Source organism: Schistocerca nitens, chromosome 1 (assembly GCF_023898315.1).
Source record: "Schistocerca nitens isolate TAMUIC-IGC-003100 chromosome 1, iqSchNite1.1, whole genome shotgun sequence".
NCBI classification, from domain to species: Eukaryota; Metazoa; Arthropoda; class Insecta; order Orthoptera; family Acrididae; genus Schistocerca; species Schistocerca nitens.
In genome coordinates, this window is record NC_064614.1 from 463,867,026 (window position 1) to 463,939,114 (window position 72,089).

Consider the following 72,089-nt stretch of genomic DNA (forward strand, 5'->3'; position numbering starts at 1 on the left):
ACTAACTACTACTCGCGATTTCATGAACGTGGTACTGTATTTAATCTTTATATGAGTAGACCGCTCATAAAACGCGGTAACGGATCGATGTGAGGTGGAATCAAATTTTACTAGCAAAACTGAAGGTTTTACGAGCTAGTCAGAAAATTAAATAGCTGCAAGAGAAATTGAATTTATCGTTAAGCTCTGCAAATTACGTAGCTGAAACTTAATGGAGTCAGATTACCCAAGCTCTCTTATCATGCCACTGACTCCACTCCGTCGCAGCTAAGAGCTCACAAAATTTCTGCCAACGGTACAGCAAATGAGTTCAAAGTGTGCGAAAGTATGCCTGACGACACGTCGTGTGATCCGTGAAAAGATGTGAAATGAAAAAGAAAAAAACCACTGTAAAATTGACTCTATGTTCCCCATCGTATACGTAAGTTAAATTTGCTCACTTTCGTCAACAAAAATTCTTACTTTACCAAACTACTTCTAGTAGTGATAGCAACAGGTGGAGTGATAAAGGAAGAGATGGAGATACTCATACAGAGGTCCATAAAAATATGGATCGCTGATCCGTTTGTTGTCTGCTTCTACACGTCAGCAGGCATTAACATCTCATATTCTTGTCACGCTGAAAGTTTGTGGAACTAACAGTTATATTTCAGCTAGTTTTTAGTTTTGAAACTGATTTAAAAACTAACTCCATTCCTCCGTATTCTATTAGCACTGACACTGCAAGGTCTGCTAACAGTTGATGATGTCGATCTAGGTCGGCCGGCCGGTGTGGCCGTGCGGTTCTAGGCGCTTTAGTCTGGAACCGCGTGACCGCTACGGTCGCAGGTTCGAACCCTGCCTCGGGCATGGATATGTGTGATGTCCTTAGGTTAGTTAGGTTTAAGTAGTTCTAAGTTCTAGGGGACTGATGACCTGAGAAGTTAAGTCCCATAGTGCTCAGAGCCATTTGAACCAATGCAGTTTTTGGAATACATTTGCCTAGCTAACATATTTAAGTTATTAACACTGCAAGATCACAGGTTGCAAATGTGAAATACTGGTACATTATTTTAACCGCCAGAACGTCGAATACAGCCATCTCGTCATCGAGCAGGTCAAAGCAACATGTCGACACTCTGTAGAGCATGTTGGGTTACAACAACGGTTAGTGGGCGAACGTTGTCTCCCTGGAATACTGTTCATAATGGCAGCACAACAGGTCGAATCACCAGATTGACGAACAAATCTGCTGTCGGGGTGTACGGGAAACCAAAAAAGAACTCCTGCTGTCAAACAAATTGCACCAGTCGAGATGTAGGTCCAATGTGTCTAGAAGACAGGCAAATTGGTTGCAGGATCTCAACTGGCCTCTTTCTAACCAACACATGGACATCTATAGCACCGAGTCAGAACCAGCTTTCCTCAGACAGCACAACAGACCTCCACTCTGCCCGCCAATGAGCTCGTTTTAGAGCATTGTAGACGCAAAGGGAGGTGGTTTGGGGTCATTCGAAAGCATGCTACAGGGCGTCTGGTTCCGAGCTGTTCTAGAAGTAATCGATTCGCAACAGTTTGTTGTGTCACTGCGGTGCCAACTGCTGTTCAACTGCTGCTATAGATGCAGTACGATGTGCCAGAGCCAAATACTGAACAGGATGGTCTTCCGTGTCGGTAGTGCCACGTGGTCATCCGGAGCCCGGTCTTCTTGCGACCGTACATTCTCGTGACCACAGCTGCCAGCAGATATGTTCAGTGGCTACATTCCTGCCAAGTCTTTCTGCAGTATCGCAGAAGGAACATTCAGCTTCCCGTAGCCCTATTATACCACTTCGTTTAAGCTAGGTGAGGTATTGATAATGGCGTCTTCGTAGCCTTAAAGGCATTCTTGACTAATATCAACTCATCACGTCCAGTCTCAAAGGTAACTAACGCGCACGACCGTAACAGCGTGTATTTAAAACAAAACTGATTTGCTTCCTTGTAGTGCCACTACTAGCACCACTCTTAAACGACTGGCGAAACATCTGAACAGATATCATGTACAAACACGCCTACCAACTTTCGTTTCTGTCGCACAACACCTTGTCAGTTTTTTTTTCTATCAGTCTATATTGACCACAACTTCGTTTCATATAGCTCATTTTTAATCAGTAATACCCAGGAATGGCGTTTTGTGAATGCGATTGAAAAAGTAATAGATTTGCGCCTTCGGTCTGTATGAAATCTCATAAACGACCGTATTCAGCTTGTGGTTTATAATTTGCAGACCATTGTTAGTAATATCCTAATATTTGATGGACTATTTAGGTATACAATTTTTCTCCTACTTGGTACAGGCACGCTTGGTCAACCGGCCGGTGTGGCCGAGCGGTTCTAGGCGCTTCAGTTTGGAACCGCGCGACCGCTACGGTCGCAGGTTCGAATCCTGCCTCGGGCATGGATGTGTGTGGTGTCCTTAGATTAGTTAGGTTTAAGTAGTTCTAAGTTCTAGGGGACTGATGACCTCAGATGTTACGTCCCACAGTGCTCAGAGCCGTTTGAACCATTTTGAACGCTTGGTCACACACTAGGGGGGTTTGCGATGTAAGGAGGTTTGAAAAAAGTTGTAAATTTGCGGTAAGGTCTTACGGGACCAAACTGCTGAGGTCATCGGTCCCAAGCTTACACAGTACTTAATCTAACTTAAACTAACTTGCGCTACGTACGACACACACGCCGATGCCCGAGGGAGGATTCGAACCTCCGACGGGGAAGCCGCGCGCACCGTGACAAGACGCCCTAACCCGCTCGGCTACCACGCGCGGCTATGTAGATGAAATAGGGGGGTGGGGTGGGGGAGGGGGAGATAGTATGGTAAAAGAAAATGAGCAAGAAACAACCTACAACTGGTCTCACATTTTGCTCTGGGAGTGTGAGTATGGTATAGGTACAGATTGTAACATTACGCAGTCTTTCAGCCATTTGGAGACACGTTATAGTGGTCATGAAGACCTGCTTCGTGCGGTGGGGCCACCTGTAAACGGTTGCTGAGGAGAATGCCCGGAACGGCTGGCGCGGGATGTTTGTTGTGAGCCTACGACCACGAAGATACCGGCAGTACTTGTAAACTGCGGGCTGCGGTTAGCTGGTGGAGCTACAGGAAGTGTGCTGTGGTAGTGGTCTGACTCTTGGCCATGTATTCTGCAGCATGTTGATATATAAATCATAATTATCTACGATACCTTGGAGTATTATAGGAATGTACCCGAACTTCGTGGAGGGAAAATCTTTTGTGAATAGATACACAGCATTTCAAGGAATACGAAATACAAGCTGAACTTTTCTTAGATTACCTAATGTCTCTTGTTTAATCCACACTGTGTTCGAGTGTATACTCACTCCAAAATTCGTGATTTCATACTTGCTGTGTTGAAGTTTCGTTCCTGAACTTGTGCGGTTCGCTTTAAATATGGAAGTTTTTTCAAAGGTCGCAGACGGCGCCTGCGGTTAGGTAATGGCGTAATGGCCGTTACTGACGTAACTAGCTGATTATGCACTTGTTTCCACAGTGCGTGTCGGAGGTTAACGTTGTATTGTAGAGTTGTAAGATGTGGTATCTTGCCATTAGTTTTACTCTTCTGTAGTAAACTGATTAAAGTGTGTATCACTGTGGTGGCCAGGGAGTGTGATGCAAAAATTTTATGCATTATAACTAGATATTTTAAGAAGTATCTTTTGCTGATTAACAGTTCGATCTTAAAATTTGCTTTATATATACGGGCTTCCTTGGAATTTCAGAGTGTAAGTCGGGCTTCTCATGCTAGTAATGAAAATGAGTTGTTATTGTAACATTTTTTATTAGGTCTCTTGCATGTCTGGTACAAATTTTGCAATTGATTTTAAACTGTTCTTGCTATCAGATAGATACTTGAAACTTTCAACATAGCTTAGAACTAGGTGCCAATACAATAATAACTCACTTTCGTTTCTGACAGGGCGGCGGAGAGACTGTGTTTTCCTGTCTGTCTGTCTGTTCGGCACAAAGATTTGCCATTCATTTCAAAATAACTATCCGATGGAATAGAGACGTGAAACATTCGTCATAGCTCATAACTGGATGACACTGCAGTATTAACTCGCTTTCTTATCTGGAGGGTGACAGAGGGTGCTTTGTGTATCACTCTTATTTCCGCGTTCTCCTGTCCCAATCGTGAATGTTAAGCGGTTAGAACGACTGTTGGTAAGCCTTTGTTCGAGAGCGATTCTCTCTAACTTTTACCTCCATCGTCTTTTCGCGAACTTTACTTAGGAGGAAGCAATGTATTGGTTGACTCAACTGAAGAGAAACTTAAATAAGCCTGAAATTTACCAGTTCCCTATGTTGTAACGTGATAAAAATGTTTGAAACATATTGAAAATTTTCCCACGCACAAGACTAAGAACCAGAAAATATTACCATTGGCCAAGACAGTAGGTTACAATTGCACCTGTGGCTGTTATTGTCCTTCCAGTCACTCCCCAAGTATGGATATTAAGATGCAATCCCATCTTGAAGTTAACTCTTACGAATACATTAACAAATCCACAAACAATACCACAATTAACAAACAATCAACAATGATTGCACTGCCACAGAAAAAATTATTGCACCGTTTTAGAGGTTTCCACTTCACTTTATCTTTAGGTTTATTTATAAATAAATAAATCTTCTGCTACCAGTCACGATTTTTCTTTATTTTACTTTTCGCACGACGCGTTTCGATAAATAATTCCCATTTCCAGTGCGTTTTTTGTGTGTATTAAGCCATTTGTTTTGATGTTGTCAGTGCGTGTGAGTCTGCTTCATTTAGTTGACTTTTACTGTAATACATTTTTTAGTTGGGTATAAATTCTTTTTGTAAAGTTAGTGGCTAAAATTCATAAGAATGTGTACTTACAGATTTCTAACGGTCCATTTGGGCAGGGTCTCACACACACTTAACATCACACACACCTTGTTGTACACTTTACACATCGAAAATATCTTATATAAACAAATAGATAGACAAAACAAATGAATTTTTCTCTGCTAATAATATTCAGCAGATTGAAAAACACCCAAAAAACAATTCCAAGGTAAAATTAAGAAATTAAAGGACACACATTTCCTGTTGGTAGAAACTGGAAAGAAATACCTTACATGTATGAATCCAAAATCACCACACCTAAGGGCACAGCCAAAAATACACAAATAGGAAACCCGATACATTCTGTGGTCAATTCTATAAATAGCCCAGCATACAAACTGACACAAAAACTGAATAACATACTGATGAAAAATTATACATATAAAAGAACATATTCCATAAAAAAAACAGCATGATCCTAGCCGAAGAACTAAGAACCAGAAATCTCCCCCAAGATGCACAGTTTATACCACTTGACATCACCAACCTTTATTAAAACATACCCATACAAGAAGATCTAACAGTAATACAAAAGAACCTTATGCAACACAAGAAACTATCATACACAGAGATTGTCGAATTTCTGGAACTCCTTCAGCTAACCCTAAATTACAACTACTTTACCTTTAATGACAACATTTACAAACAATCAAATGGCCTAGCAATGCGATCATGTATATCCGGTACCATAGCTGACATATACATAAATCACTTTGAACAAAAATTATTTGACAGCTAAGAACCTTGCCTAAAGAAAATAGAATTTTATAGGAGCTATGTAGATGACACACTACTGTTATTGAAAGAGGATACCAAAGACACCACAGACATTCTAAATCATTTCAATAATGTAAATTAGAAAATCAAATTTACAGTGGAACATGAGCAAAACAAAAATATCAACTTCCTAGACCTAAATATTACAAGACACAACAACACGTGCATATTCAAAATTTATAGGAAAAACACAATGACTGACACCACAATCCCTGCAACTTCATGTCACTCAAATATCCATAAACAGGCAGTATACAAGTCAATGCTGCATAGGGCAACAAAAATACCATTGAACCAAGAAAATATGCAACAAGAAACAATCACAGTGAAAAATATTACAGTTGCCAATGGTTACAATGCTTCCATGGTTGACACAATCTTAGACAAAGTGAAGAAAAACCCAGGTACAAACTGCACCACAGAAGAAAAAGAGAAAAATAAATGTATAGCTAGCATTCCATACACAGGCAATGTATCACAGAAGATTGCCAATACTTTCAAAAATCACAGAGTAAAAATTGGGTCTTCTACATCTAATAAACTACAGCAAAAACTAATACATGATATAAAGTGTAATCATGATCCATATTCAGACTCTAGAATATACAAGGTAACATGCCAGGAATGCTCCAAGTTCTATCTAGGACAAACAGGCCGAAATATCAACACCAGGTACACAGAGCACATTAGAGCATACACACACAACAAACACTGTACGTCAGCAATAGCAACACAAATACATAATACAGGACACCCATTTGGAAAAATAGAGCAAAATGTCAAAGTACTCCACCGACTAAATAAAGGACATAAAATGGATTTGCTAGAAGAATTGGAGATATATTCACATTACAGAAAATATGCAGATAAAACATTATATGAAAAACTTGAAAGTGAATCAGTGAATTTCTTCAGATGTTTCGATAATATACTGAAATAAAAATAGTAAAACATAGAAATAAGCACAATTGTAAAATCAATATAAGTAATTTATGAGCCAAATTGTTAAGATAAATACCCTCTGTACAAAAGCATATCATAATCTGTGGAAGACTTATTATGTTAACTCTGTGGACTCCCTGTAAGAAGATGTTTGTAACTCTTTTGTTTATATAAGATATTTTAGATGTGTAAAGTGTACAACAAGTTGTGTGTGATGGTAAGTGTGTGGGAGACTGTGCACAAATGGACCATTAGAAAACTGTAAATACAAATTCTTCTAAATTTTAGCCACTAACTTCACAAAAAGAATTGATACCCAACTAAGAAATCGCGTGTTTCTTATGTATTACAGTAAAAGTCAACCAAATGAAGCAGACTCACGCACACTGACAACATCAAAAGAAATGGCGTAATACACACAAAAAATGCACTTGAAAATGGGAACAGGTGCTGACTCTGGCATCCAGTCGATCGTACACATGTTGAATATTGTCCTGGAATACGTTATTGCACGCCTTCTTGACCTGTTCACATAGTTCTGAAAGAGCTGTTGGTTGAAGAGTCGCTTGAGTCACTTCGGGTCCCATCATAATACAAACGTGATCGACTGGAGACAAATCCGGAGAACATGATGGCCGGGAGGTTACTGCACATCTTTCGGAGCACGTTGACTTTCACGGGCAGTGTGTGGGCAACCATTATCCCGTCTGGAACAAAACATCAACTTCGTGTTTCAAGAACAGCGAAAGAACAGGTCTAACAGCATTCTGCACTTACTGAGTGCTGGCTAGCGTCCCTTCCTGAAAAATCAAAGATGAACGAGTGTAGCGTAACACACCCCAGACCATAAGACCTGAGTTTGGGCCACTGTGTGGCTGAGCGGTTCTAGGCGCTACAATCTGGAACCGCGCGACAGCTACGGTCGCAGGTTCGAATCCTGCCTCGGGCATGGATGTGTGTGATGTCCTTAGGTTAGTTAGGTTTAAGTAGTTCTAAGTTGTAGGGGACTCATGACCTCAGCAGTTAAGTCCCATAGTGCCCAGAGCCATTTGAACCATTTATTTATTTATTTACACTCCTGGAAATTGAAATAAGAACACCGTGAATTCATTGTCCCAGGAAGGGGAAACTTTATTGACACATTCCTGGGGTCAGATACATCACATGATCACACTGACAGAACCACAGGCACATAGACACAGGCAACAGAGCATGCATAATGTCGGCACTAGTACAGTGTATATCCGCCTTTCGCAGCAATGCAGGCTGCTATTCTCCCATGGAGACGATCGTAGAGATGCTGGATGTAGTCCTGTGGAACGGCTTGCCATGCCATTTCCACCTGGCGCCTCAGTTGGACCAGCGTTCGTGCTGGACGTGCAGACCGCGTGAGACGACGCTTCATCCAGTCCCAAACATGCTCAATGGGGGACAGATCCGGAGATCTTGCTGGCCAGGGTAGTTGACTTACACCTTCTAGAGCACGTTGGGTGGCACGGGATACATGCGGACGTGCATTGTCCTGTTGGAACAGCAAGTTCCCTTGCCGGTCTAGGAATGGTAGAACGATGGGTTCGATGACGGTTTGGATGTACCGTGCACTATTCAGTGTCCCCTCGACGATCACCAGTGGTGTACGGCCAGTGTAGGAGATCGCTCCCCACACCATGATGCCGGGTGTTGGCCCTGTGTGCCTCGGTCGTATGCAGTCCTGATTGTGGCGCTCACCTGCACGGCGCCAAAAACGCATACGACCATCATTGGCACCAAGGCAGAAGCGACTCTCATCGCTGAAGACGACACGTCTCCATTCGTCCCTCCATTCACGCCTGTCGCGACACCACTGGAGGCGGGCTGCACGATGTTGGGGCGTGAGCGGAAGACGGCCTAACAGTGTGCGGGACCGTAGCCCAGCTTCATGGAGACGGTTGCGAATGGTCCTCGCCGATACCCCAGGAGCAACAGTGTCCCTAATTTGCTGGGAAGTGGCGGTGCGGTCCCCTACGGCACTGCGTAGGATCCTACGGTCTTGGCGTGCATCCGTGCGTCGCTGCGGTCCGGTCCCAGGTCGACGGGCACGTGCACCTTCCGCCGACCACTAGCGACAACATCGATGTACTGTGGAGACCTCACGCCCCACGTGTTGAGCAATTCGGCGGTACGTCCACCCGGCCTCCCGCATGCCCACTATACGCCCTCGCTCAAAGTCCGTCAACTGCACATACGGTTCACGTCCACGCTGTCGCGGCATGCTACCAGTGTTAAAGACTGCGATGGAGCTCCGTATGCCACGGCAAACTGGCTGACACTGACGGCGGCGGTGCACAAATGCTGCGCAGCTAGCGCCATTCGACGGCCAACACCGCGGTTCCTGGTGTGTCCGCTGTGCCGTGCGTGTGATCATTGCTTGTACAGCCCTCTCGCAGTGTCCGGAGCAAGTATGGTGGGTCTGACACACCGGTGTCTATGTGTTCTGTTTTCCATTTCGAGGTGTGTATTTATTTTTTGGGGCCAGTGTGTCTTTGACGATTGCGTTCCAAGAGACAGCGCACATCGGGTGTACAGTCGTACGCGCAAACGAGCATCACTTGCGTGCAGGCAGAATCTCCTTTCATCGCTACAAACGACAGCGCGTCATTCCACTTTCCAAGTGCTCGTCTGAGGGATAAGTCGAGGCGTGCACGTCGATGCTATGGCGTGAATGGAAGACGGCCTACAAGTGTACATGCCCGTAGTCCCACTGCCAACAACCTGTTCTTAACAGTTTGTGTTTACACCTCTGGGATCAAAAGCCCTCTTAACTATGCTCTGGTAGCTATACGATGTGCTACTGCTGTCCTTACAATACGACGAACCTGACTGGTGTCTGTGTGTGTGCACGTCCCGAACCTCATCTACAGGTGTGAGAATGTTCACGTGATCAATGATACCAGCATCACTGCACAACTGACGCAGAACATCCAAATTGCGTGGCAATTCTCCCAAAAGGGCCTCACCACTCGGAGGGCCACAGCTTGACCCATTCCAAACTCGCTCAGTTGGTAGTAGAAAGCACGAGTGCGTTTCCGTGGCATGGTTGCCTGCTTGCTTCACACGTTTGCGCCACATTGAGCATTCCGGCTGTCAGAATTTCCTATTAAAAGATAGACACAGATGGCGTTCTGGTGGCTATGACACTCCGCTATCCGTTGGCGAATGACGCTGCAACCATTATAAGAAAATCTACTACTACCCAGGTGACACAAGGCGTCATCGAATAAAAATCGACTTCTTCTTTCCAGGTGTATTAATTTTTTTCACGCAACGTCTTTAAATAAAATTTATCAAATTAACATATTTTTAAAACGGACCGTAGGTATAAAATAATTTCACTTGCCCGAAACAGATTTCTGACCCCATACATATAGTACTGAAAATTTGTGCTTGTGAATTTTGAATAGCTGTGACAACACTTGTAAAACTTAAAACAGAAAACATGAGGCACATGTAACAGATAATTGTTTTACGAATAATTCGCTAAGTCAATAAAAATTTTATTGTACTGCAAATAATATTGTCTTGTGTGATTTCATTCAACGACAGCTACTCTCTACATTCCTATCACCTAACGCATAAACCCCCGTTTTTGTTTTAAATTTTACAGTATTTTAAAAGATCAGAAGCAAAAAATTAAAGTTTAGGACTATTTTTATGGGGCCAGGAATCAGTATGGAGCTATGAGTAATTATGTCATCGGTTTTAGTCAGATTTTATTTAAATAGTCATTACTGATACACACTAAAGCGTCAAAGAAAGTGGCATAGGCATGCCTATCCAAACAAAGAGTTATGGAAACAGGCAGAATACGGCGCTGCGGTCGGCAACTCCTATACAAGACAACGAGTGTCTGGCGCGGTTGTTAGATCGGTTACTGCTGCTAAAATGGCACGTTATCAAGATTTAAGTGACTTTGAACGTGGAGTTATAGTCGGCGCACGAGCGATGGCACACAGCACCTCCGAGGTAGCAATGAAGTGGGGATTTTCCCACACGACCATTTCACGAGTGTCCCGTCAATATCAGGAATCCGGTAAAACATCAAGTCTGCGACATCGCTGCGGCCGGAAAAAAATCCTGCAAGAAGGCGGCCAACGACGACTGAAGAGAACCTTTCAACGTGACATAAGTGCAACTCTTCCACAAATTGCTGCAGATGTCGATGCTGTGTCAGCGTGCGAACCATTGAACTAAACATTATCGATATGGGCTTTCCGGGTCGAAGGCCCACTCGTGTACCCTTGAGGACTGCTCGACACAAATCTTTACGCTTCGCCTGTACCCACCCACACCAACATTGGATTGTTGATGACTGGAAACATGTTGCCTGGTCGGACGAGTCTCATCTCAAATTTTATCGAGCGGATGGACGTGTACGGGTATGGAGACAAGCTCATGAATCCATGGACGCTACATGTCAGCAGGGGCGGTTCAAGCTGGTGGTGGCTCTTCAATAATATGGGGCGTGTGCAGTTGAAGTGATATGGGACCCCTGATCGTCTCGATACGACTCTGAGAGCTGACACATATGTAAGCATCCTACCTCATCACCTGCATCCATTCATGTTCATTGTGCATTCCGACGGACGTGGGCAATTCCAGCAGGACAGTGCGACACCCCACACGTCCAGAATTGATACAGAGTGGCTTCAAAAACACACTTCTGAGTTTAAACACTTTAACTGGCCACCAGACTCCTCAGACATGAACATCGCTGAGAATATCTGGTATGCTTTGCAACGTGCTATTCAGAAGAGATCTTCGCCCCCCTCATACTCTTACGGATTTATGGACACCCTGCAGGGTTCTTGGTGTCAGTTCCCTCCAGATCTACTTCACACGTTAGTTGAGTCCATGCCACGTCGTGTTGCGGCACTTCTGAGTGTTCGCGGGGGTCCTACACGATATTAGGCAGTGCACCAGTTTCTTTGGCTCTTCAGCTGGGTCTGGGTCAGTTTTCTTGTAAAGCATATGCTCCTGTATAGAATACTTACTCTGCGGAGTGTAGATTTTGGATCTGTTAATGTAATCATAAGTGCTAACTTCAAGATAGGACTGTTGCTAATATTGTTTCTCAGTTGACTACAGTCACTTTCTTGTAACCTGTAACTGAATGGCCAGTATGGAACTTAACGTATTTACGTCTTGTATCCTACGAGAGCAACCTCTGTCTAAGTAGCTCCAAGTGCTACTCATACTGTTATTGTATTTATGTAGATTCTTTTGCTGTGTTCCTTGTCATGCAAGCTTTGTTTCTTAATAAACGGTATTTATGTCCTGAATAATACTTTTAGATGTCATTCTGCACTTTAATAGCCAAGACCTCGCTCGAATAGACCCTGTGGTACAACTTAACTCATTAAATATTCCGAAAAATCGTTGAAATCCGTAAAAGTAAATTCTGTTTCGATAGAGAAGACGCTAACAGACCTGCACATTCGTGACTTGATTCCATCAAGGGGTTAACCAGCTGCCTGTGACGCGCGAGAAACGTAAACAACTACCAGGAAAGCATCCCGATAGTGCAACAGTTTGCTTCGAAATATTCGCTTCAATACTTTTAGACGACGCCTGCTATTCATTGTAACTATCTCCTGTCATAACCTCAAGCCATTCCTAGCCAGTCTGTATAGCTGGGATAATTAATTTCTCGATCGCGTGTGGCCACTTTAACCAAAACGTTTCCCAACTCGTTTGTATTAATGTTGCAGTCTATCTTTTCACTTCTAACCTCTTTCTGACGGTGGTGGAATAATGTATCGACTACGTCTTGAGGTGTACAAACATTTCAGAAGAATAACCGCTCATGTGATATCCGATAGTATGCTGACTGGTATTCTACTTGTTTTAAAACTGAAGATGGCTGTCATTTGCGCTCTTCGAATAGAGACGTGAATGTAGAAGCACATGTTTTCCTGTGCTTTTGTAAATGGGAACCCCTTCAGCAGTTTTGCTACAAAGGTGTAAATATAGGATCGACTATCTTTACATGCTTCGGTACCGGATAGTCACTTTCATTGTAACTGCCGATACTGAATGATCTTTAAGTTCCATCGCACGTCTGAATCTCAGTCACAGCTGCTTCAAGAAACAATTCCACCGTGTCTGTCTTAACATTTTCCCGCAGTGTGCATGTGGTAAGGAGAACTGCGAGCAGATCTTCGGTTGCATTAATCGGTGTGATTCTATAAATGCTCAACTGCGAAAGCTGTAAAGATGATTTGCCCCCTGTAAACTCTGTTAATATCGGAGAACAATTGTATACGTTTTTGGACAACTTCGAATTCCGTCTTTGTTACGAAGCTACCAGTGAAGTGTAAACAGTGTGTGAAATTAGTATCAAGTTCTAAACTACTTTTTTTTTTATTTTGTTCCATTGTAACAATCACTATCGTAGGCACACACCCAGACATAATTTTCTACGCAAAATGTAAAGTTTCTAATAATTATTTATTGTTGACTAGCTAATCATTGCATGAATAACAGATGAGCCAGGAAACTCTGAAATAATCTCCCTAACGTTAGATATGGAAGGGAAAGAACAAAACAGAATCTCGAAACATCACATTCGTCTGATTCCCGCGTGAAACTGAAGCACGTAAACTGCTAATCGTTAACTGATTAAAGCACGTCCAGCTAAAGTTTGTTACTCAAAATCTGCGTGCTATAAACACCAAACATAAGAAATTCTTCTCGCCGCAGGAGGGAACCGTGGCATCATGAGACATGACCTGAAAGCGTGTTGGCAGCACAGTGGCCGAATTGAGCTTCGTTACAGCCGTGATATCGGTTTCATCGACTCCAGAATATTTCCTCTCACTTCCAGCAACTCGTCCTCCCACTTACGCGTAATCCTGTACCTCAGACAGAAGAATGATAGCATTAGAGAGTCGTAGGTACCCTTATTTGGAATATCTGCTACAATTCTTTTAATTTCCATGTGCCTCGATAGCCATTGGAACTAAATCCCATTACATCTCTCCGAAGAGATCTTAAAGCCATTATTATGTGACCACTCCGGCAAGTTTTTAACACTGATTAGCACCTGCTGCTGCTTGTTTGAAGTGTACAGCCGGATAATAAAATAGTAAACTCACTCACAAATAGGGAAGATCGCACAGGGATCCTCACCCTCGAAGTTATCTCGCTGATCGCTACTGAAAATAAGGTGACGCTCAAAAGGGACCCTGATGGACGCCATTGTTCTGCTTACTTTGACTACGCAGGAACCGACCAAAGCAATACAGGAAACAACGTACGAGTCGACCATGCCATTCTCATATGTGAAATACTCGTAAGATGTTAAGCCTCCAAGAAATATTATAACGCCACTTTTTCAGATGCAATTATTAAGAATCGTGCTTAGTATTCCACATGAAATATTTTTCCAGGGTACATTAAATAGCAAATATTTTATTTAAAATAATTATCAATGTTAAAAAACGTATCTTCAGATGACTGAAATGCACCAAGGGATTTTATCTACATATGAAGAACTGTAATTTTTAATTCCAGGTATAGAAGTATTGTGTATAATGATTGAAAACCAAACTGTTGGTGGTTGCTGTGTCCAATTTAAAAACCTTTCCTGTAGTATATTTTTTTTGATCGATTAAAGTGTTGCACTTTAAAGAAAGGCTGATGAATAGTAGCCTCTAGCAATGTCAGGTTGACAGTTTTTGAATGACCTCTCCCTACCCCTCATCACTTGTGACTGAGACCTTTTTGGTTACCAGAATCAAGGTTAGTCGTGAATCTCCGTGCTATCCAAGCTGTCTCATTCATTGCTAATACTAAGGATACTGCCGGGGTTACTGGAACACACGCCGTCTTTCATTGGTTTCACCCTCATGGTTGCTTTTCTCCAAAAATGTGAAAAATTTGACGAGAAGGAGGTGGAAAGATTTCCTTTGACTGACCTGCTGTAAAGAATTTGATGACGACCAGGAGCAATGGCCAATGCCTTACGGAAGACTCAAGGTCCTACAAGGAGAAAGGGCTACAGCTAATATTGGCGACCTAGTTTGTGTGCTGGATTTCCTAATGGCTCGTTATTTTTCAGTGGAGTTTGGGGTTCGTCTCATTTGTAACCTCGCAACTCTGGCTTGCCTTTGAACTTTCACAGGGCCGCAGGTCTTTCCCTGAATGCAAAGCAGAAATCGTTGCCCCATTAAGTGAGAGGCTTCCATTTGAAGATTTCGATGCAAGCGAGTTTAATACACCCTGCACAACATTCAGTTCCGCACACACCTCTAGAAAATTATTTCTGTAAGTGACTCCAGAGTGACTCCAAATAAGGCACTGCACACTTAAGTGAAGATCATACACTTTCACTACGCAGTTTGACAGGTCAGTGCCTCAGAACGACACCGAAGCAGAATAAAAACACTTCCACGACACTGAAAGCAGATGATGGGGGATATACATTGAAGAGCCAAAGAAACGGGTACACCTGCATAATATCGTGTAGGGCCCCCGCGAGCACGCAGAAGTGCCGCAACATGACGTGGCATGGACTCGACTGACGTGTGAAGTAGTGTTGGGGGGAACTGACACCATGAACCCAGCTGGGGTGTCCATAAATATGTAAGTGTACAAGAGGAGCGGAGACCTCTTCTGAACAGCACGTTCCAAGGCATCCCAGATATGCTCAATAATGTTCATGTCTGAGGATTTGGTGGCTAGCGGAAGTGTTTAAACTCAGAAGTGTGTTTGTGAAGCCACTCTGTATCAATTCTGGACGTGTGGGGTGTCGCACTGTCCTGCTTGAATTGCCCATGTCCGTCGTAATGCACAATGGACATGAATGAATGCAGGTGATGAGACAGGACTTGCCTAAGTTTGTAGGAATGCACAATGGACATGAAAGGATGAAGGTGATCAGACAGAACGCTTACATACCTGTCACCTGTCAGCGTCATATCTAGACGTATCAGGAGTCCCACATCACTCCAACTGCACACGGCCCACACCATTACAGAGTCTCCACCAGATTGATCAGTCCCCTGTTGACATGCAGGGTCCATGAATTCATGAGGGTGTCTGCATACCCGTACATGTCCATCTGTTCGATATAATTTGAAATGAGATTCGTCTGACCAGGCAACATGTTTCTAGTCATCAAAAGTCCAGTGTTGGTGTTGACGGGCACAGGCGAGGCGTAAAGATTTGTGTTGTGCAGTCCTCAAGGGTACACGAGTGGGCCTTCGACCCCGAAAGCCCATATCGATAATGTTTCGTTGAATGGTTCGCACGCTGACACTTGTTGATGGCCCAGCACCGAAATCTGCAGCAGTTTGCGGAAGGGTTGCGCTTCTGTCACGTTGAACGATTCTTTTCAGTCGTCGTTGGTCCCGTTCTTAAAGGATCTTTTTTCGGCGGCAGCGATGTCGGAGATTTGATTCTTTACCGGATTCCTGATACTCAAGGTACACTTGTGAAATGGTCGTACGGGTAAATCCGCACTACATCACTAGCACGGAGATGCTGTGTGCCATCGCTCTTGAGCCGACTATTACGCCGCTTTCAAAGTCACTTAAATCTTGATAACGTGCCATTGTCGCAGCAGTATCCGATCTAACAACTGCGCCAGACACTTGTCTTATACAGGCGCCGGCCGGAGTGGCCGTGCGGTTCTAGGCGCTACAGTCTAGAACCGAGCGACCGCTACGGTCGCAGGTTCGAATCCTGCCTCAAGCATGGATGTGTGTGATGTCCTTAGGTTAGTTAGGTTTAATTAGTTCTAAGTTCTAGGCGACTGATGACCTCAGAATTTAAGTCGCATAGTGCTCAGAACCATTTGTACCATTTCTTATACGGGCGTTGCCGACCGCAGCGTCGTATTCTGCCTGTTCCCGTTGTAGCACTTGTGATACTAAATGTAACTGGGTTTTCTCTTTTGATGCTAGTCAATTGTCAGGATGAGCATTCTAAAGCATTATGTCAAGGTGAAAATACTAAATAAAATAATTTTTCTCTCTTACCAACATGTGGGCAGGGTGGGTTCTTCCTTGGCTCGGGTATGAGGTAGAATGAAACAGCATTTTTACATAAGATAACTTTTATTGAAGATTTGTACAACTGTTTCCTTACTAGATGATCTGGCTCGGAGAGCGGCAGCTGTGTCGTTTGCGAAGCCTTCTGCTGCGGCAGCGGGGGTGTCTGATTACGCGTGGCAGTGTGTATCTCGTGTCGCCGTCTCGCCCAGCTGACTAGAGACGCGCAGCGCGAGGTGGCCCGTTTAATTATTGCGAGCGAAGTCGTGCATCGGATGGTGATACCTTGGATGTGGCGTCCCAGTGTTTCTCTTCTCTAAGCGGCCGCGTGTGTTGTGCGTCGGCCAGTGGAGCGGCGCGGCGGGGGAAGGCCAGTGTCCCAGACTCGAACAACGGACTCCCGCTTGCCAGTCTTCGGCTGTCTGATCTTCATCCCAGCTCACAGGTGACTGCTGATGTGAGGCCGTCTCACCTTGGATGTGGCGTCCCAGTGTTTCTCTTCTCTAAGCGGCCGCGTGTGTTGTGCGTCGGCCAGCGGAGCGGTGCAGCTGGGGAAGGCCAGTGTCCCGGACTCGAACAACGGACTCCCGCTTGCCAGTCTTCGGCTGTCAGATCTTCATCCCAGCTCACAGGTGACTGCTGATGTGAGGCCATCTACTTCCCGTCCTCACGAGTCACCAGGGTACGTAAAAATCAGACTTCAAATACCTTTTAACTTCTGTCTTCTGGCGCCGAGGCTGCTGCTTGCTATTCCATTACAGCAGCGGACTTGGTGCGTCTGTGCATGATGTAGTCTCTTCTTGCATGACGGTCTTCAGCACCGAAACTGACTGAAAACTACTGCTACTCTTCTCTTCTTCCTTCGTCTTTCAGGCTCACTGCGTCTCGCGTATTTATTCACTTCAGTTTACTGGAGGTGAACGACCTCACGGTCATTGCCTCTTCTGTCACGTTGAAAAGCTTCTCGAAGAATCTTCTTAACGTCGGTCATTGGCTCTTGGAATGTAGGCGAGGGCCTTTGATGACATGTGACGACTGAGAAACACGTGAGCCGGTCATTGCCTCTTTTGTCACGTTGAACAGCTTCTCGAAGAATCTTCCTAACGACGGTCATTGGCTCTTGGAATGTAGGCGAGGGCCTTTGCTCTCATGTGACAACTGAGAAACACGTGAGCCGGTCGGGCGATGCCCTGACGGCTGAATCGACAGCGTCCGCTTATGTGGAACTTGCTGACTTCATGGTCATTGTCTCTTCTGCTCTGCTGTTCTGCCCGCTGTTTGCCAGTGTGTAATTCTTCTAAACTAAACTAAGTTTTTCATTTATATTCTAATTTCTACTTCACTTTGATTTCACTAATTTATTTACTTAAGTACCTCTCAACACCGTTTCTGTATTTGAACAGATATGCTTATACCAGTTTCTTTGGAGCTTCAGTGTAGTTGTTTGCAGTTCCCACGTACTTTGGTAGCAATTTGGTTTACCTTCCTGAAATGGGTGAAGATCTCAATTCGCAATAGAACTTATTCCCAAGAAAGAACTCTGCGGATGCCTGCAAGAGTCCTGTATGGCGGCTACTTGTCTACAATTAATCCTTTCAATGCACTCTATGCTTGCCCTATACATTCAGGTCCTGCAAGGTCCCAACTGAGTCCGTGCTGAGGATATCGTCAACTGTGGGTTATCCATTTACCAGAAGAGTGCGACGAAAAGGGATATTATTGTCCATTAAGAGGATGTGTGCAATAAATGAAATTCCGAAATATAACAAGTATGGTTGCGATAACATGATCTCTCCTATCACCAACAGAAAGATATGTAACTACGTAAACGCTCCAAAACACAATACTGCTCTACAACAGAACTGCACCGCCATAGAACTGACATTCGACGGGGCAACTCTAAATTGGTACATTCATCTAGTAGATCAAGATGCAAACCATATGTTTATCAATTGAAGACATAAAGTCTGAAAATGAGTCCGTTAGCATATGATAGCACAAAACTTATATATTCGGATTCTGCAGACAGCTCAAGAGTAACCAGAGAGGAAGTTGTGGACACCCATCAGCTATCAGCAAAAAGTTGCATAGACCTTCCTCCGTTTATCTCAAATTCCATCCCTAAGTGATAGTTGAGGGGAGAAAGTGAACCACTAGTGGTCATCAAAAAATGGCCCCATTTATACAGTGAAACCTAAGTGGGTTGTGTTTAAAATCCATGCAAATAATGAGTTAAAGCCAATATGCAGCTGCCTCCAAGACTTCTTATTGGATATTCGCCAACAAAAGTAGGTTTGATTGGTGCCTAGAAATCGTTACATAATTTTTATCAGTTATCGTGTTACATTTGCGTTCGTTTGCCATATCTGTGAACAATTTGTGACCTACCAGTTGGAGAAGTATTACAAATGTAATAATCCTGCCTGAGCTTTGTTTATTCCAGACTGAGACCCTGGTGTTAACCTTGGAGCTTTTATTAGTTCCTGTTGTTGTTGCGGCACTGGCTGTAAACAGAGTCCTGGGTGCATACACTGAGCGACAGCACACAGAGTTGATGGTATAGGGCGGGGGAAGGGGGGCTACTGTGGTTGAGCAGTGCAAAGCCGATCTCGACAACTGGTCTGCGCAGGTAACGAAATCCGCATACATTTTAAACCGATAAGGCTCACGTGTCATACCACCTTACCTTACATGAGCATATCATAGGAATAAGGGTTTTGTATCTCACATATGACTTCAACAAGCGGTCAAGGAAGAAGCTGTGTCTTGAACCTTCTTGTAGTATGTCGCAATACTCAAATTTAAGTCATACTACACCATTAATGACTTTTCACTGTTCTGAAAAAAGCTTATTGTAATTTTATCGGATATAAATGATCAATAAGTACGGAAAATATAAACCTGTCCGCAATCCATGAAGTCTAAAAGCTTTAAAAGAGCAAAAAAATTAAAAAGCACGTGGAAAAGGTCACGCATTTACTGGATTTCAGAAACATGCAGCAGAACCAGTGACGTTATCTTTACATCATTGCATAGGAAAAATCTTAAACAAAGAACAACTGCCAGAACATTGCACTACAGCTGTAATCCATTCATCACACAAAAAAGAAGAAACACTAAATCCAGATAACTATAGAGGAATTTCCCTTTTGGATATCACATATAAAGTCATGTCAGGAATTCTATGCAGTCGTTGTAAAGACCAAACGGAACTGAAAATAGGAGAATATCAAGGAGGATTTAGACTCTAGAGAAGCTCCCTAGAATAGATAATCACTTAGAAACTGGTAAAGGATTACAACAAAAGAAGACAAAAATAACAAGTCATAAACTTTGTAGACTTAAAAGAACCTTACGGTTGTATCCACAGATCTTCAATGGTGAATATGCTAAGAATTTTCGGTGGACATTTCAAATTAATAAAGTAGAAATATATGAGCCATCTAGGTTTAAAACAGGGTTAAGACATTCAGATGGCTTATCACTATTGCTTTTCAAATGTGCTCTGGAGTACGTGACCATGAATGGTACAAGGAAAATCCCAAAAACATGAGAACTTGAACCAAGGAAGATCACGTAAACTTAAATTACCAAATATGCAGAAACTAGTCACAAAACCATGTTTTATTTATTCACTTTTGCAAATCGATTTCAACTGATTAACAGCCATCATAGATGCAACAAATACAAGAATAAAAATAATTAATAACAGTGACCAAATGAATAAATGTACATAAAGCAACGTAAACCAATTAAAGGTATACAGACGCATTAAACCATTTAAAATGAACAAATAATCAGCAAAAAGCTGCATAAAATAAATTTTATTTCCTTAATCGGTTTCAGGCGCTTAGTGCCCTTGTTCAGAAGGTTATAACTATTGCAATATTTGCGAGTGTCAACAGTAAGAAGCATGCATCATATTTCTGTGGTCAAATGCACTATGAAACACATGACCACAGCCATATTCTGCGTGCACCTTATTGTTGACGCAAATAATGCGATAGTTATAACCTTTTGAAGAAGAACACGAATTTCCTTAAACCTGTCAAGGAAATAAAATTTCTTTTATGCAACTGGTTGCTGATTATTGCGATGTATAAAACCAAATTAAAACATTACAAGACGGTGGTTCAACCAGAGGTGAGGTACGGAAGTGAAACTCTTTTCGGAGTTACGCAGAAAAATACAATCGACAAAATCCCAAACGTAGAGAGAAGTATAGCTCGAACAGGAATAAATAAGAAATAACAAAAAGTCGGACAACGGCAGATAGCGCAAAATGAAGTCGTGTGCAGGGAACTGGAGCGCATTACAGATAGTATACAAAAAAGGATGTCTTTTTATCACTTTATGAGGACAACAGAAACCAGATTACCATGAAAAATTATAGAGAAATTTTGGAAAATGAAGTAAAAAAACAGAATGGATAAACGATTCAGGTAGTATATTAAAGACCTAAAATTAACTTTGGACGATATGCAAAACAACGCAGAAAATAAAAGGAAACTAAAAAATAAGACTTAAACCAAAAACAAACAAACGACAAACAATAAAAAGGGTATTTACAGACGAAGAACAATAGAAAAGATCAGAACCAATGAAAAGATACTAGGCAATTCGTAAAGAAAACCTACTGAAGAAGATGACCAGAAAATGTTTAGCTGAAGTGGTCCAGAGAGGCCGTAAAAGCAGGAGAAGAAGAAACACACTTTCAGCAGCAGAAATACTCATTTTCAGTAAAGGTTAAGTATTATTATCGTTATTCGATGAGTTTGTATCTGAATAACACAGAGGATTGTATCTTACAGTAAAGCTCACAACTGCAAGCGAATCACGCAAGTTTGGACTGATGAGACTTTAATGAGCTTGTGATATGGTATGATTCAAATATCATACTACTTTGTTGCCTCAGCGTAAGTATCTGGGCAGTATTTCTGGCTGCACTCATATGTTTATACTGGCCTGAAAATAGTACTTATAAAGAGAGAGTACCAGATATACTGACGGAAAAAATCGCAGCACCAATAAATAATTAATGTAGAGTGATGAAATTTCAAGAATGTATTTGTCTGGTTAATATATTTAAGTGATTAAATAGAAGGCTCACAAATTAATGTTTGCGAGAGATAAGCCATAGCAAATATGAAACGCTGGTACATTAATATCCGGTGTGGCAGCCAGAATGTTGACTGCAAGCATGCAAACGCGCAAACATTATATTGTACAGGCGCCGGATGTCAGTTTGTGGGATGGACTTCCGTGCTTGTTGCACCTGGACGGCCAATACGGGGATGCTTAATACTGGTTGTGGATGACGTCGGAGTTGTCCTCACATAATATCACATATGTGCTCGATTTGAGACAGATCTGCAACTGGTTGCTGATTATTGCGACCTATAAAACTAAATTAAAATATTACAAGACGGTGGTTCACCAGGGGTGACGTACGGAAGTAGAACATGTTTGGTTATAACAGCCGTATATTGACGAATGTTATCCTGTTGGAAAACATATCCTGTGATTTAACGAGCATTGCGCTCTCATTTAAATATATGGCCGAAAGAGTCATCCTACAGGGATTGTGAAACGAACCCTGTCGTCCAGGACCACATGCCACAAAGGGCGCAGATTCTCCACGAGATGGAGAAACTCATAGGCATCTATTGTCTATTGAGACCTAACCGCTGTGGTGTGCGAGTGAGACAGACGAGAACCTACGTCATAGGGAAACCCAGTAGAAGGCTTTTGTGGCCGAGGAGACGTAGCAGTGTCAAATATGGCGGAACTAAGAGCGACCATAAAGGGAAACATTTAAGAAAACTATTTAATTCTGTAGTAATGCAGCGAATCAAGCAACAGTAATTTTAATCTGCCATCCTCCATGAATTTTCGTGGTGATCCCAATAAAACTAGAATTTTGGTCATATCTATAATAGTTTAGGATTTACTGTTAAAGTGAAATTAACAAGTTTTGTAACAAAGTCCTGTATGCTAAAATCTGAACGCTTTGGTCGACCTTAGCGATCGACCTTTCATATAGAAGTGCATCATTAAAATGACAAATTTTGTGAATATCAACTCTGTAACTTCAGTTGTTTAAAAGATATAGTAAATGTAAATTAACAGTATTTACAGTTAAGCATTAGATCATCATTTCCTCCACACAAAACACATTGAACGATGACAGCATGACACCTTATTGAATCATTAGGTAATAGAATGTTTGTTGTAAGGTTTTGTGCATAATAGTTACTTTTGTTCTTTATTTATTTATCAGAAAACACATTGCTGCAAGGCTACTGGCCGTGACATTCAAAGTTAAGAAGGAAATTGTACTGGTTTTATGTAAAAGAATTTAAAGTTTATTATGTAATGGACATTATTGTTACTTTATTTAGAACATGAAAGTGGTAAGCTCTGATTATTTAAATATGTTAAAATGTAAAGTAATGTAGAATAAGCTGTAGCCAATCAGATTTATGTCTTCAGGAACGGGAACCGAAGATGTTCGGCGTGCGGGAAACGCGGTCGGAGACGGGCAGAGGGTAGATCTGGTCTAGATACCAAAGGGTACAGTTCGGCTGGAGCAGCTGCGCCCCTGTTGTGAACTCTTAACATTTCGCGCAGTTAACGAGATGGACTTGTAATTCGCGATGAGGTTGTGAATGATCGATCTGTGTCAAATGGCTATGCGCTCGAGTGTAACACAGGGCCACTTTCACCGTTAATTTGCTTCCTGAATAAACATTATCCTAAACAAATAGCAACTGTATAGCCTACCTCATTTATGGGTCGTTAATTTAGTTTCCTATATTATTATCGCTGTTATTATATGTTATGTTAACTTTGTATTTCGCAAACTTGCTATTATCCAGACAATTTAACCAATGGGTCACAAGTGTCTAATTTAGGGCGTGTAATGAGACACGTGTGGTTCAACCCCTAGACGAGTTTGAGCCAAGACATTTCGACGAAAAGGAACCGCATGTGAACCCGAACATCTTTGGGATGTTAGCTCGCACCTGGAATGGGAGTACAACACGTCGAATCACCAGACTGACGAACAAATTTGCAGTCAGGGTGGGTTGGATAATCACGAGAGGATTTCTCATGGGAAACCGTACTCCAAACTGTAGCTCCAGGTGAGTATCAATTGTTATAGTAAGCGGACAGGGCGGTTGCAGGTCCTCAACTGGCCTCCTTCTAACCACCACACAGCCATCACTGACACCGAGGCAGAACCAGCTTTCATCAGAAAACACAACAGACCTCCACCCTGTCCTCCAATGGACTGTCGCTTCACGATACTGAAATCACAAATGGCTATGGTTTGCGGTCAGTGGAATGCTCACTGCAGGGCGTCTTGCCTGGTGTTGTCCTTGAAGAAACCAATTTTTAACGGTTCATTGAGTCACTGTAGTTCGAACTGCTGTTCGGATTGCTCCTGTAGATGCATTATGAAGCGACAAAGCCAATACGCCGAACGTGATGCTCTTGGTTCAGGTGGCTCTGAACACTATGGGACTTAACATCTGAGGTCATCAGTCCCCTAGAACTTAGAACTACTTAAACCTAACGACATCACAAACATCCATACCCGAGGCAGGATTCGATCCTGCGACCATAGCGGTCGCGCGCTTCCAGACTGAAGCGCCTAGAACCGCGCGGCCACGTGGGACCAGCACATGATGGTCTTCCCTCTTGGTAATGCCACATGACCTTCCATTGCCTGGTCTCTTTGCGAGTGTACATTCTCGTGACCACCGCTTCCAGCAATCATTTACAGTTGCTATATTCGTTCCAAGTCTTTCTGCAATATCGCAGAAGGAATATCCAGCTTCTTGCAGCTGCACGTTCCAGCTCGATGAGGTGTTGATAATGACGTCTCTGTCGCCTTAAAGGTTCTCTTGACCAAGATCAGCTCACCACGTCCAGTCTCGAAGGTAACTAACCTTCAACACTATTACAGAGTGTTTTTAAAGCAAACTTGGTTAGAACCCTCATAGTCGCGCTACTATAGCACTATTTAAGGCTGGCGGGAAATTTGAACAGACATCATGTTTCAGATACAGAAAGGCGTCTACCAAGTTTCGTCTTCGTCGCGTAACTCTTTTGCGGTGTTGCCAATATTCTTTCCTTCAGTGTATATGTTCCTTATTCTCGTGTCTGAAGAAGACAGAGGATTATGCCTTCCGGTGACGCACACGAGTGCAAGCGAAGCATGCAAGTATAAACTAATAAGATTTTAATGAGCTACAAGGAATGCTTGTTATCTTACTACTTTCTCTGTAAGTCGGTCTATATAAAAGATGATTGCAGGACCTCGCCAGTTCAGTGTAAATGTCGATTCAGAACACCTTCAGACGTCTAAATTTCCTGTTTTATTTATTTGTGGAACCAGTTTCAGCATTAACACAGCTATTCCTTCGATTATCACTTGCTGAATAAGTGATGATCAGACAGATCGCTGTATTAGGAAGAAATCTACGAAGACCAGTGACTGCGGATCCATATTTCCAGCCGGCCGCGGTGGTCTAGCGGTTCTAGGCGCGCAGTCCGGAAACGCGCGACTGCTACGGTCGCAGGTTCGAATCCTGCCTCGGGCATGGATGTGTGTGATGTCCTTAGGTTCGTTAGATTTAAGTAGTTCTAAGTTCTAGGGGACTGATGACCTCAGATGTTAAGTCCCATAGTGCTCAGAGCCATTTTGAACCATATTTCGACTGTACAAGGAGTTCGACAGTACAAGTGGTGGAATTCTTCCTACATCTCGGTCAGGAGGGGTCTGAAGATGGCGTAATGTAACGCTGAAACTGGTTGTATAAATGAAATAAAAATGGAAATTTTGAAGACTGAAGGTGTTTTAATTTGACATTTCCATACTATCTTATTGGCTCAGCTTGAGTGAATCAGCAGTATTTTTGGCTGCCCCCAGATGTTTATATCTGCCTGAAAGTAGAACTTATAATAAGAGATTACCAAATACATGTTCTTTATAGATAGTGAAAGTAAGGATGGACTTAGTACTTACCCTTGAGAAACGTTGGTTGTCTTTTACATAACAACGCTCTGTTGGTGACATGTACAATGTGACTACTCTATATTTATGAGCTATATTAGGCAATCTTACATCTACATCTACATGGATACTCTGCAAATCACATTTACGTGCCTGGCAGAGGGTTCATCGAACCACCTTCACAATTCTCTGTTATTCCAATCTCGTATAGCGCGCGGAAAGAATGAACACCTATATTTTTCCGTACAACGTCTGATTGCCCTTATTTTATCTAGGTAATCGTTCTCCCTATGTAGGTCGGTGTCAACAAAATATTTTCCAATTCGGAGGAGAAAGTTGGTGATTGGAATTTCGTGAGAAGATTCCATCGCAACGAAAAACGCCTATCTTTTAATGACATCCAGCCCAAACTCTGTATCATTTTTGTGGTGTCACTGCCAGACACCACACTTGCTAGGTGGTAGCTTAAATCGGCCGCGGTCCATTAGTACATGTCGCACCCGCGTGTCGCCACTGTGTGATCGCAGACCGAGCGCCACCACACGGCAGGTCTCGAGAGACGTACGAGAACTCGTCCCAGTTGTACGACGACGTTGCTAGCGACTATACTGACGAAGCCTTTGCTCTCATTTGCCGAGAGACAGTTAGAATAGCCTTCAGCTAAGTTAATGGCTACGACTTAGCAAGGCGCCAATTGTATCAGTGCATGTATCTTACGAGTCTCATTTGTATAGTCAAGAGAGATGTATTACAAGGATTGATTAAAAGTTAAGTATATTCCAAAGCTACGTATTTTCTTTATAGCAGTCATTACGTATCCTGTTCCAGACTTGACGCCAGTCGGCGTGTGTGTACGCGTGCCTTTCGGCTTCCTTCTCAGTGTGGCGTGACTAGCTTGTTACGCCACAACAATTTTTGTGACACTCTCTCCCATATTTCATGATAATACAAAACGTGCTGCATTTCTTTGAACTTCTTCGATGTACTCCGTCAGTCCTATCTAGTAAGGATCCTGCACATCGCAGCAGTATTCTAAAAGAGGGCGGACAAGCGTAGTGTAGGCAATCTCCTTAGTAGATCTGTTACATTTTCTAAGTGTCCTGCCAATAAAACGCAGTCTTTGGTTAGCCTTCCCCACAGCATTTTCTGCGTGTTACTTCCAATTTAAGTTGTTCGTAATTGTAATATCTAGGTATTTGGTTGAATTTACGACTCTTAGATTAGACTGATTTATCGTGTAACCGAAGTGTAACGTGTTCCTTTTAGCACTCATTTGGATGACCTCACACTTTTCGTTATCTAAGGTCAACTGCCAGTTTTCGTTCCATTCAGATACCTTTTCTAAATCGTTTTGCAGTTTGTTTTGGTCTTCTGATGACTTTATTAGTCGATAAACTACAGTGTCATCTGCAAAAAACCGAAGACGGCTGCTCAGATTGTCTCCAAAATCGTTAACATAGATAAGAAACAGGAAAGGGCCTATAACACTGCCTTGGGGAACGCCAGAAATCAACCCTGTTATACTCGATGACTTTCCGTCAATTACTACGAACTGTGACTTCTCTGACAGGAAATCACAAATCCAGTCACATAACTGAGACGATATTCCCTAAGCACGCAATTTCACTACGAGCCGCTTGTGTGGTACAGTGTCAAAAGCCTTTCGGAAATCCAGAAATACGGAATCTATCTGAAATCCATTGTCAATAGCACTTAATATTTCATGTGAATAAAGAACTAGTTGTGATTCACAGGAACGATGTTTTCTAAACCCATGTTGACTGTGTATCAATATACCGTTTTCTTCGAGGTAATTCATAATGATCGAACACAATATATGTTCCAAAATCCTGATGCATATCGACGATAACGATATGGGTCTGTAAGTTAGTGGATTACTCTTACTACCTTTCATGAATATTGGTGTGACCTGTGCAACTTTCCAGTCTTTGGGTACGGATCTTTCGTTGAGCGAACGGTTGTATATGATTGTTAAATATGGAGCTAATGCATCAGCATACACCGAAAGGAACCTAATTGGTATAAAGCCTGGATCAGAAGACTTGCTTTTATTAAATGATTTAAGTTGCTTAACTACTCCGAGGATATTTACTTCTACGTTTCTCATGGTGGCATCTGTTCTCGATTCGAATTGTGGAATATTTACTTCGTCTTCTTTTGTGAAGGCATTTCGGAAGGCTGTGTTTAGTAACTCTGCTTTGGCAGTACTGTCTTCGATAGTATCTCCATTGCTGTCGCGCAGAGAAGGCGTTGATTGTTTTTTGCCGCTAACATACTTCACATACGACCAGAATCTCTCTGGATTTTCTACCCGGTTTCGAGACAAACTTTCGTTGCGGAAACTGTTATAAGCATCTCGAATTGAAGTCCGTACTAAATTTCGAGCTTTTGTGAAAGATCGCCAATCTTGGGGATTTTGCGTCTGTTTAAATTTGGCATGTTTGTTTCGTTGTTTCTGCAACAGTGTTCTAACCCGTTTTGTGTACCAAGGAAGATCAGATCCATCGTTTGTTAATTTATTGAGTATAAATCTCTCAATTGCTGCCGATAATATTTCTTTGAATTTAAGCCACATCTGGTCTACACTTATATTATTAATTTGGAATGAGTGGAAATTGTCGCTCAGAAAGGCGTCAAATGAATTTTTATCTGTTTTTTAATAGTGTAGCGACCCTTTTTTCTATCCCGACTTCCGTACCTTGCATGAAAGTAGGAATGTTAATTTATCTATACATTGACTGGTATTGAGGGGTTTTGTTTTATCCAGGCTAGTTCTTAAATTAACCCCAGTGAGTCACTACACGTATTGTCTTCCTAGTTTTGAAGGAAAAAAAACCATAAGTAAATAAACACTAGTGTTTTCAATAGATTCTCGTTCACTTGTTTCAGTTACTAGTCTGCAGTTTATCCTTGGTGAAAATCACGTAACCTAATTATTTATGAACCTAAATCGAAGTAAAGTCCAAGACGAATAGTCAGTTTCAAATTAACACGTTATTTTATTTAACAATAATTATTAATAAATCAGTTCATTCACACGATCGCATTCAAAGGGGTTCTTTGAATAAGTATTTAATCTGGAATCCCTTCAATATCAGAGAAACGAAACGATGTTCTGTCACTTTCGATAAAAAGATTGTTCCCGTTTAATATCCGTAAACTGTCACGAACTATGATTATTAGTCGCATGAAGTAAAGATTTTCCACTATCACAATACAAAGTCCGAATCTAACCAAAAATCGTCAATTGCGTAAAATATTTAAATCTTCACACGAAGTGACGTTAAAGTCAGAAAGATTATTGATCACCTCCCCGTTCCTCAAATATGACAAAAGTTCTAATTCTGATCTGAAATTAATGCTTCCCGAAAAACAATCTCGTCGCGATTTATTCTTGCGCCCTGGTTTAATAAAGCTCCTATTGTTGCTTCCTAAAGCTGTACGTTATAATTGACTTCGAAGAGACTAGAGGATAGACTGGGGTATCATAATTGCATTGTATGTCTGTTTATACTTAAGTAAACGCTATCTTTGGTGTTCAAGACTTACGTTGTGACTATAATATTGATTTTCTCGTATATAAGAATAACTAATAATTTAACTATTTCTATCGTTTTTCCCCCCTCTCATGCTTCCAAAATTTATGATTAAAATTCTTTTCTTTTTCTATTATTTTTCTACTATAGATTTCGCTCTATTCGTCTCTTATTTCTATTTCATAAATTACTACTCCCCTCCCATGAACCATGGACCTTGCCGTTGGTGGGGAGGCTTGCGTGCCTCAATGACACAGTTAGCCGTACCGTAGGTGCAACCACAACGGAGGGGTATCTGTTGAGAGGCCAGACAAACGTGTGGTTCCTGAAGAGGGGCAGCATCCTTTTCAGTAGTTGCAGGGGTAACAGTCAGGATGATTGACTGACCTGGCCTTGTAACACTAACCAAAACGGCCTTGCTGTGCTGGTACTGCGAACGGCTGAAAGCAAGGGGAAACTACAGCCGTAATTTTTCCCGAGGGCATGCAGCTTTACTAGATGATTAAATGATGATGGCGTCCTCTTGGGTAAAATATTCCGGAGGTAAAATAGTCCCCCATTCGGATCTCAGCGGGGACTACTCCAGAGGACGTCGTTATCAGGAGAAAGAGATCGGAACGTGGAATGTCAGATCCCTTAATCGAGCAGGTAGGTTAGAAAATTTAAAAAGGGAAATGGATAGGTTAAAGTTATATATAGTGGGATTTAGTGAAGTTCGGTGGCAGGAGGAACAAGACTTCTGGTCAGGTGAATACAGGGTTATAAATACAAAATCAAATAGGGGTAATGCAGGAGTAGGTTTAATAATGAAAAAAAAAAATAAGAATGCGGGCAAGCTACTACAAACAGCATAGTGAACGCATTATTGTGGCCAAGATAGACACGAATCCCACACCTATTACAGTTGTACAAGTTTATATGCAAACTAGCTCTGCAGATAATGAAGAAATTGAAGAAATGTATGATGAGATAAAAGAAATTATTCAGGTAGTGAAGGGAGACTAAAATTTAATAGTCATGGGTGACTGGAATTCGACAATTGGAAAAGGAAGAGAAGGAAACGTAGTAGGTGAATATGGATTGGGGCTAAGGAATGAAAGAGGATGCCGGCTGGTAGAATTTTGCACAGAGCATAACTTAATCATAGCTAACACTTGGTTCAAGAATCATAAAAGAAGGTTGTAAACGTGGAAGAACCTTGGAGATACTAGAAGGCTTAAGATAGATTATATAATGGTAAGACAGAGATTTAGGAACCAGATTTTAAATTGTAAGACATTTCCAGGGGCAGATGTGGACTCTGACCACAATCTATTGGTTATGAACTGTAGATTAAAACTGAAGAAACTGCAAAAAGGTGGGAAATTAAGGAGATGGGAACTGGATAAACTGAAAGAACCAGACGTTGTACAGAGTTTCAGGGAGAGCATAAGGGAACAATTGACAGGAATGGGGGTAAGAAATACAGTAGAAGAGGGATGAAGCAGTGAAGGCAGCAGAGGATCAAGTAGGTAAAAAGACGAGGGCTAGTAGAAAAACTTGGGTAACAGAAGAGATACTGAATGTAATTGATGAAAGGAGAAAATATAAAACTGCAGTAAGGGAAGCAGGCAGAAAGGAATACAAACGTCTCAAAAATGACATCGACAGGAAGTGCAAAATGGCTGAGCAGGGATGGCTAGAGGACAAATATAAGGATGTAGAGGCTTATCTCACGAGGGGTAAGATAGATACTGCCTACAGGAAAATTAGAGAGACCTTTGGAGAAAAGAGAACCTTTTGCATGAATATCAAGAGCTCAGATGGGAACCAAGTTCTAAGCAAAGAAGGGAAAGCAGAAAGGTGGAAGGAGTATATAGAGGGTCTGTACAAGGGCGATGTACTTGAGGAAAAAATTATGGAAATGGAAGAGGATGTAGATGAAGACGAAATGGGAGATAAGATACTGCGTGAAGAGTTTGACAGAGCACTGAAAGATCTCAGTCGAAACAAGGCCTCGGGAGTAGACAACATTCCATTATAAACACTGACGGCCTTGGGAGAGCCAGTCCTGACAAAACTCTGTCATCTGGTGAGTAAGGTGTATGAGACAGGCGAAATTCCCTAAGACTTCAAGAAGAATATAGTAATTCCAATCCTAAAGAAAGCAGGTGTTGACAGATGTGAAAATTACCGAACTATCAGTTTAATAAGTCACAGCTACAAAATACTAACACGAATTCTTTACAGACGAATGGAAAAACTGGTAGAAGCCGTCCTCGGGGAAGATCAGTTTGGATTCCGTAGAAATGGAACACGTGAGGCAATACTGACCCTACGACTTATCTTAAAAGAAAGATTAAGGAAAGGCAATCCTACGTTTCTAGCATTTGTAGACTTAGAGAAATGCTTTTGACAATGTTGACTGGAATACTCTCTTTCAAATTCTGAAGCGAAAGGCTATTTACAATTTGTACAGAAAGCAGATGGCAGTTATAAGCGTCGAGGAACATGAAAGAGAAGCAGTGGTTGGGAAGGGAGTGAGACAGGGTTGTAGCCTCTCCCCGCTGCTATTCAATCTGTATATTGGACAAGCAGTAACGGAAACAAAAGAAAAGTTCGGAGTAGGTATTAAAATCCATGGAGAAGAAATAAAAACTTTGAGGTTCCCCGATGACACTGTCAGAGACAGCAGAGGACTTGGAAGAGCAGTTGAACGGAATGGACAGTGTCTTGAAAGCAAAACGAGGATAATGGAATATAGTCGAATTAAGTCGGGTGATACTGAGGGAATTAGATTAGGAAATGAGACACTTAAAGTAGTAAAGGAGTTTTGCTATTTGGGGAGCAAAATAACTGATGATGGTCGAAGTAGAGAGGATATAAAATGTAGACTGGCAATGGCAAGGAAAGCGTTTCTGAAGAAGAGAAATTTGTTAACATCGAGTATAGATTTAAGTGTCAGGAAGTCGTTTCTGTATGGAAGTGAAACATGGACGATAACTAGTTTAGACAAGTAGAGAATAGAAGCTTTCGAAATGTGGTGCTACAGAAGAATGCTGAAGATTATATGGGTTGATCACGTAACTAATGAGGAGGTATTGAATAGAATTGGGGAGATGAGGAGTTAGTGGCACAACGTGACCAGAAGAAGGGCTCGGTTGGTAGGGCATGTTCTGAGGCATCAAGGGATCACCAATTTAGTACAGGAGGGCAGGGTGGAGGGTAAAAATCGTAGAGGGAGACCAAGAGATGAATACACTAAGCAGATTCAGAAGGATGCAGGCTGCAGTAGCTACTGGGAGATGAAGAAGCTTGCACAGGATAGAGTAGTATGGAGAGCTGCATCAAACCAGTCTCAAGACTGAAGACCACAACAACAACAAATTACTACTTGTGGAGGGGCTTGGGACATTTTCTGAATTTATATTTCGAGTGCATGGAAGCTAATTTGGGAGCTATTTTGGTTTATGAACACCGAGAGGCGTTGTAGGTGTTACAATAGGTATATTTTTCCCTTATTTTTCGAGGATTTGGTGATTACAGTATTCAATCTCGCTACGACAACCCTGTGTTCACTAATCCCTGAATCGGTTTTGATGCTCGTTATTAACTCAGTAATATTTGTTGCTAAGAGGTCAAGTGTGTATTCACAAAATAGGCGGTGATGTTCAAAGCGACTGCTGCAACAGACAATCTTCGAGAACCAAACCTTGGAGAATAGGCAGAGAAGATCAAGGAGACAGAAACTGCTGCTTACTGCAATGTGAGTGCTCACGTCCGAAGAGCGAGCCAGAGGCGACGAGACGCCCGAACGAGCGAGCAGTGCGATTTGGGGAGGCGTGCTGCGCGGGGGAGTAGTGGGGGCGTCGCGGCGGCGGCGGCGGTGGCGGGGGCAGGCGGCGGCTGCTGGCGCGCCGCGCCGAGTGGCCAGTGCGCGCCGCTACGCCGCCAGAGGCCGACATGGAGCTCGCACCAGCGCGCCGCGCCGCCGCCGCCACGGCCCGCCGGGGGCGGCCGCGACGCCGCGCCGACGTTGCCGACGCTGACGCCCGCCCCCGCGCCCCCGTGCGCCTGCTGCCCGTCGTGATCTTCCTGCTGGTTGCGTGCGTCACCCTCGGTGAGTCCCATCCCGCATGTGTGAATTAATGCCAGACTGAGATGTGTCAGACAATGTAGAACAAATTTTTTTTTTTTTCTAATTCGATTGTGCATGTGATACACACTGGAGCGACGATACCAAAATGCAACGACTCGTAACTGAAATGAAACGGATTAACGATATTCATTTGTGGACAAAAATCACCATAGTGTGTACACAACCTCTATCCTATCTATATAAACAGGGCACTGTCATAGTGCCCAAGTGATCCTTTCTTGTGGATTTCGAATGGGAATTACGTGTAGTTTAGATGTGAACAGCTACGCTGGTGTATCCATCTTACATCTTTATTCTAACAGGTGTCTGGTATGAAATATTCTCATGATAGAGAAATAGCTTCACTTAAAACATCTCTGTGAAGACCTACACGGGATAAAAACCCTGTTAGTGAATTCTGTAGCTTCATCATTGAGTTTATAAATAGGTTGTGCTTCGCTTGTAGGACTCGTGGAAAGGATCATAGTTTTCAGGTCAGTTGATGAGGTGGGCCAACTAAGACGACAGATTCCCTTCATCAAGATAATGTACCAATATCACAAAAATAAGAGACTTAAAATATCTATAGCGTATTCCAGCAAATCTCGCAACACTGAGTGAGGATATGCGGACAAATATGGAAAGAAAGAAAAATATGATACTACAAATTTCCTCATATGGTTACTTTACTTCTGAGACCTGTTACCGACTGCAGCAACATTTAGCAAACAAGACGATGTTTTACGCCGTGGACAGTCTTCCAAACCTTCCACACTTGAAATATTGCAAACAAGGGAAACTCCAGCATTGGTCGTATAAATTTGAAACTGTTGTCTTGATTACTTGTATTACTGTATGTCGTTATCAATCATAGAGTCTGTGGATTCATACAATCATGTGCAAATTACAACTTCAAATACATTTGTTTATCGTGAAGAACATATCCACTAGCAGGTATGATTCAAATTGCGGTTTCAAATTTATATGATCGATGCTGCAGTTTCCATTATTTCCAACACTTGTTGTGTGGTCGTGGTGCACAAATTTCCGAGTCGAATCCAATTTCAATAAACTTGAACTGTGCCTTGATGAGGGCTTTACAGGCTGTGTGGATTTAAGTGTACATCTGAAAGCATGTTAATATCTTCTTCGTTATATGTATCAGACTTCAGCGCATAAAATGGAAAAATGAAATTTTAGTGTTTTTATGGAAATAAAATATTGATGAGCGTGAAATGAATGTTAAATGCCACATTGTTTCCGTAAATAAAGCTGAATTATTTATCTGTGAGGTCGGTTCGTCATATATTTTACCATATTACGAGTAATTTCTAACTGTCCACACTGTAGCTGTGGAAGACATCGCAGATGTGATGTTTCGCAACTGTCTTCCTCTGTTCATTTAGACAATTAATGAATTCTGGAACGCGAAACGGATCCACTACGTGCCAACAGTAAACGTTGTAACCGAACTATCCATGCTGGCAATCCGCGTTCATAAATAGCTAAGGTACGTCTGTATTGTGTGAAAACATATCGTTCACTGGACGTCACAATGAAGACAGATCTTGACGTTTGTCGAATTACTAGCTACTGCTTGTGAATCATAGTTTGAAAGACATTGTACGTCTATGTCATTAAAGAATAATCGGCAGTAATGAGTAACTGGCATTCTTTATTAGAAGTTTTTGTTGCATAAAGAAGGTTTTTCCATAAGTGCACGTAATTCAACAAAATCAGTTGCAGTCGTCACAGGTAATTACGATTTACGGTGCTTCGACCAACACGTACACCATTTAAAATTCCCCTTTTTGTCACGTACCGATTGTGAATGGTGTTCTTCCTGTTCGTTATCACTCGGTGTCGTTCTAAATGCAAACGTTGTTCACTGATTTAGTGGACCGACCTGTTGCGAGGTACTGCTCTCGATAAAATGCCGGGCGAGCGTTCGCCATGGAACAATGCGGGGCAGTGGCTTCGTGACTCATCAGAAAGCGCCAGTGTAGCTGGCCACATCATTATTCGCGCTCGCTTGTACTCGAATCTGTGTACAAAGACCGTCTGAATAGGGGCGCGCCATATACAGCTCGCTGTCTGCATTGGCACTCTGATCTCTATCGGATGTACAACTCGTTGAGACTCATTGGCAGATCTCAGATAAAACGAAAGTGGCGGCCTGGTTTGGGCTCGAATGGTATAATCACAGCTTACCATTTGTATGCTGCTGAATTTCCTGAATTAAATTATGGCTGTCATTACGCGGGTGTGGTGCTGTACTGAATATATAGTTGTGAAAGTCTGCTTTAAGAAAGCTGCCTTGGGTGCAACTGACATTATTGCGAAAATGAAATTAGTTGTAAAGAGGAGAACTCTTTTTACATACTTTGCTTACTGTTGAGCATTCGTCTCAGATCTTGTACGACCATTCTTGACGAGTCAGCAAATTCGAGATTTAATTTGTATGTTCCCTATTTACAAAGAAAATTCCTGTGGCAGGGAGCTCTTTTAGCGTTTACGCCAAAGCAGGAGAGATGACTGAACTTTTTTATAACTGTACAAACACGTTTCACTGGTTTTCGTCTCCCTGGTCACTGGACTCAGACCATACTTATCACGCTGTAATCGACAAAACAACTGAAAAAAGCGTGGAGGTCGCCAGAGTTTAACATGTCATCAACCGCGAGGTCGTTAGAGGCGTAGCGGTTACTCAGTGGGACCAAATAATGGGAGGAATTTGGACGTAGCCTTAGGTGGCCGTACCAGTTTTGCTTTTGTCTGAGGTTCGTTGGGAAACAGCAGGAAATCAAAATTTCGCTGACTACGCTTTAATATGAAAACAACTTATCGAGTACGATTATAATGCCTTAACCACGATAGCACGCTCTCCGTGAAATAACTGTGCAGTTCTAATAGACCATGCACGAAATCAAGACATTACGCCCTCCTCTACGTGTAACATGTTCCGTTATTCAAAAAATTCACTTGTAAAAGCAGATGACTTGTCACTATATTATGTCTTCCGTCTGGTTTGAATATATGCAATCTAGACGGAAAAAAAAATTTCTTGTGCAACCATTGATTGCCCATTTTCTCAAAAAAAAAGAAAGAAAACAATATGTCAGTTTTTGTAACATTCGATGATGAACTCTCTGAGCACTATGGGACTTAACATCTATGGTCATCAGTCCCCTAGAACTTAGAACCACTTAAACCTAACTAACCTAAGGACATCACACAACACCCACTCATCACGAGGCAGAGAAAATTCATAAGCCCGCCGGTAATCGAACCCGGGAGCCCGGGCGTGGCAAGCGAGAGCGCTACCGCATGGCCACGAGCTGCGGACGATGAACTGTAATTACTATTTTGGAAGTAATTAAAATGTAATCAGGTACCTCTAGGAATCAGAGAGGGGGAAGAAAGCATACTTTTTCTCTACTATCCCATCGTCCGCCAGTTTCAGAGTTTAATATTGATTCATTAATATGCACAGTTATTCATAACACCTGACAAGGGCGTAACGATAAAAAAAGAAAGGCAATCGCACCCATTCACCAGGCTGATCTGCAGACAGGCTGCCGTTTCGTATTTTATCTGTCATGCGTCGAAAGTAAACTTTCATTGGTCATTAAAGTGTATAATAATAAACGTAGATGTAAACTATTGTTTTTCTTTTTCTTGCGTAAATATGAATTTTGAAAACAGCCTGACTGGCCTGGATAAGAGCCTCGCGAAATGTGAGCAGTACTTAATTTTTGTGGTTGTAAACGGATAGCTAGCTCGAAAGTGATAGTAATGTTTTAAGATGAAAGTAAGTTACGTAACGAAGAATCCTGTTATATTATCTCAGTGTGGTTTCATAGCTACAGTCGATCTGCTGTAAGGAAAATTAAGCTTACAGAGAGCAAAAGCAAGGGTTCAAATCCCATGGAGGCACTGAGATTGACGGTATCGATGTCTTTACTAAATTGTGTAAGGCAAGTGCTGGGGCGGTTCGTTTGAAATGCAACGATTTACTGCGCAATTCATTCCGAATTCGAGATTGTACTCCTACTGAAATGACTTCGTTGTCGACAGAAAGTTCGACCATATACTTCCTCTCTTACCCCGCGCGACAGAATCGCGTTACGACTTAGCTTGATGTATATTACGAGAACCACTGTGCCGATGTAGTCCTAGTACAAGGCAGGTAGGCCACGCGGAGGTACGTAGCGCTGCCACGGCCGTTCTCATAGACGGACCCGGCGCTGTTTGGTGAGTGACCAGGGCGCCCTTGGCAGAACAGTCACCGGCCCTTGCGGGCAGAGGATTGGAGGGGAGAGCAGAAGAGAGACCGGGCGCGTAATTTCCAGCGAATCAGCCGGCGCCGCCTGCCTCCACCTGCGCAGTCCCCGCACAATTTCGCTGAGTGCAGCCCAGCTGTTTGCAGTTACGGACAACAACGCCGCCATCGATTGTTGCGGTCACTTTCCGTAATCAGTTACGTACGAGTGTATCGTGAGTACTACAACTATTTCAATGCGGCCATGCCTTTGACGATGGGAAAAGAGCAGTGTCACTGAAACTTCCTGGCAGATTGAAACTGTGTGCCGGACCGAGACTCGAACTCGGGACCTTTGCAGGAGAGCTTCTGTAAAGTTTGGAAGGTAGGAGACGAGATACTGGCAGAAGTATAGCTGTGAGCACGGGGCGTAAGTCGTGCTTGGGTAGCTCCGATGATAGAGCACTTGCCCGCGAAAGGCAAAGGTCCCGAGTTCGAGACTCGGTCTGGCACACAGTTTGCCAGGAAGTTTCATATCAGCTCTCACTCCGCTGCAGAGTGAAAATCCCATTATAGCAGTGTCACTGATCGCAGCAAACCATAATCATAGGAAAAACTATATTCCTTTTCAATCGAGGTCGATTTTTCACACGGACCACAATGGCCATCTTAAGATGCTACAATCCGAAAAAAATAAAAAATCTTATATTGAGACTTTAAAGCCTGGGTGAGACAGGGAGACGGACTCTCCCCTTTGCTCTTTAATTGTGTGCTCGATAAGGTGATCAGAGAGTGGCGACAAGAAATGAAAGGATTGGGTGGAATACGACTGGGGTGTGAGAATAAAGGAGTAAGGGTAGACTGTCTAGCATTCGCAGATGATATTGTGACCTTACCCGAATCACTAGAAGAGGCAGTTAACCAAACCACAGAAATGCAGAGACAGGCAGCTGAAGCAGGCCCACATATCTCTATAGAGAAGACACAATATATGTCAAACATTACGACAGCTCCTAAATGGATGACAATAGAAGGAGGGAAAATTCAGACGATGGGGAGATTCCAATACCTTGGAGAATGGATAGACATTGGACTGACCGAAAAAGAAGCAATGGGAGCACGAATAAACGAAATGAACTTAGCATATAAACTAAGTATCAACACCTACAATAAGAATAATATTTCGATAAATGCAAAATCGAAACATTACCAAACAGTGATCCGCCCTGAAGCTCTATATGCAGCAGAAACTCTCAACTTAATAAGAACTGGAATGATCAAGAGGCTAGAACTGATAGAACGAAATATTCTCAGGGGAATATTAGGATCTCGAAGAACAGAAGATGGTCAATTTAGAAACCGACCCAACCAGGAACTGTATAGTAAGATAGAAAAATTTCTGACATCAGGAAAAGAAGAAGCTTGTTCTTCGGACACATCCTAAGAATGGACCAAGGGAAGCTAACACGGCGAATCACACAATTTCTGATGAACAAGAAAACCAAAGTACGATGGATCCAACAGATACAAAAAGATCTGGAAGAAATGAGAGTACGGGAATTAGATATATACAAAAAGGTTATTTTTAAATAAAAAACTCAGGCCTTCAAAGCTTTCGAGGACAAAATGAGACCCCGAAAAAAATCGTCTAGGATAGAAGAACAAAGAAGTTAACAAAGTATGAGAATTAAAGAATATTGGGAAAGAAGAAAGACCAGAAGAAACGAAGCAGAAAGCGAATTAATGTGGTCCTAAGATGGCCAAAACGAAAGAAGAAGACCTTAAAAGCCAGCCGCGGTAGCCGAGCGGCTCTAAGCGGTTCAGTCCGGAACCGCGCGACTACTACGGTCGCAGGTTCGAATCCTGCCTCGGACATGGATGTGTGTGATGTCCTTAGGTTAGTTAGGTTTAAGCAGTTCTAAGTTCTAGGGGACTGATGACCTAAGATGTTAAGCCTCATAGTGCTCAGAGCCATTTGAAGACCTTAAAACAAGTATAAATTGTATCAAGCTTACTTCTGCTATAAGTCACGTGAAACTGAAATTCATGTAGATCAAATCCGCGAGTGGCATTTGGTGAACAAACATTCATGGATTGTCATAATGACCGTAATCCCAAAAATGGGGGTATAGATACAACAAAAAACATATTCTATTTCCAAGTCTTTGCACTAGATGCGTGCTTTCTGTATTAGACAAAGCCTTAATAGTAAAAACTATAACTGAGAATTCGTAAAATGTAAAACAAAGTACGGATCGTTCAACCACATGTGAAACGGAGTAAAAGGAAAGGTCCTGACTGATTTACTGACTCATCATCACCCTGGAAGAACCGCTAAGGATAGAATTTTAAATTTGAGAAGGTGTTGATATTATATTTTAAGCGTCGTTTAAGAAGGTATTTTTCTAAATTTTATTCCTAAGGAGGTGAAACAGGGCACAAATAGTTTTTTTCATAATATGTCACCATTATGACAGTTTTGAAGCTAGAACTACTAGAAATGATATTTCGTTTCTCGTTCAGAAAGAAAGAAATACGTGTTTCAACATTTTAGGGAATTTGAACCCTATGGGGGTGAAATAGTGGGTGAGAGATTTTTTTAAAAATGAATCGTTATTAAAAGAACTAATAAAGCATTTTTAAGGCTACAGTCATGAAAATTATTGTTTGACTTCTTGGTCGGGAATTAAAAACTTCGTGTTTCAGTGGTTTTGGAAAATTCAGCACTTAACGGGGTGAAATAGGGGACGAGAATCTTTATGAAAATATTTCATTATGAAAGCCTTATTGAAGTAAATCTAAGAAAATTTGTATTTAGCTCCTCGCTTAGAAATAAAAGAACACGTGTTTTAGTGTTTTTAGGAAATTCAAGGCCTAAGAGGGTGATATAGGGGATGATATTTTTATGACAATATTTAGTTGCATTGCAACATTTTAAAGCTAAGTCTATCAGAATTGGTATTTGATTTTTAAATAAATATGTGTTAGGGGATGAAAGGATCTATAGATATATCAACACAAGAACTCGAAAGGCGGGATTAACAAAGAACTCAACGTTTAGTTGCCAGAAACGCTGTTTGGTCAGAAGTGCATTAGGGAAAGACCATGCTGCTGTTCCTTAATTAGCTTGTAAACCTTAGACGATGTTGCATTTTGTGAACACACAAGAATTCGATTAACGAAAAAAAAAGAAAACAAAATCTGTGCAGCTCATACAGTCTACGCAAGCAAAGCAGCGGGCGATAAGCTACAATAAAAGGAGCAAAGGAGCAGCCATTATAGTGGATATTTCCGGCGGCTAATAGCGCTGTAGTTCATCAGTTAGTTTTTTACGCCACTGGCCATAACCTCACAACTAACGACACGGTCACAACGACAGTGCGGCATTCCGATGCAAACCTCTTTCACTGATCGTCCAGCTGCCAGCTTTCACATTAGCTGGGTGAGTACTCATCAGTGAAGACGTGCTCCGGCAGGAACACAGTGCAACAATTGGTCGTAGGTAAGCCCCTTCATCAGCTGGAACCCATATGCAGAATTCAACGAACATCTCGACTGAATAGATTGTCGTACATATTAAAACACGCATCTGTTGCACACTCATTTTGCTCATTGCGGAGTTTATCCTATTCCTTCCTTTTAGTAATTTAAATATTCAGGTCTAAAACTTTTAACAGTATAATTTTCCTTATTTTTGCAAAATTAGTAGTTGTAAGTCAATGTGGCTAATGAAAGCATAGTGCTGTATTATTGCCGGTGTAGGTGTGCTCTTTAAATCTAAAGTCAAAGTGTCTGCCTGTCTGACAGAATTTTGTAAACAATCATCGTCTCTGTTAATGATTGATACTATTATTATTGTTTTACAAAGGTGAACAACTACAAAAGAAACGTCTAACAAGATATAGGTTTGCCTTCCGCCTTATGATGGCGTCCTGGCATGAACTCCACGAGAAATCGAAAACGTTGGGTTGGCACCCTGAACCAGGGTGGATCAAAAACTGTCCATCAGTCACAGAGATTGGTCCAAATGTATCCAAGGCACTCAAGTAGGACTCAATAGTGCCTCGAACGTGCTCGATAGAACTGAGGTCAATTCGAATGTGACACAATTTGGAAATGACGGTGTGACGCATTGTCTTACTGATAGTGTAGACGAATCGAGGAGTGCTCCAGATGAACAAACGCATACAAATGATAGGATAGTGTACTGTCGTGACGTTCGCGGGTGAGAGGGCATGGCAGACGTATCGAGTAGCCCGTTTCATCGCACATTAAGTGCCACCACACAAGGAAACTCTTACTTCTCATTTCGTTCTCATGAATGTGACGGCACGTCTTTCTAGTCCTCTCACCATGAAAAATCCTTCGGCCTACCACTAATTGTGGTCCTAAACTTCGGTGTCAGGTCACTTCGGTGGGGGCTGTCGACGATAACGTTCCTTCCTATTTGTGCGACCTGAATGAACGGTGCTCTGTTGGAAAGCGATAAGGTATCAGGGGATCGATTTTAGACCTATTTAGACCCAACCGTCGGCAGGTCTCAGTGTGTGCTGCAACTCATCACTGCAGGTGAGCTTCCTCCATGTTTCGTGCATGTAATGAAAATTATTGCACCCGTACTAAACCCGGTGTCTTGCGGCATGTGGCGAACAGTAATACAGTCGCGGTGCATCTCCTTCTGTACCTATAGAGAGTAGCCCATTTATCCGCTGGTACTATCCGCGATATTCAAGGCCGTCATATTTCATACATTGTGCCGCAATATACGCGAATCTCGCGGGGCTGTTTTGTCCTTAATTGAAACACTGACGGTGCCCCCTTAACGCCGCTGTACGAGAAATATCCCGAATGGCTTCACGACACCAGAGAACGAGTGTTTCCTTAGTCGGACACTCACGATCTAGTATCGATAAATGCTCTAGTATCGCACCTCTGGCCCGTCCTGTGCTCGTCTGTCTTTGCTTACGGCCAGTAGACATTGCGACGACACTCCCGTGAAGTAACACACAGAACCAGTCCATTCAGCGTCGCGCAGTGTTTTTCTCCCTCCGGACTGTTTCTAATTCAGTTGCAGATGTGTATACTCTTATTATGTACCATTCCGTTAGTAAGGACACTGATGTACGTGCAGGCAAAGGATTAATATTTCAGAAACGAAAGAGCTTCACAAATTTAGCAAATTAATAACGCGCTGGCCCTCCTCTGGCCTTTACGCAAGCATTAATTCGGCTTGCCAGTGGTAGTTGGAGGGCCCTTCCCACAATGCTCCAAACGTTAGAGGTCTTGTTGGCCAAGGCAGGATTTGGCAAACACAAAGACAAGCAGCAGAAACTCTCGCCACGTAAGGGCGGGCATTATCTTGCTGAAGCGAACAATATCATCGACGTGCTACTGTGGTGTAAGATCGCCAGGGATGACAACCAAAGGGATCCTGGTATGCAAATAAATTGCACCCCAGACCACCACTCCTGGTTATCGGGCCGTATGGCGGGCCACTGTCGGGTTGGTTTGTCGGGTTGGTATCCCATGTCTGTTCGGTGCCTCTCCAGACACGTCTCCGCTGGTCATCTGGGATCAATTCCCAGTGGGACTCATCGCTGAATTTCCAGGCTGAAGACGTGTCTGGAGATACCCCGGACAACGGTGGAATACTAATCTGACTGTCCCCCAACTTGAGGCCTGAAAACCAGCACTGTCATACGCGAGGCCCTTACAGCACTGCGGTACGTGACGATATTCTTCGTTCCGTTTATAGCGTTTCGTGGCAAGCCATCTGCGGCTTATATTTCAGCAAGATAATGTCCGCCCATGCACAGTGAGAGTTTCTACTGCTTGTCTTAGTGCTTGTCAAACCCTGCCTTGGCTAGCTGAGAACGTTTGGAGCGTTTGGGCAGAGCCCTCCAACCAGCTTGGTATTTTGTTGATCTGACGCGTCAATTGGAGAGAATTTGGCACGATATCACTCTGCAAGACATCCAACAACTCTATCAGTCAACGCAAAGCCGTTTCACTACTTGCATAAGGGTCCGAGGTGGACAAGCGCATTATTGACTTTCTCAATCTGTGAAGCTATTTCTCTTCAATATACGTACGTTGGAACTTAATTAGTGGCAATACTGCTGTGGAGACACTATGCAATCGAATCTATTATTGTCGCTGATGGGACAAGTTGTTGACATACCTACCTTACCTCCGAGCAAATGGACTCGCCCGTCCCACGTCACAGGCGTGCGCACGGTGGAGGGAAACACAGTCACTTGTGAGCGATCGGTCTAAAGTAACGGTGTCACTATGTTTCCGAAACAGGAACAACGGAGTTGGATCAAGAGTGAATGTGCCAGAGGTCGTACTGCACGACAGTGTCATCAAGGTCTTCAAGAGGCGTGCGGGGAATCAGCATTGCCGTACAGAATAGTGGCACATTGGGTAATGGCAGACATGCATCGGGCAAGTCGTCCTAGCGCCTCTGAAGAAGAAGTGCATGCTGTTGTCGCGTTAGTGGACAGTGATCGACGCCATACCATTCGTAACCTCACCCACGAAACCGGATAAGCACATACGACTGTGCTTCGCATCCTGAAGGAAAGCCTGGGCATGCGAAAAATTGCATCACGATGGGTTCCGCATGACTTGACGGAAATACAGAAATGGATGCTTTACGACGCTTCCCACATGCACTTGGAGCGCTATGAGCGCGAAGGAGAGGCGTTCTTACGCCATATCGTAACACTGGATGAGACATGGGCCACACCGTACGAGCCAAAACTGAAACGCCAATCCAACGAATGGCATCATTATAGGTCGTCGCGAAAGTCGAAAGTGCGTCAGAGCCCCAGTATGGTGAAGCATGCTGGTGATTCTCGTGTACGACTGTGATGATGTTATCGTAGCGCATTAGTTCCTTCACGGCAGACCGTCAATTTACAGTATTACTGTTCGTTTTTGGAGCATCACCTGCGACGAGCTCTGTGAAAGAAGCGGCGACACTCTCTGTGCAACCCACCCATCATTTTGTACGACAATGCGCGGGCGCAAACAGCGCAAGCTGTGGCTGCTCTGTTCGATCGATGGGGTTGGGAAGTACTGCACCATCCACCATACACCCCAGACTTAAGTCCTTGTGACTTTGATTTGATTCCGAAGATGAAGGAACCATTTGGTGGCATTCGCTTCAGAATTGTTGCAGAGATTCGACAGGCAGTAGACCGCTCCATGCGCACCATCAACAGAACAGGCTCTGTTAACGGTATACTACGCCTTCCACATCGCTGTCAACGGGTTCTACACAACGCTGTTGACTACATTGAAGGTCAGTAACAGATGCAAACATGTAATTCTTTTGTATCGGTTGTGAATAAATAGTTGCCACTATTTAAGTTCCAACCCTGGTATAAAACAATGTAATGATAATTAAATGGACACCCTAGCTGCAAACAGGCGTTGATGTACTTCATTGGGGACATGTTGAAAATGTGTGCCCCGACCGGGACTCGAACCCGGGATCTCCTGCTTAAATGGCAGACGCTCTATCCATCTGAGCCACCGCGGCACAGAGGAGAGTGCGTCTGCAGGGACTTAACCCTTGCACGCTCCCCGTGAGATCCACATTCCCTACATGTCCACCCCACTACATTCGTAGTGCGCCTAATAGATGTTTGCCCATCATACTTATTACTCGTGGCAGATTAATCTGCCAAGTCCCGTACGAGTTCGGGCATAGCGTGTGCGTTCGCACAAGAAGGTCAATGGCCGGGAAGCCATATTTTTAACTATATATGACGGTAGTATCTGTTCCCGAAAGGACAGGGATACGTCCCTGCAGACGCACTATCCTCTGTGCCCGCGGTGGCTCAGATGCATAGAGCGTCTGCCATGTAAGCAGGAGATCCCGGGTGGGTGTACACATTTTCAACATGTCGCCAATGAAGTACATCAACGCCTGTTTGCAGCTAGGGTGTCCATTTAATTATCATTTCATTTCTAGCAAAGCTGCATGGTCATCCACGGTAACTGTTCTTTCGGGAACAGATACTACCGTCATATATAGATAAAACAATGTTTCTGGAAAGGTAACCATTTCTTTGTCTGGGCATCACATCTACAGATAACCGTTACATTCAGATAATTCGTTAGTGGTGCATCGTTTTCTTGTTTTAGAGTTTATAATAATGATAATAATAATGTAATAATAATAATAATAATCAATATTACCATTATCAATATTACTGTCTGAGTTGGATTGAATTACTGGTACTGGTACGGATTTCTCGTAGGTTAAATGACAGAAAATGGATTCAGTCATCTCCATGACGTGAACTGAGGAGCAAATCGAATGAGAAATAACCGATGACCTCGCAGTTTGGTCTCTCCCCAACCCTCTTTTAAACCAACCAACCAACCAACCAACCGTAGTACGTAATTACGGTCTTCACTTGTAATAATTCGACAGAGTATTACGAGTCAATATTGACACTAGCGTTTGACGAGTGCTAAATTACTCCATTCCTGTGCAGAAGTGCTATCGAATCCCACTAAAAAGAAGGCCCACTGAATATGAACTTTGTTACAAACTGCTGCAACAGCCGTGTAGTTAATGTGAAAAAGTTTCGGACATACTTCAGCTAAAATCGTAATGTGTGTGCCAGTAGTTGGTACAAGCGGTATAGTAAATGCGTTTAACCCTTGTTTTGCGTGAAAAAAGAAAGTGCAGAAAGTGGTGTAATTGCCGATATGTCTTTACTACAAAAACAATAAGAGAATCAAAAGTACCTTTTTAAAGCTTACGCCACAGAAAGTTCCGAAATGTAGCAAAACACAGTTTTAAAATTACGTTCAGTCATGAAAACATGAAAGAAAGAGAACAGAGAATTATTATGACAAGGATCCAAAATAACAGATAGCTGAAAACGCGAGATAAAAGTGAAGCAGAACAAAAGGACCACTATGTAGATAGTGTACAGATAAGATTTCGGAGACAGCTGTGTTGGCAATTGCACAAAGTGTTCTAAGGAAATACATGAAAGTCAGACGCACTATGTATGGAAATCATACATTTGACTACCGATATAGCAGGAAACACGGAAAAAGTAGCTCTGCGATAAAACATTTTTAACTCAAGAATTGTTCCAGTAAAAGGTACATACACATCGTAAGATTAGGAATCATTTGGATTTTGAAGGATTACGAATTGATACATGAGGTGGATCGTACAGATTACGTGAATTCACTAGCTTGCAGTTGCCATTGTGCTGTATGAATAGCACAGAACTATGCGAGTTCACTAACTGGGAAATTTGACTTTGGGTTGGAAGGAATTAATCCTTTAGCTTACAAGTGGACAGGAATCGGAATAAAACATTTCGTTTCAGGACTGGGTACTGTTACGCCACAGCTGAAAGTCTCTTATGAGACACATGTCTCTAATTGGCAACCGTTGGATAATTTACTTGGAAGTGACCTTAAAGTCGCACTTCGCGTTGCCTGCTGTCCCTCGTCACTAAATTTAGTAGCATTCTTCAGTTATTCTCCTGTGATCTAAGGAGGATAGATACCGGGGAGAAGAGATGAGGAAAAGTGGTTTGCGCACCATAGTGTTATGCAGAGGTCAAAATTCTTATCGAGAAATCTTTTAGGGAATCAACTTATGGCCAAAGCTGACAATATAATGACCATCATGGAATACGCAGGGCATTTCGTTGGTAACGTCCTTTTTCATCGAGACTATGTTGCGAAATAAAAGAAGAGCCCATCGGGAAAGTCTCAGTAAGTAAGGCGCAGCAGGCAGTGGCGTAAAACACACAGACGGCTTAGCGGCTGTGCTGTTATCTCTGCCATGCCCGCGGTATGCGCCTGCTGCCAGCGCTTAGGAGTGAATTGTGTGTTGCTAGGTCGCGGGACGGCGGGCGCCTCGACCTTGTGCTGGAATGCAGAAAGATTCTCAAGTGCAGTATACTGGTGTCTGCTCGTGCCGTGTGTAGAACGGAGCACATTTCTCTAGAAAGTGTCTTCGCGTCTGGTTTCTCCGGGGACTGAGAAGACAATCTTACTTCATACTTTCTACGTCGAGATGAACATCCACAGTGTCGCCATGTAGGCCTTCCCTGAGGAGCAAGCGCATGGTGAACATCGAAGAGGGTGGAAAACAGTGTTAAGAGTACCAAAAAGATGACAAACATTTCATACACACTCGTTTCAGACAACGGTTTTTAAATATTTGCACTTTACTGAAAATTAAAAGTCCTTCCAAAAGATAATTTTTTTCGGTTGCGGCCTAGATCCGATTTTATAACAGAATACAGTCTTCCCTGTGCTGCACTGGATGGTCCACTTTAACGTACAATGTATTCTGTACCTATCAGAACCCTTCCATGCAGCCGAAGATAACATTGCTTTCAATTACTAACCCCGCTTCTCCATCCGTAATCAAACTCCTTAGAACACTAACGGACCATATACACCGAGGTGAAAAAAGTCATAGGATAGGGATGTGCACATATGCAGATGGTTCAAAAATGGTTCAAATGGCTCTGAGCACTATGAGACTTAACATCTGTGGTCATCAGTCCCCTAGAACTTAGAACTACTTAAACCTAATCAACCTAAGGACATCACACACATCCATGTCCGAGGCAGGATTCGAACCTGCGACCGTAGTGGTCACGCGGTTCCAGACTGAAGCGCCTAGAACCACACGGCCACACCGGCCGGCTGTGAAATGGTGTCCGACGTGATTACGGCAGCAAGATGGAAATTAACACATTTTGAAAGAGGATTTGTAGTTGGAGCTAGACGCATGGGACATTCCATTTTGTCTATAGGAAATCCAAAATTCTGAGATCCACTGTGTTAGGAGTGTGCCGAGAATATAAAATTTCATTCATTAGCTCTCACCACGGACAATACAGTGGCCGACGGACTTCACTTAACGACCGAGAGCAGCAGCGTTTGCCTAGAGTTGTCGGTGCTAACAGTCAATTAGCGCTGCGTAAAATAAGAGTAGAGACAACAGAAATAGTGTGGGACGTACGACAGACGTATCCGTTAGAAGTGCAGGAAAATTTGGCGTAATGGGCTACGGCAGCAGACGACCGACGGTAGTACATTTGCTAGCAGCACGACATCGCCTAGAATGCGTCTCCTAGGCTCCTCACCATGTTGGTTGGACTCTAGAGGACTATAAACCCGTGGCCTGGTCAGATGAGTCCCAGTTTCAGTTCGTAGGAGCTGATGGTTGGGTTCGAGTGTGCTGCACACCCTACGTAGCCAAGGGCCAGGTTAGCATCAGGACAGTATGCAAGATGGTGGTGGCTCCATAATAGTGCGGGCTGCGTTTATGTGGAATGGACTTGGTCCTCTGGGACAAGTGAACCGATCATTGACTGTAAATGGTTATATTCGGCTACCTGGAGATCATGTGCAGCCATTCACGGACTTCGTGTTCTCAAACGACGATGGAATTGTTAAGGATGACAAAGCGCCATGTCTCCGGTTTGAAGAGCATCCTGGACAATTTGAGCGAATGATCTGGCTACCCAGATCACCCGACATGAATTCCATAGGAAATTTTTGAGACATAATTGATATCCTGCACCGGCAACTCTTTCGCAATTGTGGACGGCTACAGAGACAGAATGGCTCAATGTTTCTGCAAGGCACTTGCAATGGCTAGTGAAGTCCACACCACATCGAGTTGCTGCACTACGCAGGGCAAAAGGAGATGCAACACGATGAGGTATCCCATGATTTTTGTAGCTAAGTAAGCTTTTTAGTTGTAAATGATATTCAGAAAAATGAGTGAGTGGTATGTCTCACGTAGAACATAAAATAGATGGTTGATTGTACAACGAAATATGTGCCTATCGTAGTAAAGAAAATGTTCTTGTCTTATTCAGCAAATTGCACAGTCGTGTATTTGTCTAGAACTGATAGAAATGTCTCTCGAGATGTGAAGTGTTGGAGGTCAAGTTTGAGCTGGCGACTAGGTAAAACAGTAAGAGATGTGGTAACGGGAAGGATGAAATGTTATAGGTTACGGTCCTAGCAAGTTCAGTAGAGACTGAACTGAATCTCAAACTGGACGAGTAGCTTTAAGGATATTAACAGTGTCCTTTTCTATGGAACTATCACGGAATCTGGTCGGTTCAAATGGCTCTAAGCACTATGCGCCTTACCATCTGAGGTCATCAGTCCCCTAGACTTAGAAATACTTAAACCTAACTAACTTAAGGACATCACACACGTCCATGGCGGAGGCAGGATTCGAACCTTCGACCGCAGCAGCAGCAGCGTGGATCCGGGCTGAAATGCCTAGAACACACAGCCACAGCGGCCGGCACGGAATCTGGCTTAAGCGACTTAGGTGAACCACACAATACCTTAATCTGGTTGGGACAAAGGGGGGGGGGGTCTGACCACTGTTCCTAACAAAAGGGAGTTAAGTGTTTGACAACTATGCTGCCTCCTTTTATTTACTTTTATTTGATTGAAATTATTTATTATATGGAATTACGTCTGTATTGCGAGGATAAAATCCAAATCAGAATACCGCTCAACTCTAAAAATTCGAATCTTTATGTATAAAGCAGAAGCCCCACTTTTAACCAATCATTAACTTGCTAGCTGCTGCGGTAAGCGTATTCCGATGAGAAACTATGGGTGAAATTCCTCGTAAAAATAATTTTATCACATTCATCTATCTTTTATCCACTGGCTTTGACATTCTCTTTCCTCATCTGGGGTAAATCTGCCCTCATTTTGAATCACTGTACTGCCGTGGCGACCAAAGGTGTTCACTACACCAGGTAACTGTAACTGATTACTATTATTATTATTACAGTTGATGTGTGCCTTTGTCTTTTCTTTAACTGAGCTAAAACTGACAATGGGCCAGGGCTGTATTCTTCTTTTTCCAGTTATTCTGTAGCATTTCAGATTATGGCTTGTTCAAAGAGACGACAGTTTTTCTTTCATGTTTTTCGTCGTAATACAACAAGTTTTGAAACAGAGCTTCCACACACGTCAAGGTGAATGTCTTGTGCTTGGTAATGGCTGTAACTTAGGTGACATGTGCCAGTGTGTTTAGGTATATGAGAAGGTAAATGAAGAGAATGTACGTGCTCATGTGACATATTAGATATTCAAAAAGTGAGTGTATGATCTTTATAAGTATTCTCACATCCTGGGCAGTAAGAATTGGATTTGTTTACTTCTGTTGTGTATTTTATTATTATATGGGGCGATCAAAATGTTTCCTTTCGAAGGCCGTCCGGCCCAGAATCGAGGTGCCAACCAGGTAAAATCGTCTTAAGCGTTGATACAATCATCCTAGCGACGCATCCGGTTGAAGATAGCGGTTTGAAAATAAAAAACCGCTTGCTGCTGTGTCAAGAAGTTCGTAACTGCCTGCTGCACTTCTTCGCCTAACAGGAATCGTCGATCCTTGAAGGCGCGATAATCGAATCGATAGAGATCAGGACTATAATGTGGATGCTCGAGTGTCTCCCACTTGACTTGGCAAAACTACTGCATTACGACACTGCGATATGGGGAACTGCCCTATCATCAAGCAGCAACACCCTTTGGCACACCATTACACAACGGTGATTTTCCACAGACGTGCTGCCCCAAACGTATTCTTCGTTCACCCCTGGCTGTCTACTGGAGTTTGTTCTTTGGCTATCAAGAAAAGAATAGCAGCACGTTGGTCCTTTTTGGAGGCATTTCGCTATTTCATGGCTATAGTCCAAGTTTACACATTTACCGCATGCACGTTGGAAAGACACGAATGCCACACTAATCCCTTGTCTACATGTCGGTGATTATATATCCGCATAAGTGTCGCGGTATATTGTGTATATGCTGCAGCAACGGTCTCAAACGGAAACATTTTGATCAGCCTTTATATATATGCTACTAGAGACCCACCCTTGGTTTACACGGGTAGCATTATCTACGTCCGGGCGAGTAGTCTAACGTAGCAGTAGCAAATTATTTACCCAGACTCACCAATCAGTCCATGTATTAGTGGAAATATTTACAGTAATTCCTGAGATTTTCCCGAACATGCAGACAGAAATCGCGGCGTGGGACTTTAAATGATACATGTATAAAACGAGATAAATAGGTAGATGGAAGAACAAGAGCAAGATATGTTTCACAGTGGAACAGTTCATCAAGCAGGGTGGTGCAGTAGTTGTGGAAGTAGCAGGATCCACATCCATGAGTCGTTATCCTAAATTAAGTTCTTTTATTTTCTTATGGCAACAGTCACAGACGCGTTCCACAACGTAGTAACCGGTTTCGATCAGTCAGTGGTCATTATCCAACCATAAGCACATGCTATGGGCGGTGACGTTACGTTCCCGTTGCGTTGTCAACATATACTTATGTTGAAACTTCCTGACAGGTTAAAACTGTGTGCCGGGAAACAACCTTAACGACTGAGCTATCCGCTCCCACAGTCGTGCTTCCGCCAGCAACTCTTCTCCTATTTTCCATAGTGCTGAGAGGCTCTCCTGCGTACTTTGCTGGACTAGGACTAACGTAAAAAAGGATTCCTCGGAGATGTGCTGAGAATGCAAAGGATGCCTTTCGTCGCGGCATTTAGCATGTAATTTTGTAATAATATTTTGGATGTTGTAGATCTCATTTCGCTTTCGTGCTGTGTAAATCTGAAGAGGAATTCCGCCCTTTGCAAGAGACCGATTTTTAATTTTGCTATTATGCAAACATGTTTCAGCACTTTGTGTGCTATATTCAGCGGGATTTTGTTTATTTTGTTTCCGACAAGATATTGTTACATGTTAACCTCTTGTGTAGGTAATATGAATTTTTGACTCAAAAGAATTTATACTTGAAAAGGAGTGATTATTACCCTCGAATATTTTAGGTTAGCTTGAAGATGGTATACCGTTACGTCGTATGTCACTGAGTTGAGGCATTATATGCTGTTCACTTACGCTATGCTTAAAAATTTTGCTCTAGGATACTACATATTGGAAATAATGCTTGTATATATTTGTTCGCATACCCCAGATGATTGTACAACTAATGTATACTTGTTGCTTTATATCTATCATACGAGTACATTCTGCAGCTTATCTGCCAACAAAGAAACTATTTCTATTCTTCTGAGGTGTTAAAGTACTTATTTAATTTGCTGTTGTCATTTCTTGCATTTGGTATAATTTATCAACAAAGCACAAGATTTCTGCCGACATATGGTGTTCCTTTCTTTCGTTTAGCGCTTTTTTTGGGGTGTGAAACCTTACTTTTGTTATTGGTATTTCAGATGTTTAGCGCGTGTATGTGCGTGTGTGTGTGTGTGAGAGAGAGAGAGAGAGAGAGAGAGAGAGAGAGAGAGAGAGAGAGGGAGAGAGGGGGAGGGGGAGAGGGGGAGAGGGGGAGAGGGGGAGAGGGGGAGAGGGGGAGAGGGGGAGAGGGGGAGAGGGGGAGGGGGGGAGAGGGGGAGAGGGGGAGGGGGAGGGGGGAGGGGGGAGGGGAGAGAAAGATATATACGAGTATACCGAGTGATCAAAAAGTCAGTATAAATTTGAAACTGAATAAATCACGGAATAATGTAGATAGAGAGGTACAAATTGACACACATGCTCTGAATGACATGGGGTTTCATTAGAACCAAAAAAATACAAACGTTCAAAAAATGTCCTTCAGATGGCGCTTCATCTGATCAGAATAGCATGCCCAATGTGTCCACCATCATTTGTCAACAATAGCAGAAGTCGAGGAATAATGTTGTGAACAGCACTGTAAAGCATGTCCGGAGGTATGGTGAGGAATTGGGGTCCCTAGAGATGTCGGTCGATCACGATACACTTGCGACTTCAGGTAACCCCAAAGCCAATAATCGCACGGACTGAGGTCTGGAGACCTGGGAGACGAAGCATGACGAAAGTGGCGGCTGAGCACACGATCATCACCAAACGGCGCGCGCAAGAGATCTTTCACGCGTCCAGCAATATGGGCTGTTTTTTTTTTTTGTTCTAATAAAACCCCATGTCATTCCAAGCATGTGTGTCAATTTTTACCTCTCCATCTACGTTATGCCGTGCTTTATTAAGTTTTAAAATTTATATTGACTTTTTGATCACCCGGTATTTATGTAGAGTGAGTGATACGGAGAATGAGGAGGAGAATTTTACATAAAAAATGTATTCAGTCAGTCACAAAACTTGATTGAATTCAGGAATATATGACATATTGGTAGTTACACGTTGTTTTTCTAGAAAATTTAAGGTGAATGCCGGGTTGGTTCCTACAACCAGACAGTGGTCCTTTCACTCTTCTTTCCTCTCCTAGTTAACGCTCTATCTATAATGACGTCTCTGACGAACGAACGTTAAAAGTTAATCCATACTTTTCGAGCACCTGAAAATATTGAGATCAGGACGTTACCTGTTCTCTCCAGCGACGGTTGAATTTCCATATTCCGGCTATTAAACTCATTACCGCAGAACGTGTCGGCGTCGCTCGACACGTGCGTCGTCAGGCGGTAGGCAAGTGGTGGCCGCTTGCGGGATGCGGCGAGTGCAGTAACGTAACGCACGCGGCCCGCCCCCGGTTGCGCGAGGCGTTTTGCTCGTCGTCTAGCTCGGCGGGGACGTGACCTCATGTCGAGGACGCGGGGCCGCGCGCACGGCAGCGCCCGTCATCTCATCTCATCTCGCATGCGTAAACTCCATTCGCAGCCAGCCAGTGCTCTCGGTCCGTATATCTTCGGGTGCGGGCTCTGTGATGAAAGTTGTTTGAGAGACCCATAATTCTCATGCGGCAGTTTTTCATCGCGCGGGAGGAGATTTATGCAAAAAAGTTGCCCTGAATGGAATGTTTTCAAGGTACAGGGACAGTACACGGGAGGAGGGGGCACCGCTGCCTGCCGAGTTCCGGATTATTCATGGACGGCGGATGGCGGTCGACCAGTCCGTAATATCGTTACCGGGGGCCGAGTCAGTGGTGTACAAAATTTACGCCCGCTATTTTGAAATCGTTTAAGAGTGGCCTCGAAAATGCCCGGCGTAACACTTCGGTAGCGCAGTACTTTACTTCCACGTGTTCGAATAACTCTCTGCTCTAACATGTGAAACTTATAAATATTTACGATTCCTTCTTTTTGTCGTAATGTTACAACTGTTGCCTCGTAGTGGACGCAGCTTCAGGGAGTCAAGGTTTCCTGCATCCACCTCTCACAGTCTGTGAAATGCTTGTTACTTCAGAAAAGGTATCCGGACACTGACATTGTAAACGTACGTATCCTGTAATACTCGAAACTCCGTCCTAACTGGCCTCGTAAGGCCTGCAGGTAACGACCGACCGTCGTGTCCTCCTCAGCAGATAAGCGTCGCTGGATGCGGATACGGAGGGGAATGTGCTCAGCACACCGCTCTCCCGACCGTTGTCAGTTTTCGTAACGAGAGCCGCTACTTCGCTGTCAACTAGCTGTTCAATGGATCTCACAAGAGCTGAGGGCAACCCACTTACCAACAGCGCTTGACAGACCCGTACTGTGACCCTTCCAAATGCTAGCCACGCCTAACAGCGATTAACTTCGGTGATCTGTTGCGAACCGGTGTTACCACTTCGGCAAGTCCGTTGACACCTTCTTATACTGACACAGGTATATATGCAAGGAAGCTCAACAATGTCCAATACATTTTTGATAAATACACGAATGAATTATAATGTTGCAAATCACCTTTATGCAACTGATTATAAAATTATGGACTTAGACTCTACTAGAAAATGGATGTGTAATAGCGGAATCTGCAAGTAACGTGTAGATGTCTTGTTAAATTCATTCCCGTTCTGAGAAAGAATATTATAATATTTTACTCTGTCATTCTCCCTCCCTACCTCCCATCTACCCTCTTCATTTGTAACGTCTCTGGTCTCTAGAATCCATTCAGAAGTGTAATTGTTAGTTTAATAGATGTGTGGAAAACGAAAACAGGCAAGATTTTAAACAGCCTTGTAACCCGAGGCTGTGGTCAAAAATTACGTAACGTATCGAGTGCCACGTCAAATACTGATTTGTAGTATATTAATTTTACACTGACGAAACGTAGGTATACTGCACGGGCATTCATTTTTTTAAGCATGGAATGGTTGCTCTAATGGAGTAATTAAATAGCGCGTCTGGCTGAAGTCGCCGTCTGCGTGTAACAGTAATAGTCCACTTCTTATGTATCCTGATGTTAATAGAGAAGAACCAACTTATTCTAAATTTTTAACGTGCAATATTATTCATACTGATATATTATTGTGAAAGCTCGTTATATCAATTGTCAGAATTAAAACTCATCAAGTGTGGGAGAACTTTCTAACGTCAGAGTACAATAAAGTTGCATGTTGTCAGGGATCAAACATTAAAACCTGGGCTTATCATCTTTATATTGACAAGTCATTCGTAGTCACACCATCGGCTGGGAAAGATGAAGAAGATGCACTTGGTGAAATTTCGATGGTAAAAATTAGCTTTAACATTTTAGCATGTGAAAATCTTGCCAAATGAGTTCAGACGTGTATTTATCGCTATTTGTGACCTCATTTGTCGGCAGAAGCGTAGGTAACTGATGTTGTAACGACAATTTCCAAGGTTGTCCCATGAGTACCAACATGAATTCTTCACAATATTATTGTATTCGACACTTAAAATAAATGTATTCTCATCGAAAAGTATACAGTGCGATTGTTACTGAATTTCCAAGAGGAAACTATGTTGTTTGGTATAGAGGCAGGTGCAAATAGTAATCTTAGTCGAGCAATTTTTTTTTAAGTTCAATCTGTGCCCGATTATGTATGCTGCTTTTACTGAAATCTGATAATTTTCTTCACTACAGTGTGTCCTCGAATATTGTTGAAAAATAAGTCACTAAGAAAACTGATCAATAATTAATTAAACTACCTTAACACATTTTTAGAAATATTTATTTGATAAGAACAGCTTTTGGCAATTCTTTTCAAAACTGTCAACACCACATGAGTTTCTGTTTACAAAGATATTTATAATTATGCTATTTTCAATAAAGTATGTTCGTGCGTCTTGTATTTGTTTGAAATTTTGTTATTTGGCAGATTCCGTACGTAGCCTTTCTTCTTTATTCAGTCTACTTCTTATTCTACATTTAGAAAATATTTTTCAAACTTCCCATCTCAGATGGTTTTAACCCGATTTTCGTTATCACTTGCCGTTGCCTGTATCTTTTAATATGTTTTTAATACCTTGAAAGAACCTTTGCTGAATGCAAGAAATTTTTAACCTTGTTCCAGTCATTCAGTAAATATTTTACTCCCTTTCATTCAGCTTATTTTTTTACATTTTTCAATGAAATTCCTCAATATTCACTAAAATTACTTCTTACATTTTTAAATGAAGTTCCTGTATAATACCTCGTGGAAGGTGTTTACAAAGACTGACAGAAATGACTGTGCTAATTACGAAATACATCAAATTTTCGCATTACTTTCCTCACACATTGTCTTTCCTTATACATCTCATTCCAATCTACACTATTCTTAAAATATTTTATCATGGTATCATTCACAGATCTTATAGTATTGCATGAGCATGCTGCACCGATCTGTGTTGTTCAGTTCCAGTAATCGTCCAGAACTATTAGCCAGTGCATTAACAATATCGTAAACTAACTTCTTGCCTTTGAAATTATTATCCAAAAGAGTCCTACTAGACTACTGGGCAGGAGTTAAATTCGCCAATGAAATTAGATTGTAACAGTGAAATAATGTTTCTTGCACTTTTTTTTAAAAATTTCGGAATCGCATAACATATCTATTTTGAAATCACCACATATTATTAATTACATCCTCTCGTCTGACAAGTATATCAATACTGAATCCTTAAAAGCAGTTCAAAGCGTTCAGTATTCTGGACGCTGGGCTCAGCTTAAGCAACTTTTCCTTCTTCCATAGTGGTTCTATATGAATATGATGACTTACGTTTGTCTGTTCTGTTCTGTTCTTATGACATTCAGATAATCACAGAACATTTATCTCTTCAGTATTTTGTTATTTTTCTAAACGTACAAGAAGCTTATCTACGTAGTCTTTAATTCCTCTGATAATCTTATCAAAGAAATTAACTGTACTTTTTTAAAAGTCATTAGATAGTTTTTGGGAAAGCTCTGTTTTAATTATTTTCGGATTGCGTGCCTGTAACTTAAAACTAGGGCCCCTCTCACTCTTGTAATCGCAGGGAATTTGCTTTGTGCGCCGATGGTACCTCTTGCAAGAAAGCCCAGCTAGTGTGAACTTCAGCCTCCAACTCATGTCTACTTATGCTTAGTACATAAAATCCTTCACCCAACTACAACAACAGGTACAAACAGATAAATTCTTGCCAACAGTCAAGAACAATGCATTCAGCCTTTCTTTTTATTTGAGTGACATCTGTATTATTCCAGACCCGGTCATGACGTTGCTAAGCCTCCACAAATACTGCAACTGCTTGTGATACTTCTGTACCTGTTCTGCGCAATTTATCTTTAAACCTGTATTTTACGTCATTAGCCATTCTGTTTTCTCTTCGCCCTACTACGAATACCAGATCTTGTTCATCAAAATCTTTACACAAAGGCCCGTATGTCACCTGCAGCCTAGCACTGTTCTTACAAAACTTGACATGTTACTTTGCATCTAGCTTTTGTTGTGGCATTTCACTCGCACTCCTCCCACTTGGCAAAAACACTCTTTCCATTCTACTTCACTCTGCTTATTTTCGACTTCTTCTTAATGACGTTCTTGAAAAACAGCAGCACGCTATTTTATTTTAAAGCAGTTTGAGGTTTTTCCCGTGTTATTTTAACTGACAAATCAAACTAATTTCTGAAAGCAATTTGCAACGTATTTCCTGCAGTCTTCTGTTTCACTTTTTCTTGTTAAATTACTCTCTTCACATCATCTTTCACCCCATTCAACCTAATTCAAAATGTATCATTTCTAGTTTTACAATTAGGACATTCTTCTTTCTCACTTTCATGATTCTCATATCTTGCTCACATATTCTTCGGTTACACTCTGTAACTGTATCAAAAAGTATTTAATTTCTCTTTGCTATACAGTCACCCCAGTAAAAATCACTCCACAATCATGTTAATCTTAGAAATCTTAGAAATTATCACATGTGACACTAATTCATTAAAAAATCAATAATGCGCCCTTGAGTTCAGAACGTGAAGAATTCCTGAACTCGTGAAGCCGAAAGAGGTAATCAAAAACATACAATTACATCACAGTACTTAAATAGCAACAGAATACCAGGGATGAAAATATTACAACTACCGATGATCTGGGTGGCAAAGTGACCATGTTCACTGCTCGGTAGGTGGTAACAAACACCGCAGAAATAGCCTCGTAAATAGTTTCCACAATGGGGTGTTATTCAGGACGTTCCTAATTCCTCATTATGGCCTTTAGTGAAGACTCGGTAGTTACAATTTCGAACAGAAATACATACGCTTAAGTGATAGTTAATTACTATGAAACTGGAAATTACTAAATTTTAACTTTCTAAATAATGTGGTAGGGACGGAAAATATTCAGACATTAGCGAAAACACAGTACCTTAAAACGGTAAACCAGAAGTAACAAAAATATGAAAATCGTAAATGTGTCAGGTTTAACAGCTTCCAAGTACTATATAGGAAGTCTTGAAGAACGTTGCAGTCAGTGTTTAAAATTATGCTTATAAAGGATTTTAAGGGGATTTTCTGTTCGTGTTATTCAAGTGGAATGTCAGTCTAAATACAAAGCTATACCTGATCATTGGCAAACTACATTGCAGAGAAGTAGAACCGCTACAGCAAATGCCAACACTGATCCTTTCCTAGAGGTTTTTGATAACTGGAAGGCTAATGACAGAGAGCTATTCTCTGACTAATGACTAATGTTCTTTTGCATCAATAGACTTAAAAATATTCATACTGCTATGTAACTCCCCTCTACAGTTTTTACCTATGATATTAAATGTTCGGAAAACACGTTTCAGTTACGAGTCAAATGACATGAAAAGGAAGCAGCAATTCAGAGACACTGGGCAGTACACATCCCGATTATATTCATTCTGAATTTTCTAACTTCCAATATAAATTTAAGTTTTACAAACACTTTTCTGAAAGGATTTCTCTGGAATGAGGCCTTATATGGAAGTGAAACCTGGACGATTCTCTGTTCAGACAAGAAGTGAATAGAACTGTAGTGCTATAGAAGAACGCTGTAAATTACATGGGTAAAACGAGTAGTTAATGCATCAAGTTGAGTATGGCGCAACTCCACAAAAAGAAGGGGTCGGTTGATAGGACATGCCCTGAGGCTTCAAAGAAGGGCGAGTTTGATGTATGTTTGTGTGTGTGGGGGGGGGGGGGACCTGGGGGCAGGTAGTTTTTATAGTAAGTAGATTCAATGGGTGTAAATTGTGTTAGTTATCCGGAAATGAAGATGCTTGAATAGGATAATAGGCTAGAGTAGCGTGGACAGCTGCATCAAACAGCATAACATGCAAGAGTACTGTGGAGAGCTTCATCAAACCAGACTTTGGGCTGGAGACGGCAACAAAAACAACAACATTATTTCATGTACTAAAGAAGAGCTATTCACATACGTCTGGATGTAACTGTCTTTTTCGTGATGATCTGGAGAACTGTTCTCACAAACGCTTTTAAGTGATAAATCATTTGCAATGCTAAATCAGAGACATGTACCTGTCGGTCTTTTTTTCTCTATTGAAGTTAAAATAATGAAGTAGGTCCCTGTATTGGTCAAATTAAAGTTCATTTTACCCTATAGGTATAAATACTGAATGTATTTTACACACGGAAATAATTTATGAGAGTGGTACTGTCAAGTGGCAGTGTTACGTCTCTTGGAAGTATCAGCCTGACCTTAACACAGATATTTTTACTGTCTGTGCAGTTGTGAAGAACCAATTCGAAACAGGCAATAACTAATTTATTATAAGTTATTTAGGAATAAAGGAGACAACTCACCAAAAGGCAGAAGCACTGTGTCATTGTCAGGCACGTAAACAAAAGGTACACAGCTTTGCTTTGATAGCTTGCAGAATGAAATTCCTTTCTCAAGCTTGTAGGATAAACGCACACACACACACACACACACACACACACACACACACATGCCCACACCTGTCTCCTTACAATGTAAGGAAACAGGCGTGTGCATGTGGTGAGAGAGGGAGAGAGAGTGTGTGTATGCGTGTGTGTTTGTGTGCAGTTTCTCCTACAAGCTTGAGAAAGGAATTTCATGTACAGAGAGAGGCATAGGCATGTGATTGATTGAGTGAGTGAGTGAGTATATGTATGTGAGTGTGTGTGTGTGTGTGTGTGTGTGTGTGTGTGTGTGTGTGTGTGTTTCTCCTAGAAATCTGAGAAAGGAATTTCATTCCGGAAGTTAACAAAACAAAGCAAAGGTCTGTACATTTTGTCTGTGTTCATAAAGATGACGCAGAGCTAGTGCCTTTCGGTGAGTCGTCTCCTTTATTCCTAAATAATTCGTTATTCTCAACTAGAACTTTCCGTACCTCTTTACTATGAAATTTATTTCTAATTACGGAATCTTTCAGGAATTAGCTGCATTTGGTTTGAAGATATTTCTTATCAGTGACACCCGAAAATTTGTGGCGAACCGGGATTCTAACGCGGAATTCCCGTTTGATAACTTTCGCTGTTTCGCCCGTACGTAACCCTGTTGTAATCTTAATCGTGGCATACTTGAAAGAAGAGACAGCATTGGTCGTACATTTTTTACTATTGCAAAATCGATTTTCTGTCACTGAGTGACCATCTTCAGTGCTAGAAGTTAAAATTTTCACATTACGATCAGAGAGTACAACATAGAAAATCACAATTACATCTGCATATGAACACAACACTTGTTAGAAACAAAAATATATTGTATCACTTAAATTGGGATGCACTGAGCTTACGGCAATCACATAGACTGAGGCCGCTGTTTACCTGCACTTGTTCAGCAGACCTCGGCGTGACGGGGCTTGACACGCCCTCTACGTGACATGTGTCACGTGAAGACATAGTATTATTGGTTTTGCGAATTATTAACACTAAATAACTCTTGTACTTTTGTGAATGGTGTAGTAATTCAAATTTAAAATGTACGTACAACACATAGCAGACGCAGGAGAATATCTAAAATACATTGGCATATTGTTTTTTATAAACTATAAAACATAAAATAGATCGATGATAAGTTGTTAGAGTGCAGAACATATGAAAAGCAAAAGATAATGCCAAAGATAATAAATGAACAACATAAAAAGAGGCGCAACACAGGTCTTTCTTAAAAACGTAACACCCATCATCTGGCGTGGGAAGTCAAAAGTACAACGTTCGTAATTTATGTAACAAACGTTAATACCAAGGAGTCAATATATAAAAAATAATAACGTTAATACCAAGGAGTCAAATATATAAAAAAAATAATCACAGTACGAAACTGCCGTTACTTAATAATTAAAATGCCGTACAAATGTAAGGTTCGAACAAGTAGTATACATCAATCATCGAGAAACCATCATGTTTATGTTGTTCATTTATTATTCTTTGGCATTATCTTTTGCTTTTTATATGTTCTGCACTCTAACAACTTATCATCGATCTATTTTATGTTTTATAGTTTATAAAAAACAATATGCCAATGTATTTTAGATATTCTCCTGCGTCTGCTATGTGTTGTACGTACATTTTAAATTTGAATTACTACACCATTCACAAAAGTACAAGAGTTATTTAGTGTTAATAATTCGCAAAACCAATAATACTATGTCTTCACGTGACACATGTCACATAGAGGGCGTGTCAAGCCCCGTCACACCGAGGTCTGCTGAACAAGTGCAGGTAAACAGCGGCCTCAGTCTATGTGATTGCCGTAAGCTCAGTGCATCCCAATTTAAGTGATACAATATATTTTTGTTTCTAACAAGTGTTATGTTCATATGCAGATGTAATTGTGATTTTCTATGTTGTACTCTCTGATCGTAATGTGAAAATTTTAACTTCTAGCACTGAAGATGGTCACTCAGTGACAGAAAATCGATTTTGCAATAGTAAAAAATATACGACCAATGCTGTCTCTTTTTTCAAGTATACCTGTTATCTGGTCATAGTGCACAAGACAACATGGAGTCGCTAATCAATAAAATTTTGCCTAGCTGGGCTTGTGCAGCGTATTTTAAATACAAGAAGTTAAAAATCAAATTGGCGATCACAAGTCAACATATCCAGTTCAACAAAGAGTGTATTAAGAAAAATGTTACCCCACGGTATGTACAGAGTTATTTTAATATACGACGACAAATGTGCGCAGTGGCAATGAAAAAATGCGAACTGGTTTTGATGAGAAGTGAAATTAGGAAACTGTTTTTTTTTTAAAAAGTGTTATTAATTCACAACTGTTCGAAGCACACGTCAATTTGGGTGAACTTGTCTCTCCTTTAATTTTAGATTTGCTACTCTCAAGAGTAAATGAGATTGTGTATAACGTAGTTAGTAAAGTAAGAGCTAAACATGTCAAAAATAGCTAAGCTAATGGGACAAGGGAAAGGACAAATGTTAAATGGCGAACATAAATATAACTTCTATCCTAGAGTTAAAAATTTAACGGATATAGTATTTAATCAGGAAGAAAAGGAACTTTTGAAAAAAGGTTTAAAGTACAACATACATAAGCAATTAGATAGGAGGGCAATTAAGAATACACTAGTGCAGGTAAAATTTGGGATGGATAGTTGTAAAATAAATAAGGTAGAACAGAATAAAATGGCTGTAGCGGTAGAAAAGCTATTAAAGAACGAGGTAGTAAAGAAAATAACCGAAATAGGAGGGACCATTTGACAGTGAAAAGTTTGAATAATAAATTACAAGAAAGTAATGCAATTGTCACAAAGGCAGATAAAGGGAATTCTATTATTATTGTTACAAAAGAAATGTATGTAGAAAAAACTTTACAATTTTTTCAAGAAAACGGTATTACATCAGTTGCGAGAGACCCAACGAATGAGATCCAAAGAAAGTTAAATGAAAAACTTAAATCACTTTCAAATATAATAACCCCTCGTGAGATACAGTATCTCAAGATAATGAATCCAAAAATTCCTAAATTACGATCACAATTCAAGGTTCATAAGCAATCTAATCCCGTTAGACCGATAGTTGATGGGAGAGGGGGCCCGTTGGTGAATATTGCGAAAAAATGTCTAACTATTTTGAATAAACATTATAAATTTGTGCAACAGTTCTCGATTAAAAATAGTACCCAATTAGTAGAGAAAATAAAAGATATACCTATTACAGACACTATGACGTTTCTTTCGCTGGACATTGTCAATTTATATACGAATATCCCGATTGATGAAACAATACAAATTATTGACGCTAATTTCAGAAACCACAGTAATATGTCCAGCGTGGAAATAAACGAGTTCATAGAATTATTATCATTCTGCTTAAAATATAACTACTTCACATTTAACGATAAAGTTTACGTCCAAAAAGACGGACTCAGCATGGGAAACTCTGTATCAGGGATTATGGCAGATATCTTTATTAACTATCTTGAATTGAAATTACTAAAAGATTTTCCAACAGTAGCTAAAAAGATCGTATACTACTATAGATATGTAGACGACACGCTATTGCTTATTAATGGTAGTCAATCTGATATTGACGAAGTCGTCCGTACATTTAATAGCTTACACAACAAAATTGCTTTCACAGTTGAAAAAGAACAGAATGGAGTCATTAATTTTTTAGACCTAACCATTGGAAGGGAAAATGGAAAACATACATTTGACATTTGCAGAAAATCAACATTCACAGATATCATCTTAGATTATCGTTCACAACACCCAGACCAACACAAAAAAGCGTTTTTCCACTTTGCATTTCATCGTATGTTCCGATTACCATTATCTAAGGAAAACCATGAGAAAGAGTTAAACATAGTTAAACAAATTGCAATAAATAATAATTACCCGTTGAAATGTCATGAACATTTATGAGATGACATCCAAAAAATATAGTAAAGACAATTTAAGGCGGAATGAGACAAGCCAAATTAAAAATCAAAAATTTATCACATTGCCTTTCTATGGTCCCATTAGCAATAAAATTGCCAGTATATTCAAGAAGAGAAATATTAATGTAGGTCTCTCGACGGCGAACAGACTGGTCGTGCTTTTAAGGAATAGCATTCATGACCGCAAAGTCTTAGATGAATCAGGTGTTTACAAACTTATGTGTGCCACGTGTAATGCAGGTTACATAGGGCAAACAGGACGAAAATTAGAAACAACGTTCCGTGAGCACGTGGCACTTGAGAGGAAAGATATTGCTGAAAAATCGAATTTCGCAGCCCATCTGGTAGTAACTGGTCATGCAACTCCAGATTTGACATCGCAATTGAAATTGTTGCACAAGGGTAAAAAAGGTCGCCTTCTCGACCTTATGGAAGAGATGGAGATCTTTTGTCATAATAAAGTTCCAGATGTCACGCTGCTTAACGAGCAAACGATATCGAGAAGCACACATTTTTGGGAATGCTTCTCCGATTTACTATGAAATAAAGTCAACTTGTGGTCATTAATCACAATTTGCAATTCATAGTCAGCTCCTTGTTATCCCTTATATACAACGCCTCAGTCATAGTCGCTACGAGAACACGTATAATGGCCGCTATTTCAACTATCTCAACACATTGACACACATGTTTTCAGTTTGTTTTAATAACATTACTAATTTCGGTTTTTTAAAGATGCTTCTTTCTATTTTGTTCTGTAATTTACAGAACTTATGGACGCCTACTGAACATAATTTTACGACAGTCGACATCTCGTAGGCGTTGACACAAAGTAATACCAATCCGGTTATCACTTTACGTGATTATTTTTAATGTATGTTAACAATTCTTTTACTATTTGAATAAGTGCTGGATATCGTGCATAGTCTATGTTTTATTTCTCTGAAGTACGATGTACATTTTGGTATAAGTGACACTATTACTTGTCCTTCCTCATGATGGTTTCTCGATGATTGATGTATACTACTTGTTCGCACCTTAAATTTGTACGGCATTTTAATCATTAAGTAACGGCTGTTTCGTACTGTGATTATTTTTTTTATATATATTTCACTCCTTGGTATTAACGTTATTATTTTTTATATATTGACTCCTTGGTATTAACGTTTGTTACATAAATTACGAACGTTGTACTTTTGACTTTCCACGCCAGATGGTGGGTGTTACGTTTTTAAGTAAGACCTGTGTTGCGCCTCTTTTTTATGTTGTTCATTTATTATTCTTTGGCATTATCTTTTGCTTTTTATATGTTCTGCACTCTAACAACTTATCATCGATCTATTTTATGTTTTATAGTTTATAAAAAACAATATGCCAATGTATTTTAGATATTCTCCTGCGTCTGCTATGTGTTGTACGTACATTTTAAATTTGAATTACTACACCATTCACAAAAGTACAAGAGTTATTTAGTGTTAATAATTCGCAAAACCAATAATGCTATGTCTTCACGTGACACATGTCACATAGAGGGCGTGTCAAGCCCCGTCACACCGAGGTCTGCTGAACAAGTGCAGGTAAACAGCGGCCTCAGTCTATGTGATTGCCGTAAGCTCAGTGCATCCCAATTTAAGTTATACAATATAGGTTTGTTTCTAACAAGTGTTATGTTCATATGCAGATGTAATTGTGATTTTCTATGTTGTACTCTCTGATCGTAATGTGAAAATTTTAACTTCTAGCACTGAAGATGGTCACTCAGTGACAGAAAATCGATTTTGCAATAGTAAAAAATATACGACCAATGCTGTCTCTTTTTTCAAGTATACCTGTTATCTGGTCGTAGTGCACAAGACAACATGGAGTCGCCAATCAACTTAATCGTGGCGATCGTAATACTAATGTTGAATACGTTTGTCTCTGTGAAACCCAGTGGCGGGAGTCCAAGTGAAGTTGCGAATGATGGCGACCTGGACAGTGTGACATATGGAAGTGTGGATCAACCTGGGTAGCATAGACGGACAGCCGAATTGGTTAAGCTGACTTCTCGCGACAAGAAGGAAATTCGGGATCGAGTGCCAGCCCGGCCCAAATATTCATCTAACACCTAAAGTAGCTAATCTTAGAAAGATTCCGCAATTGCGAATAATTTACAGAAATATCAGTTTCTTCATATATTGTTAAAAATAAGTACTTTATTACATGAAATCCAAAAATTTCTTAGCCTCAGACAAATTTGTTACTTGTTGGAGTATGCAGAGAAAACTCAGATGGTATTAAGATGTGGCAAATAACGTTCAACACATCAGACAGAATAATAAGAGACGAGTTCACACACACGTCAGATACACATTCCATAACTAGGTAAATTAGTATGAATATCGAGAAGAGGACGTCTCATTCAGACGAGTGAGTACAGTTATTCAGTCTCACAGTCTCAGTTAATAAATAGTTTTTTTTTATCAGAAATAGGAAGTAGTTGTAAAGTAAGGGTTTTGAGAAGTAAAAAAATATCAGAACTTGCATATTTACGAGCTACTGCTCGCGAAGGTAACTAATGAGATCTCGTTCTGTCTGCGGTACAGTTATTTAATCAATATTTCTGTGGAAGAACGTAACAGTGGCTCGCATTCGAAAGTGGGTGGGTTTAAAACTGTTGCCCAGTCATGCTTAATTAGGTTTACCGTAATTTCCCTCTTTCGATTGAGACTAATCAAGAACGATTCGTTGGTAATGAATATTCCCTATTTGCTTCCTCATACTTCTCAGTTCAGGGGTTCTATTCAGTCTCTTGCTGTCGGCGAGACATTAAGCTTCCACCTTTCTCTCTTACTGTCGTAAACAACTCCCAAGTGGAATAGTTGGAAATAATAAATGAAGTCTGCTGAATAGTGCGTATTAAAAAGACCAAGCCCTCTCCAAGGCAACCATTAGCGTTGCATAACCACCATCTCTGCTATCATACAGTCTACGAGTTTGCGGTAAATCCCCACAGTCGGCTGTCGGCGTTCTCACAGACAATTACAATTGGTTATCTCACCTAACGTTACCGCTGGATATATTTCGTAAACCACATCAAATAGTGACGAATCGATTCCACAGACCGAACGTGAGGAGAGGGGCTAGTGTAATTGGTTAATACAAACCATAACAAAATGCACGGTAGTATGTTTTTTAACACAAACCTACGTTTTTTAAATGGAACCCGTTAGTTTTGTTAGCACATCTGAACATATAAACAAATACGTAATCGCATTGTAAAATGTTAATTACATCCGGAGATATTGTAACCTAAGTTGACGCTTGAGTACCACTCCTCCGCTGTTCGATCGTGTGTATCGGAGAGCACCGAATTACGTAGGGATCCAAAGGGAACGGTGATGGACCTTAGGTACAGAAGAGTCTGGAACAGCACATTACGTCCACATCCTAACACCTTTGTATTGGTCTTTTTCACTGACGCACATGTACATTACCATGAGGAGTGAGGTACACGTTCGAAGGGCTTTCATAGGACATGGTGGACGCATAATTTGGCCAGCCCGTTCTCCTGATCTTACACCTCTGGACTTCTTTCTGTGGGGTACGTTAAAGGAGAATGTGTACCGTGATGTGCCTACAACCCCAGAGGATATGAAACAACGTATTGTGGCAGCTTTCGGCGACATTACACCAGATGTACTGCGGCGTGTACGGCATTCATTACTCCAGAGATTGCAATTGTGTGCAGCAAATGATGGCCACCACAATGAACATCTATTGGCCTGACATGTCGGGACACACTCTATTCCACTCCGTAATTGAAAACGTAAACCACGTGTGTACGTGTACCTCACCCCTCATGGTAATGTACATGTGCGTCAGTGAAAAAGACCAATAAAAAGGTGTTAGGATGTGGACGTAATGTGCTGTTCCAGTCTCTTCTGTACCTAAGGTCCATCACCGTTCCCTTTGGATCCCTACGTAATTCGGTGCTCTCCGATACACACGATCGAACAGCGGAGGAGTGGTACTCAAGCGTCAACTTTAGGTTACAATAACTCCGGATGTAATTAACATTTTACAATGCGATTACGTATTTGTTTATATGTTCAGATGTGCTAACAAAACTAACGGGTTCCATTTAAAAAACGTAGGTTTGTGTTAAAACACATACTTCCGTGCATTTTGTTATGGTTTGTATTAACCAATTACACTAGCCCCTCTCCTCACGTTCGGTCTGTGGAATCGCTTCGTCACTATTTGATGTGGTTTACGAAATATATCCACCGGTAATGTTAGGTGACTCAACCTATATATATATATGGGGTGAGTCATATATATATCACAGATTGACGAAATGCTGTTTTTAGCTGTTACTTTACATAAAGTAACGCAACTACTTCTTCATTTGTTATTAGCTTTCGTACAACCAATCTGTATATACCTTATTGTGACAACAGTTCTACGTCCTCTATGCCTGATGAGCCATCGCTGGCGTACTTCGGTGCACAGTGCTTGGAGCATCGCGTATTTAAGCAACAGCTGCATTGCTCATCTTAGCAGTTGACGTTCGTGGAGTCGTAAATCCTGCTTCTTTCACCGCCACCGCCTACCACCATGGGTATGATTTCTTCTGTTAATATTTGTTGTATAAGACGTATTTTATATGTCTCTACTACTTACAGACACTCCCCTAAATCCATTCCATGTTCTTATTTCAGTATGCGTTCTGAAGATGGTCAAAAACCAACCGTAACCGATAACCACAAAATAAATAAAGGTTGCTGGGGTCGAGACTGTTTGTGTTCATTTGAACATAAATGAAATATTTAGTTGTATTTTATACGCTACCTGTCTGTGACATTATAACGAATATGAGTAGCTACCTCAACGAGCACGTGGCTTCATTGTTCCACTGTGAGACGATTAGTTACAGTACTGCTAAGTGGGCATACTGACTGAGCTGTGGTAGACAAAGGGTGCACGCAGAGACGCATAGCGCTGAACAGGGCCCTGAAAACACATCGCTGTTGGGCAGGACAAATATGTGTACCGGAATATGTCCATTGTTGTAGCCACTTTGGAACACACAGTCTGGTCTCATGTTGACAGAACGCTCTGCCTTTGAGACCTGTTGCGAAAGCCAGACAATAGTACAGTTGATACGGGGATAGAAATACACACAGATATGTAGCTATGAAATAGTTCTGACTGCTAGAATTACAGCTCGTGAACTCATTGTGGACTTTTAGATACAACACAGTTTTCTAACGAAAGGCAAGTACTATTACACTCCTGAGAACTTCGTACCTTAATTACGTCTGTGGTGCCAAAGTGCATCATTCTTCATCTCCTTTTACACGGTGCGAGAAAATAATCACCAACCAATGATTCACGCGTAAGGTTTTATCACGGAATAGAGGAATCGATACCACTGAGCATTAACACAGCAGGATTACTTAGGTCTCTACATTGCTCTTTTTTTCCACTATACCTTGGAACTACAGCTGTTACCGGACGAAAGGGTTCAATGTTTAAAGATTATCCTATTCGATACGAGCTGGTATGAAACTCTTGTCCAGCCAGTTGCATTTTACACCTGGATGTAGACTCCGAAACCTATCGAACTCTATATCGCGTAGGTTACTTTGCTCACCATTGTGATTACCCCCTATTCTGTTCCATTCTTGAAAGGTGCGCAGTAAGAAAATATTGCTTAGATTCCGTATGAATTCGAATATCTCCCATTTAACTGATATGGCCAATAAAAGAAAGTGGAAGTAAGCAATAAGTTTCTTGACTGTTCTTGGAACATACGCTCTCCAAATATTAAAAGTAAACCTCACAGTGATGCACTACGCCTTGCTTATAGCACCTGCCACTAAGGTCGGATGACCGTATTTATTAATGCTCCCGTCGTTATTAACCAAACTGTGAAGAAAAGTGCTGCTCATCTGCGGATAAACTCTGCCCTTCTGTAAATGTTTCCTGGTAACGGTCTCATAATGACGACGTACAAGAAATGGGTGTCATGTAACGCAGCTCCCTTGTGGATGAACTGCTGTTTCTTGGCATGTCGCCAAGGAATCCTCCTGGCATCTATCTTTTGAGTCGATGTACAACTTTAAATCTCTAGGATTACTGACTATTGATTGGTCGCCAATAACATACTCATACAATGAATGATTTTCTGCGGATTTAGGCACTATATGCAATATTTGCATCTGTTGAGGCGCAAGTGGCACTCTCTGCAACAAGCGCCGATAATATCCAGGTCTTCCTGCATTTAGCTTCAATGTTGTGGTGTCGTGACTTCCTTGTGTGCAATAGGATCATCTACCAACAGCCTCATGAAGCTCCTGACGTTACCCATCAGGTAATTCACAATTTCGAAAACGTTAACAATACTGGAGATATTACTTTCAAATCAGACGCGCAAAGACGACGTGCTGGGTTCTATTTTTGAATCGACTCAGATATTTGGCCGTTGGTGCCTTAAGACGGTGCTTAGTTCACTAGGCGAAAGTGCAGTTCTGTATGGAACGCCTTGTGGAAGTTATTGAACACGACATCAATCCAAGCCCCGCAAGCTGCTGCCATCTGAAGGCATTTAGTGATCTGAGTTTGATAAGATAGTTGTTTGAGGGATAAATTTCGACTTCCACACAAAATAAGTCCGAAAGAATGACAATACGTTAGCTAAAACGTGTTGTAATTCTTCTTCGTGTTGTCGTCAGAAAGCGGGGCTACAGTTCCTGTGATTTTTCTGTCTTCTGAAACCAATACTACGATAACTCACAAAAATTGTACTACCGATTTCCTTCACTAAGTGTGTTCAGTTCAAGGGTTTGGCTCGTCTCCAATAAACGCAAGATTAACTGAATGTAAAACACTATCTTTCTTCTTCTTCATCGTATCTGATGTTACTCTTTTTGTAATGAATAAAGAGTAACATCCCTAAAGCAATGTAAGGAAGTATAACTGTCAGGCTCGAGATGCGACACAGACTTTACCAACACAGTCCAAAGCTGATTTTGCCACTGCAGAAATCTTGCCTTACTCAGAGCGGAAATATAAAGGGTGATTCACGAAGATATGCAAATATTTTAGTATGTAAACTAAAGAAAAAAGTTCATAATAAACATAGGTCCGCAAATGTTTAGTAACGGAGTTACGGTTCATAAAAGATTTTGCCTGAAATTTAGCAACTTCGTTAATATGAAGCCATTGGAAATCTGTAAGAGGTTAAAATAAAGCACTATTTCCATTTACGTTGTTGTTATCGATCTGGTGAGACTAATAAAACATGTCCCAGACGTGTATCTGCTTCAGTTCTTCAGAACATGCAGAGAAGCAAAGACGTCATTTCGTAAAATTTTTAATTTGTTAACTACTTGGCCCAATTTGTTTTTCAA

The 72,089-nt window shown here is 41.6% G+C and overlaps 1 non-coding gene across 1 annotated transcript; it reads right to left on the bottom strand.

Moving 5' to 3' along the window:
- Positions 1-45,089: 45,089 nt before the first annotated feature.
- Trnak-uuu (transfer RNA lysine (anticodon UUU)) lies at positions 45,090-45,163 on the bottom strand. The gene has a single exon. It is a non-coding gene; the product is annotated as a tRNA-Lys (tRNA).
- Positions 45,164-72,089: the final 26,926 nt, after the last annotated feature.